At 39.1% G+C, this 72089-nt stretch overlaps 1 protein-coding gene and 1 long non-coding RNA gene across 2 annotated transcripts in view; one reads left to right on the top strand and one right to left on the bottom strand.

Moving 5' to 3' along the window:
- Positions 1-5259, bottom strand: part of LOC138818187 (protein FAM170A-like) — a 13318-nt gene extending 8059 nt beyond the window's left edge. Inside the window, exons 1-2 of the mRNA XM_070009143.1 lie at positions 5169-5259; positions 4364-4426 (exon numbers count right to left, since the gene is read on the bottom strand). Coding sequence (XP_069865244.1) covers positions 4364-4426; positions 5169-5259 — 154 coding nt within the window. The remainder of the gene's footprint in view (positions 1-4363; positions 4427-5168) is intronic.
- Positions 5260-22707: 17448 nt separating this feature from the next.
- On the top strand, positions 22708-44028 carry LOC138818232 (uncharacterized). Its single transcript, XR_011369016.1, has 3 exons — positions 22708-22833; positions 43632-43709; positions 43911-44028. It is a non-coding gene; the product is annotated as an uncharacterized lncRNA (long non-coding RNA).
- Positions 44029-72089: the final 28061 nt, after the last annotated feature.

Raw genomic sequence — 72089 nt, 5'->3', positions numbered from 1 at the left:
TTGTGTATCCAAAGAATAAAGTGGCCGCCACCTTTATCCATCCACCGAGTGTTCTGTGGTGTCCTAAGATGTTCATCTCTACTAAGGCTGAGTGACTTTTTCCTACCATAATTTTTGGTCTTTTTAATTGACCCTACCCTAACATAGATTTTAGTACATCATGAAAATCATCAGTTTTCCTTACTTTATTTTAGTATTTGTCTCCAGTAGGAAGAGCCCCACCATTGACTACCAACACTTCAGTAGTTGCATTTAAAATTTTTTTTAATTTATTTGTTGCATTTATTCAAATTCTAGTTACTTAAAATATTATTTTTTATTGTGAAAATACTGTACAGAGGGGTTACAATTACATGGGCGAGATAATGAGTACATTTCTTATCAAGCATTGTAGCCTCCTCCTTTGTTTCCCCTTCCCATCCCTTCCCATCCTCTCCCACCCCTTCACCTAATCCTCCCCTCCACCCCAAAGTTGTAAAGTTCATTTTTGACATAACGACTTGTACATCTCATAGTTGCAATGGGTCCACCTGTATCCCTATTTAAATGATTTGTTTTTTCCCTTCCCCTCCACAAATTATACCAACATTGAATACAGTGAAAGCAGGGGTTATACCATGGGGGAGGGACATACAAAGCAACAAAGAAATCATCTTATAAATGTGTTAGGAACAATCACATGAAAGAAAAAAAAACATTTGAATACATATTTTAGGGTTCATTTCCCTAACATCAACTTATCTGGCCTTTTCTGCTTGACTCAGACATATACTAGATATTGCAAATAAGAGAAACCATGGGACCTATGTTTCTTTGGGCCTGGCTTACTTCACTTAATATAATTTTTTCCAAGCCTTTCCATTTCCTAACAAATGGGGCAATGTCATTCTTTCTGATGGAGGCATAGAATTCCATTGTGTATATATACCACACTTTCTTGATTCATCTACTGAGGGGCATCTGGGTTGGTTCCATATCTTAGCTATGGTAAATAATGCTGCAATAAGCATAGTCCTGCTGGTAGCTTTAGTATGATCTTGTTTATGAACATTTGGGTAAATGCCCAAAAGTGGGATTGCTGGGTCATACGGGAGCTCTATGTGGAGTCTTTTGAGGAACCTCCATACTACTTTGCAAAGTGGTTGAACAAGTTTACACTCCCACCAACAATGCAGTAAGGTTCCCTTCTGTCCATATCTCCTCCAGCAGCTGTTGTTATTAGAGTTTTTGATTATAGCCATTCTAACTGGGGTGAGGTGGAATCTCAATATTGTTTTGATTTGCATTTTTTTATGGCTAGGGAGGTTGCGCATTTCTTCATGTGTCTATTGGCCATCCTTCTTTCCTCTTCAAAGAAGTTTCTCTAAGTCTTTAGCCCACTTATTTATTAGGCAGTTGTTTCTTTGAAGATTAGTTTTGGGGGGATTTAATTTTTTGAGTTCTTAAAATATTTTAAAACATCTTAAGTCTTTGAAAATTCTTAATTTCAGCAACTAAACTTTTACTGCTCAAAATAGATCCAACTTGCTTTTTGCACCACAGGAGACAGATGTTAAAACTGAGTGTGCATGTTCTGTCTCATTTGGTGAGTACAGCCTTGTGTGTACATGTGTGTGCGTCTCCCTCATGTTTGACTTTAGTGTGTGTAGGAATGAGATCTCCATTTGTATGAAGCTATGAGTAACGGTCTGGACATTACAGGCTACTTTTGACTATATATAGGCTTACACATCTCCCACGTGACCTCATATCACATACATTGAGGCCTAACCAGCTATATAAAAGGATATGTGAGAAGCTTTTCTGATAGTAGTCACAAGACAAAGTGGCCCTGTGACAGGTGGGCAGGATGATGCTAGTTCCTAGGCTGGGGGATTATGTAAAGTCTGGAAAAATTTGGGACAAACTTTTAATTGAAACACAACATCCCATTAAAGTGGGATTCTTTGTGTGAGAGAATGTATCACATCAAAACCAGGAAGGTAAAGGCGAGGAGGAGGAAGTAGGGAAGGGGTCTGTGAGAATGCTGAGAATTGTGGCAAGCTATATTGTATTCATAAACTACTTTGCTAAAGGGCGTCTGCACAACTACTTAAAAATAATAAAAATAGTTTTAAAATTAAAAACCAATGGGGGATAGTAATCACAGGGGCTGATCTCCAGGTCCCATTCCTCTCTAGCCTCAAAAGGCAAATACTGCCTAGAAAGGTTGTGTTTGTAGTAATGTGACAAAGAATTTAACGTGAAGAGAATTACCTCTTTATTTAGTAGTCTCTTCATTCCTTTTTATGCTCCATTTGTGAAAGGTAATATTGATCAAGTACTTCCCCCAAATGTACTACCAACTGTATCTTAATTTCATAGTCTCTTTTTAGGCTTGACTGATAACACAAGAAGTACAGACACTGTTTTGCTGAGTTCTGCCACCTTCTCGCTGACATACTTTTTTCACTGAAAATGTGTCCAGACAGTATTTCTACTCTCCTTACAAAAAGTGAAAACATTTGTGATGAATTCCTGATGGCCGGACAAAGAAAAAGAGACCTATATTCCCAACTATAGAGAAAAAGAGAGAAGGATATGACTGGTTCCTAAATTGATCTATAAGAGACAGAGCAGAGATACAGAGCTGGACTTCTTCAGCTATACTCTAATTATACTTCAGGTGTACTACTCCAGTTATACTACTACTAGTGTACTGCTGTTATACTCCAGGTATACCCCAGTATTCTGACCTGTCTACATCTGCTCCATCCATTCCACCATCATATGTGTGAGTATAGAAAGAAAGCTAGCACATGCAATATTTCAGCTGAAAGGATATTTTTTTTTTTGTCTCATGAACCTGGGCAATATCTTCCAAAGCATAACCTGGATTTTTCACTTCTGCATCTCACAAATCAGAGGTTCAGAATCTTAACAATCAATTTTGTTTTGAAGTATTTGTGATATTATGTCTCTGTCCTTGTTTTAAATGTTAACCAGGCTCATCCAGCAGTACTGTCTGAATGGCAGCAATAGGTATGGTGTATGTCCTTGTGTTGGTTTGATACATCTCTATGTGTGATTACTGCGTGTCATATGAGTGGAGATGTATGATCACTGCATGTCATATGATTGAGATGTGTGGCTATTCGCGTTGCTCATTGTTATGTGCTTTGCAGCTAAAGCAATTAGTGTATTTGTAAAATCTAAGCAAGTGATCAGAAAGCATGAAGGATGCACAAATCAAACTGTTTAAAGAAAAACCCTGAGTCTTCTATTATGAAAGCACAGGCTCCATGACAGCATAAAGCAGAGTGAGTCATTGAGTTTTGTAACAAGTGATTGCTTTGGATAAACGTGTGAAAGATTAAATTCCTCAAGTGCTGGTGTAGATGTAGAAACTCTGTACTTTCATGAAGTAGCAATATGTCAGCATAGCAAGGTACATGCCACAGAATGTTCTGAGCATCACCTAGCTCCATCCAGAATAGAAGTAATCCCATGTCCAGCAGATGATCCCACACCCTCAAAATCTTGTATAATGGATCATGGGCAACGATAAAAACAAGTTCTTCTGTGCAACAATGGATGGATTTCACATGTGTACTGATGAGTGGAAGGAGACTAACACAAAAAGTGTATAATTCACACTTCAAACACATTTAAACAGCAGAAATAAACTGAGGTCCTTTGTACGTCAGAGTATTATGAACAAGGACATGGAAGATTATAAGAAAGTGAGCGACTGGGAGGCTGCAGATGGGTGTGTGTAGGGAGAGAGGAATGTGAGGACATTGAACTTGAAAAGAGATAGGTACACTATGTTCTTGGACCTAAAATCTCTATAGTGCACCTCCAGTCCAGTTCTTGAGCACCTGCCTCAACGCACCTTTTACAAACCTGATATGCTCCCTTGCGGCGCACGCTGACCTGTGCTTCCCATGTTCTTCCATGCCACCACTCACTCCTGAGCAGAATCTTGTTCTCCACTCATCTATCTGGGCTTGATCTCATTTCCTCATATGTTTTTCCTTTGGAATTTTTCCATTATTAATCTGATTAAAGATACAGGAAGGAACTAGGCACATGTAATCGTAGCTAATCAGGAGGCTGAGATTTGTAGAGGTGTGGCTCAAGGCAAAGAGTGCAATCCTTGAGCAATAAAGCTCAGGGACAGTGCTCAGGCACCGAGTTCAAGCCCCAGGAGTGGCAACAAAAACTTAAAAATAGAAAAGGAAAGAGAGAGATGGAGTGTTTTGGGTTTCCTTCTGGACTGGGCAAGCTAACCAGAACCTTGCTTCCATGTTGTGTCCTGTTCAGTAGTTCTTCTGAACCTGCCCTAATGAGAGAGGGGGAGGAACGAGTATTGTTTTCTCACCTTGATTTGAAGCCAGGATTTCTTCCGAATGCTGCTGAATATCATCTATTATAGTGACTCTCCCTAAGAAAGAGAAAACAATTTTTAACTCATGAATACATTAATTCTTTGGGATTTTCTACTCATCACTGAATAGTTTTTCAACAGTTTTTCAGAATGTAAATCTTTTTTTCTCTTCAGTGTTTCCCCCCTTCTACAGATTATATATATTTGTCGGTCGTGGGGCTTGAACTCTGGGCCTGGGCGCTGTCCCTCAGCTCTTCAGCTCAAGGCGAGTGCTCTACCACTTGAGCTACAGCGCCACTTCCGGTTTTCTGGTGGTTTTTTATTGGAGATAGGAGTCTCATGGTCTCTCCTGCCCGGGCTGGCTTTGAACCGCGATCCTCAGATCTCAGCCTCCTGAGTAGCTAGGATTACAGGCGTGAGCCACCAGCGCCCGGCTGTCAGATTATATTTTTTACTATTAAAGTGCTATTGGAAAATGTATAAAAATAAGCATTCTTTCCCTCAGCGTCCTTCAGAAGTCAAGTGAATAGTCATTTTTGTAAAGGAAAATTTTAACCCCTCACTCGGTGACGGAGTAACCTACAGTACCTTAGCATGGGTAGTTTGGACCCCAAGTTATGAGAATAAGATGTGGGTCATCTGAATCTTCTCTCTCAGACTACCACCCCAGAAAGAGCAGGTGTACCTGCGTAAACCTCTCTCCTCCCCTCATTAACCCACTTCTGCTTTTCCCTCCTTCATGGCCACCTGGAGATCCGGTCTTTTCCCCTTCTCAGCAGGACATGCCCTGCAAACCTACTTTCAGGGAACGTGCAAGTACCTCTTGTCCTTTTTGGTGCTGGGGAGGACTGGTCTTCTTCCAGGTGTTTCTTCTTCTGTTTTCGCTTCATGGTTCAACTCTTTGTAGAGTTACACAAGCTAGATAGCTTTCTCTCTGGAGCGATGCTCTCAGAGAGTGCGTTAATAATAATGGACTCAACTGGTTTAATACAAACAACAAATCTCTGGAGGGGCTACCTCCTCAAAATGCCAGTGTGCTGTCCTGACCGCTGGACAGTACGAAATGAGGGTGTGGGGACACCACGTGTCACCAAGGCTGCAGCAGCGTCTATGACCTGGTGATGACATCAGAGGCTCCCAGTGACCTGCCGAGGGTCACAATGCCCCACGCGTGTGAAGGGCGGCCAGGCTCAGGGTAGCTCTGCTTTCAGAAACCGGGCGAGGGACGAGAGAGTAACAAAAGAAATCTTTCTTTATCCATGAAATCCCATCACCAACTCCCATTGTTTTTATTGTTTATATTATCTTTAGGTAGTTGCACACAGAGGTTTCAATTCAACATGTCAGTCTGTGAGTGCAGTGTATCTTGATAAATGTCCCCACTTCTCATCAATCTGACCTGCTTGCCTATCTATCTATCTATCTATCTATCTATCTATCTATCTATCTATCTATCTATCTATCTATTTTTATCTATTCTTGTATTTGTCCTGGGGCTTGATCTCCGGGCCTGGATACTGTCCCTGAGCATTTTGGCTCAAGGTTATTGTTTTACCACTTGAGCCACAGCTCCACATGGAGATAAGAATCTGACTGATTGACCTGCCCCCACTGCCTTCAAACTGCAGTCCTTGAATCTGAGCCTCCTGTGTAACAAAGGCTACAGGCATGAGCTACCAGCTCCAGACTTCCAACTTGTTTTATATCTTATACTTGAAAGAAAAAGAGAAGTAGACTGTATGGAAAGAGAAGTAGACTGTCTGGATTAAAGGGAAGGTTTGTGTATGTTGGATAACTGCCTACTTGTTCTTTCCAATGGTGAAGCTACATGTATACCAGAAGGTTAGGCGTTCAACTGTTTTCCACAGAAAATAACACATCCGCGTTTATTAGTAGCATTTATGTATACACATATTTAAGAGGTATATTAAAATATATAGGGAGAAAACTGGTCCTATTGAATTTGTCACTTCTATACAAAGCTACCAGGAGTCTAATATTGGACTGAGGCCTAATGAGATATGGGCAGGTTTGGTATATTAGGAATATCTGTGGAAGAATCTTTTTTTTTTTTTTTTTTCGGTTGTGGGGCTGGCGCTCTGGGCCTGGGCGCTGTCCCTCAGCTCTTCAGCTCAAGGCTAGCGCTCTACCACTTGAGCCACAGCGCCACTGCTGGTTTTCTGAGTGGTTTATTGGAGATAAGAGTCTCACAGCTTTTCCTGCCCGGGCTGGCTTTGAACTGTGATCCCCAGATCTCAGCCTCCTGAGTAGCTGGGATTACAGGCGTGACCACCAGCGCCCCTTTAATGTTCTGGTTTCGGAGGGTACCTTCAATCCTTGTTCACTGTTTCCTATTAAAAACACATGCCTGCCACATCTGCTGTCCTGCGTGTACCTGGTCTTGACTTGCCCGCTCTTCCCTGCCTCTCATAAAGACCATTGTGATATGTTTTCATTGGTCACACCCACATAACACAATGTCATCCTTACACTCAAAAGCCTTGACTTGGTCCTCTGTGCACAGTCTATTTTGCCAGGCAAGGTAATATATTCCCAGGTTCCAGGAATTAGTCAACATTTGGGGGTGAGGAGTGGGGAGAGGTCTATTTATTCAGTGTTACACACAAAAATAGATTCAAAGACAGAATTTACCTAGAGGAAAATATAGTGATTACAGGGATAGGATAGGGGAAACATGAAGAAAACTCCTCGGCACAGGTCAGAACTTTCTAAATAAAGATCCAGAAACACAACAAACCAAAGAACAGCTGGAGAAACAGGGTTGCATTAAACTGCAGAGCTTCTGCATGGCAAAGGACACAGCAAGGTAAAAAGTATACAGATTAGGAGAAGATCTTCATTAGCTATACAAATACAAGGGCCTCATCTCTAAAATTCACTTAGAGCTCCAAAAAACTTAAACACCCCCAAAACAAATGTGCAAAGAAGCAACTTCATTAATAAGTGGACTAAAGACTTAAAAGAGACTTCTCTGAAGAGGAAATAAGAATAGCCAATAGACACACTAAGAAATGCTCAATATCTCTGGCCCTAAGAAATGCAAATCAAAACAACATTGATATTCCACTTCATCCCAGTTAGAATGGTCATTATCAAGAAAACAAATAATATCAGATACTTTCAGAGATGTGGCCAAAAGGGAATGCTACTATGCTGTTGGTGGGAGTATAAACTTGTTCATTCTGGAAAGCAGTATGGATGTTCCTCAAAAGACTCCACATAGAGCTTCCCTATGACCCAGTAATCCCACTCCTGGGCATTTACCAAAATGACCACAAACCAGCCTGCACTAAAGCCACCAGCACAACCATGTTCATTGCAGCATTATTTACCGTAGCCAAGATATGGAATTGACCCTGGTGCCCTCAGTGGATGAATGGATCAAGAAAATGTGATACACACACACACACACACACACACACACACACACACACACACACAATGGAATTCTATGGGTCCATCAGAAAGAATGGCAATGCCCCATTCATAAGGAAATGGGAAGATTTGGAAAAAACATTAAGTGAAGTAAGCCAGGCCCAAAGAATGACAGGCAGCATGGTTTCCCTCATTTGTAATGACTAGAATATGGCTAGGCTATTCTTAGCAGAGGACCACAATGCTCCAACAGCCATCATGCCAAGTACATATTGTTTCCTATCACACTTCCATAGGCATTATGGAAGATGAGGGGCAGAGATGGTCAGAGTACTGCCTGGCTGCATGGAAATGTGTGCAGGGACACAGCTCTGCAGCTGAACCGAGACCAGGACAGAATTCTGCAGCAAATCTTAAGTAAGACCAAAGATTTAACTGCATTCTAAGCTAAGAATCAACAAGCATTCTTTTAATATATATATATATATATATATATATATATATATTATTGTAAAGATACTGTACAGAGCGGTTACAGTTCATGAGTGAGATAATGAGTACATTTCCTATCGAGCATTGTTACTTCCTCCTTTGTTTGTCCCCTATAAGCATTTTTTAAATTATCTATCTATCTATCTATCTATCTATCTATCTATCTATCTATCTATCTATCTATCTATCTATCTATCTATCTATCTATCTGTGAGCCAGTGGCTCACACCTGTAATCCTAGCTACTTAGGAGGCTGAAACCTGAAGATCATTGTTCAAAGCCAGCACTGGGAGAAAAGTCTGTGAGACTTTTATCTCCAGTTAACTACCAAAAAAGCCAGAAGTGGAGCTATGGTTCAAAGGGTAGCATGCAAGCTTTGAGCAAAACAGCCCAGGAACAGTGTGTGAGTGCACGCACGTGTGCATGTGTGAGTGCACGCGCACACACACACACACACACACACACACACACACACACACACATGATTATAAAAGTAAGGAGTACCTCATTAAAACAATTAATACTCATTCTTTACCATACATTCTGCCTCTGTGATCATGTGTACACATGATAATGAAAGTTGATAGTCACATAATCACTTATTTCATATATGTCTCATCTAGTTAGCTTTTCATCTAAAATTAAATTTGGGTTTTTTAAATTATATATAGATATATTATTGTAAAGATACTGTACAGAGGGGTTACAGTTACATGAGCAAAGTAATATATGGGAAAGAACAAGTGTAAAAAACAAAACACTAAAGGCCTTAGTTATATTGTATAGAGCACCAGCATGCACAAATATTTATACCATGGGTATGCCCAGACTTATCCAAGTCTCTGTATGTCTAAATTAAAGTTGAATATAATTAGGATTAAAAAAAAAACAATTAACAATGTGTCACTGTCTTGATTTAAAGTGATTTTCTTGTATTTTCTTTACCGTGACTCTTGGATTTTCTTTAAGGCTATAACATAACATGTTCATGTAGGCTAGTTTATTAGGAGGCAAAAGACAGTAAGGAATTGTACTAGGCTTTATTATCAAGAGCTCTGAGGTGTTCTGAAACGCTCTTCTGGACCTGTGAGCAGCCCGGATTTAGTGATGAAGCAGGCCAGGTTTCACCTCTACACAAAGAGCTGTAAATCTAAGATGCTTGTTTTTTTCCTCTTGAGCATTTCAGCCAACTCCAAGACAAGTCTCTGAGAGCGATCTGAACACAAGGAATAATCGCATAAGTGTCAGGACAATCCATCATTTACTCCATTTGCTGTAATTCAGTATTTATTATTTGATCTGCGATGCTACTTAAAAAAATATGTGCAGCACAGGATCTATTGAAATTCTAACAAAAGGCAGCTGGTACCCCCTGTGGCAGGCTCATAAATGAATGTGGTGAAGAGGAGGAAGCAATTGAAAGGTGTCTGGCTAGGGTATTACTCAGTTTTAGACATAAGGAGAGTGACACAAGCCATACCATGGATAAATCCTGACGATAGGATTGTGGACAAGATTTGCCCTGTGTTCACCGCTGTTCACATGCAAGCTGGACCAATGACTTAAGACAAATATTAACTTCTGTTGCTGCAGCCTAGAGGTATTTGAAGAGTCTGTACATTATTTAAGTTAACGATAAACATAGCAGAATTTAAAAATGTGATAGCAAAATAAGTCACATGACTATTGAATTAAAACTAAATTAAGGGCTGGGATGTAGCTCAGTGGCAAAGCGCTTGCCTAGCAAGTGCAACGTCCTGGGTTCGATCCCCAGTACCAAAAAAGAAAAGACAAAAAAAAAATACAGTTAAAACTAAATTAAACCCAGCTAGAGTTTAAGCATATATATCTGCATATTTAAGCATATACATATGTATTATGCATATGCATATGTCTGTAAGTATACTTATATATATATTTATACTGCATTGGTCATTAAACTTAATGCATTGTTGTGAGTCAATTTATGACTCTTCAGGCTCATTTTCTAAAGAAAAAAAATGGAATGCTGCAACATTTCTTTTTTGTTTTTTGTTTTCTTTTTTTGCCAGTACTAAGGCTTGAACTGGAGAACTGTCCCTTAACCTTTTCTCTCAAGACACTTTACCACTTGAACTAGAGCTCCTTTTGGCTTTTTGGTGGTAGGTTGGAGATAAGAGTCTAACAGACTTTCCTGCCTGGGCTATCTTTGAATTGTGATTCTCAGATTTTAGCCTTCTGAGTAGCTAGGATTATAGGTGTGAGAACCACTGAAATTAGGAATAAATCTAATCTTGTCTGTTACTAGATAATGTCTAGCAATGTTCAGTAATAGAAGACTCTTTATAATGATAAAGTAAAATGGTCCCTAGGAGATAATTCTTATGATTTCGAAGTGAGATTATTTTAGCTTATGTACTGAATAAAATATAATTTAAGTGGAAATACAAACTTGGTAATTTCATTAAGCTAGCTATGTAAATGAGACACCGCAGTAGCCTCCTTTGTACCACCGTGCCGTTCTTTACACCAGCATGCAGGTACACACACTTCGTGGTGACTCTTTCATTCCAGGGTAGCAAAGGGGCTGATGTCTTGTTATTCCAGAGTTGTTGGGGCTATGCTATCAGACTCCCCTTTCCTTCCCCCACCAAAAGAAACAGGATAACTAGCCAAGTATGGTAAATGTTCAAGAGATACTGAAGGTATTAAATGTTTATTCCGTTCCCTTCACCCTTTAATTATTGGCTAAGGAATCTAGGTTAGTTAATTTAAACGTTACCACTTATGCATTATAGGTCTTGTACTCTAGGATAGAATTCAACTTATCTGGGCTGGGAAGGTGGCTCAGTGGTAGAGCGCTTGCCTTGCATGCCTGAGGCCCTGGGTTCGATTCCTCAGCACCACATAAGCAAAAAGAAAAAAGCCGGAAGTGGTGCTGTGGCTCAAGTGGTAGAGCACTAGCCTTGAGCTGAAGAGCTGAGGGACAGCGCTCAGGCCCAGAGTTCAGGCCCCATGACCGGTTCCCCCCCACCCCCAAAAAAAGAATTCAACTTATCTGTAGAACACTGTAAGCTCCACTTGACCAGCAATGAATGAGTCCTGTGGCAGCTCTCCCTCCCTCCCTCCCTCCCTCCCTCCCTCCGTTCCTTCCTTCCTTCCTCCCTCCCTCCCTCCCTCCCTCCCTCCCTCCCTTCCTTCCTTCCTTCCTTCCTCCCTCCCTCCCTCCCTCCCTCCCTCCCTCCCTCCCTTCCTTCCTTCCTTCCTTCCCTTCTTCCTTCCTTCCTTCCTTTCTCTCCTTCCTTCCTTTCTTTCCCTTTCCTTCCTTCCTTCCTTTGTGTGTGTGTGTGTGTGTGTGTGTGTGTGTGTGTGTGTGTGTGTGTGTGTGTGTGTGTGTGTGTGTGTGTGTCCTGGGGCTTAAATTAAGGGCCTGGGCTCTGTCCCTGAAATTCTGTGCTCAACGCATACAGCTGCAATTCTGACTTTTTGATTGTCCATCGAATATAAGAACCTCACAAACTTTCTGGCCCAGGCTGGGGCTGTTTCAAGCTTGGATCTTCAGATCTCAGCTTCCCCAGTAGCTAGATTACACGCATGAGCCACTAGCACAGGGCCTGAGGATTTCATCTTTAGAGTACAGGGAGCCAAGCTGTCCCACTAACTGATCAAGACAGCCGTGAAGTCCCCCTTAGCTTGATTAAATTTGAGACAGATTTCTTTCCAGCTGTAGAACCTATTAAGCTCCCTTGTTTTGGAACATTAACTTTAGAAAACTTTTTATAATGAATTATTTTTCTGCTCCTTTAATATGAAAAATCTTCCACTTTCTTTCCACATTTACAACTCAAAAATATTTTTCTCAAGGAACTGGAGTCTTCTTGATATGTAGCCCAAGACTGCTATGGACTGGCTAAATTGTGGATCTTGATTATATCTAAAGGCTTATGTCACTACCCTGGACTCTTAACAAGATCATAAAGTTGGAGACCTAATGCAAAAGAACTTGCATCCTTATGTACAAGAAAAAACACCTGAGATCTCTCTCCCTTTGTCAGGTGAGAACATAGTAAGAAAGCAATCTCCTGTAAGTAGAAAAGGGGCCCCAAGTATGCTTGACCCTTGTGTGTCCTTGGGCATCTTAGTCTACAGATGTATGAGGATGTAAACTTACCTGTTTGTGTGTCAACTCATGGCTAGTATTTTTTACTACAGCCTTTGTGCCCTATCTCTTTTTGCTATGGAAAATAAGCTTAACTTCCATAAGCCACCATTAACAAAATCACCTAGTCAAATTGACCAACTCCATTATTGATGTCCACAGTTTTTCTACTAGCTCTTCCATGAGTTAAAAATCCTTCTGCCTTTTGTTTGAATCAAGTTGAACATAACCTTTCTCTTTTGTAACAATAAACTAGTTGTTTCATTAGGTTCTGTGAAACTTTCTCTTCAACAGTTTAGTTGTTCATGTAATTTGATGTGTTTGGTTTATTTTCTGCAAGCATTTTTTCATAGATATTTTCCCCTGCTACTGGGGCTAGAGGTTATCTTCCTCTCATTGGGTTTTCTTGCTCATAGCTGGTGCTCTACCACATGAGCCACACCTCCAGTCCAGTTAAATAGAGATCCAGTCTCAATTTTTGCCTGTTAATTGAGATGAAGTCTTGCAGACTTTTCTTCCCAGAGTTGACTTCAATTCTCTAAGTCTGAGCATATAGAATTCCAGGCGTGAGCCACCAGCACCAACATGTATTTCTTAAGCCCAAATGATCGCAGTTTTAAATTTAATTTAAAAATACTTTACTATTTTTGAAACAAGGTGTATGTATCTGTGTTGTCTCCCTGGTAGCTTTAAATCCCGGGACCCAAGTGATTCCCTTCCCGTTGCCTTCCAAGTGCTGAACTACAGGAGCATCACACCATGCCCAGCTAAGCATTACTGGGCATGTTTATGACCCAGCATCTTTGCCTAGTCGCCTTTCTACTAGCTCCGCAAAGTACAATATTATTTTTGACATTTTTGTTGCATCCTCAGAAATATTTTTCCTTTAACAGTGTAGTTGCTTTGTACAATATAACAATCAAAGAAACAAATTCACTTAAGAATCAGTAAATCAGGAACTTTTCTGTTTTGCAGGAAATGGAGTTTATATATAAAGTTATCTTTTGCCCCAAAGATGTTTATAACATTGTTACCAAAAGGTCTTAGTTTACCTAGGAGACTTGAGCTTTGGAAATAGAAGCCCAGTGTCCCTGGAACTCAGATACTGTCAAATTGCTTTCATAGATTTTAATTTTCTTTTGCTTTTTCTCTAGGTCTACCTATCCTCTAATTCTAACTTGTTTGAAAATGACCAGAAAATGACCAATGTGCCCTCTGTAGGGCTGATAAAACTGTAAAAGATGATTCTAGAGAAGGAGTAGGAGAAAAAAAAATGAAAGAGCAACTGGAAGAAAGAATTAAGAAAATAGCACAGCTTCCCATCACCTACTACATAAGGGAAACTGATTCCTAATATCTTAAAATTAAGTAAATCACATAGCTACTGTGTTTATTTTGTGTGTGAATAAGTCCATTTAAATATATTTTTCAAGTTCTCTTCACCTCCAGCTGAATGCAAAGATGTGCTGGTATTTTGTGAGTGATACCAATATATTTTAGAACAAATAAAGATGCTTCAGAGAAACAGCAACCCAGCATCTCCACTCCACACAAAAGAAAAGTGAAACAAGTTTAATAGCAGAATCTATCACCAATTTGGCTAATGTGGAAAGTGTTTGAGTTATTGCTTCCGTGAGTTGTAGAGCTACTACTATTTATTAACTCGCAAATGCATAATAGTGACATTTCAGGAAAATGAGCATACTTACAGACAGATCTCAGGGGGAAAGTTATTCCCTACACCTGGCTCAGAGTGCTATGCCTTCAGTTTGACCCCCTCAGTCACCCCAACATAGACACAGTGACCTGGAATTCTGCTGCTGATATAATAATGATACGCTCTGAATCTCTGCCATTTTATCTTCATATTTATATAAAAAGATTATTATAAGAACTGGGTGAAATTAAAGGAAGAGGTGATATTATCTGAACGGAGTTGTACTCAGAGCCTGACTTATGTCAACTCTGCTGAACAACACCATAATACCAATAGAATTATATGAAAAAATATAAGGCAGGAAGCAGTGACCCATGTCTCCAATCCCAGCTACTGAGGAAGCTGAGGTCTGAGGAGCTTGCTTTTAACTCAGCCTAGGCAGGAAATTCTGTGAGAATCTTATCTTCAAGTAAGTAGCAAACAGCCCAGTGTGGTGCAGTGGCGCAAGCTCCTGTTTGTTTCATTTTAAGAGCAAAATTCAGAAATAGGAGTTTGAAAGTCCTTATTCCTGTTGATTCATATGTACATTATTCTTTGGGGCAAGACTCTATTTTCTTATTCATATTTATACCATTTGACATGGAGGTAGCGTCATTACAGATTTGGATTGCTAATCTTCTCAAGTCATCACTGGCCATTGACATCGGTTTGGCTTTTGCATGCTTTCCTTCCTAGAGAATTCGTGAGAGCAGCAGATAACACCGTCAGGACCAAGTATCCACAGCTGCTGCTTCTTCCTATCTCATTATGCCAAAGCCTGATGTCTCTCCTTGTCTCTCCCGGCTCCTCAGGTGTCAACGCTGTGTGTACGCAAGCACAAGGCAGACTGCTGAGCACCTGGGATCCTGGTACAGCGAGCTGCGGTCTGCTTGTCGACTTTCTCAATGAATGACCCTCTGAATTCAATCACTGTTTCTTGATATATCTAATTGAGTTTATAAAAAACATACAATATTGTAGAGAAAAAGTCTCATAGGAAAAATCTCTCCGATCAGAAAACCTCAAAGGACAACCACCACCCACCCATTCACTCGCCCACTCTCTCTCAGCACACTCTCCTTACTCTTCCTTTGTAGTATTTCTGGAATCTCACAGGCTTTATAGTTTATAATGAAAAATTAACTGCCTGAAAATGAGGAGCTGGTGAGGTGGAGGCTGAACCTTTTCTGTGGGATATATAACAGCTAGATTGTGCTGAATACACGGAGAAATGATCTCAAACAAAGGAAGCTAACGAGCATGTTGAAACCATACCAACAGGCAAACAGGCTTCCAGTACTCTGATAGAGAAGGTAGGACAGGCTACAATCAAGTGAATGGAATGTAGATCTACATTGAGCATGAAATCCAGTGATTATTCCCTCACACCAGAGATCATGGAAACAGTCTTCCTCTCCAGGCAAAAAGTGTTCATATACAGAGTTAAGATACATGTTATTGAGAATTATTACTTTTTTGAATGTTATTTGATTTCCAATCCTGCATTCATGTAGTACATAAATATGTCTCAAGATTTTATTTTATTTACTGTATGCTATAACTTTTGCTAAGCTTTTGCATACCTGATACCATTTTACATTATTGATTGATTGTTGTATAGGTGATATACAGAGGGTTACAGGTGCATAAGGGAGTAAGGTCATGAGTACATTTCTTTTCCAACTGTGCTACCCTCTCCCTTGTTCTCTCCCACTTTGCTTCCTCCCTGCCTTGCTCTCCCCACCAAGTTGTGAATTCATTTCCAACATCGTGACTTGTGAATATCCCTTTGTCCTTTCTCTCGCCATTTCTGTGATTCCCCTTCCCATCCCTGAGCCAGATGAATTTATATACAATACAAAGGGTAGCAAAATAACAAAAACAAAACAAACCATGAAATAAAAAAAGTGCTAACAAGGGACAAACAAAAGGGAAGGAGAAACGAAAGAAAAAAGAAATAACTTCATACAACATACTAAGAAAAAGAAAAAGAAACAAAACACCCCTCTTCTTACCATATCTTGTAGTGCATTTTGATTAGCATCATTTTACAAGGTCATATGTACATCACTAGTGAGCAATTCTGATCCTCTGCTAGAACTATCTTAGACATATACTACTTATTACAAATGAGGAAAACCAGGTGGCCTATGTTGCTTTTGGTCTGGCTTAATATGATTTGGGTCTTCACTTAATATGATTTTTTTCGTTTTTCCATTTCCTTATAAATGGGGTGATGTCATTTGTTCTGATAGAAACATAGAATTCCACATTTTCTTGATCCATTCATCCACTGAGAGGCACCAGGTTGGTTCCATGTCTTGGCTATGATAATTCTTCAGTGAACATAGGTGTGCTGGTAGCTTTAGTATGGCCTCATTTGTGTTTGAGAAATGCCCAGGAGTGGAATTGTTGGGTCATGGAGGAACTCTATGTTTAGCCTTTTTGAGGGTCCTCTACACTGCTTCCCAGAGTGGTTGAACCAGTTTACATTCCCACCAACAGTGTAGCAGTGTTCCCTTTGGCCACATCCCCACCAGCATCTGATATTATTAGATTTCTTGATAATGGTCTTTCTAACTGGGGTGAGGTGATTTTTCAGTGTGGTTTTGATTTGCATTTCTGAGCATTTCTTCATGTGTCTGTTGGCCATTCTTATTTCCTCTTCAGAGAAGTCTCTCTTTAAATATTTACTCCACTTATTTAATGCGGTGGTTGTTTCTTTGCAGATTTGTTTTAGATATGAGGACCTTGTCTGTTTGTTCTATAGCTAGTGAAGATCTTCTCCCAACCTGTGGACTTTTTATTTATCTTGCTGGCTATGTCCTTTGCCATGCAGAAGCTCTGCAGTTTAATACAATCCCATTTATCCAATCTTTCTTTAATTGTATGAGCATACACTAACTTCTAACACCTCTAGTGCCACTCCTGATAAAAATTCATCAAATTTATTGTATCCTCCTAAATATGGACAAAACCTCCAAATGAGTGTCCATACCCAAGAGAAAAGTTATATTCATTATGACATCATATGATGTCATAAAACGTGTATTTTTCTCACACTTTTGGAAATTTGAAGATGGCTCCTTAGGTTGTAAACGAAATCTTGAAGAAATTATTTCATAAGATAGTCAAGTGGAAAGTGATAAAATGATGAGAGATTAAAACAAACTATCTGGTGCAATATAATTTTGTTGGACTGAGTTCAGGAGAAGAGTTCACGTAAGGATTCTCATTTCCTCAGGCAGTGCTTTTTTTGTAAACTGGAGGCTGAGATATGAAGATCAAGGCTCAGAACCAGCATGGAGGGCAGGCAAATCCAAGAGAATGGTATCTCCAATTGTCCAGCATAAAGCTGGAAGTGAAGGTGTGACCAAAGAAAACTATCAAAAAAGCTTAAGGGAAAGCACCAGGCCCTGAACGCAAGCTCAGATACTGGCCTCGGCATTTGCACATGCATGTGGCACGCGAACACACATCCTGATGATAACATTCCATTCTTTTTATAAACTTACTACACTTTTGTAGTGATTTGAACCAGATAGAAAGTTTAGTTAATGCTTGATGCAGTGGTCTTCTACTGAACAAAGACACCCAGAAAGGAATATGGTAAAATCAATAACTCAATTCTGCCTCCTAAATTTTTGACCTAAGTTGTAGACAAAAGGTCTAGCAAGAATATCATTATCTATAAAACTTGAACCTTTAAATAACTGTTTGTGTGTGTGTTTGTGTGTATGTGTGTGTGTGTGCTGGTCTTGGGGCTTGAACACAGTGTCTGGTGTTGTCTCTGAGTTCTGGGTTTCTTTTCCTTCATGGCTATTGTTTAAAATGAGCCACAGCTCCACACTGCCTTTTTGGTGGTTAACTGGAGATGAGTCACGTGGACTTTCCTGCCCCGCCTGGCTTCGAACTGTGATTCTCAGATCTCAAGCTTCCATTGCCCCTGGTGCCCAGCCACAATTTTGTTTTTATTAAAAGGCTGAGCTATAAAGCACCCAGATTAGGAAAGGTGGTTACAGAAGTGGAAAGATTCTAAAGCATGATAGGAAAAGACATGAGCATGTGTATCCACTGTTCTCCGAGGCTCGCCAGAATTGAGCCTTGGTCCTAGAGCCTGGCATCAAAGTGTCTGAGCAAACCAGTAGCACAAAGATAATCCTACAAAGCTAACCAATTATGTTTCTCAGTACTGTCTGAATTCGTTTCTCCTCTACCTACTTCGCAGTTCTCCAGACAGTGTATCTAAGGATAAAGCATACCAATTTGAGGTGGCACCCGTGTCTCATGCCTGTAATTCTAGGTACTCAGTAGGCTACGATTTATGGATCATGATTTGAAGAAACCATGGGACTCGAATTTCTAATTAACCACCAAAGCCAGAAATGGAGCTGTGGCTCAAGTGGTAGATTGCTAACTTAAAGCAAAAAGACTCAGTGACAGTGTCCAGGCCCTGAACTCAAGCCCTAGGACCATCTCACACACACACACACACACACACACACACAAAACACACACACACACACACACACACACAAAACCTCCCCACACACAAGTGAATCAATTTGAATATATAGTTAATCTGTTTTACACATCATCATATTAATTTAATAAAAGCAGAGTCAATTTGAATGTGTTGTGTGACCAGCCCAAATGCTCTGCAAACCCACATTTGTTGCCGTTTTTAGATGTAATTCAGCTCCTAACATCTTCATATGTCAAAGTATAATATCAAAGACAACATATAATGAATAACAAGCTGATCTTTGACTTTTCTAGTGAAAAGTTTATGAAATTAGACAAGAGATAAACTCTGGTGTTATATGAGAAAGATGTTCAGTCTCAGTGAGGGGCTGGGAGAGAGAAAAAGCAAGCTGGTGGCACTAATCTTGGCACTAAGCTACAACCCACTCTTCTTCTAGAATCTTTAGGTGCTTTATCGAGATCCCCAAGATTAGTAACCAAACACAGAGATAAAGTTAATCCTCTCATGAAAGATAAATATTACCATTTTATAAGTAGATGGTCTTAAATCAAAATAATACTTTTCATGATTTGATCAAAAATGTATTTAAATATGAGCGTCAATTTTACAAAGTGAGACAACATTTTGAATATGTGTGGAAGAGTGATATTTTCTTACCAGCATACTCTTTCCTCTATGGTAAAAAAAATCTCCACAAGCCAATGTTTTCAGTCCTTCAATATATGTAATAAAAATGATACGTTTTGCCAGGTGCTGGTGACTCACACCTGTAATCCTAGCTACTCAGGACGCTGACATCAGAGGTTGCAGTTCAAAGCCAGCCTAAGCAGGAACATCTGTGAGACTCTTATCTCCAATTAACCACACGTGCTGCTGTGGTTGTAGGGGTAGAGCACTTCACCTTGAGCTAAATAGCTCCAGAACAGCATCCAGGCCCAGAGCTCAAGCCCCATGACTGACAAAAGAAAAAAAAAATAAAGGTATGTTTTTAAGTGTAAAATTTTGCAAAACAAGATGAGAAATTTTAGAATTAAGAACTACTTATTAATAAGTAGTTTAAAATGAAATGAAACAATATGCAGTAAAATTGAACACAAAAGGTGATTCACAAGAGCTCAAGAAATAAAAAACTTGCTTCCTAAAACTATGTCTTTTGTTAACCAAATCTGTACACATTCATTCCATCTATTCTGTCCCTATTCTTTTTACTTTCTTGTTTCCATAGAAACGATACAAGTGCCCCAGCTAAGTTACTTCACACTGGTTTTCCTTGCTTGTTGATTTTCTAATCCTCTGTTTAATTCAAATGATGTTTTCATAAAGCTCAAAAGCTTCTAAAATTTCTACAGACTCTATTTTTAATTGACAAATATAAGTATATACATCTATGGAGTACAGTGCTAGGTTTCACTATATAATCTCAAAATAGGGACCCACTACTTTGTTGGCAGAATAGTTAGCATTCTCTATTAGAGCTAATTTGAGATGTGTGGCACATTATCATTAACTCCAGTCGTCCTGTTGTGCATTATTGTATCAGAATTTATGGTTTTTATCTAACTACAGCTAATAATAGTGATGGACCATTTCCCCTTTCTTAGTTCCCTTATTTGACTTTTATAAATATCTCTACCATAGCTCACATTTCCTGTGATTGAATTAGTCTAAGAAAAATAGAAAATTAGTCAAAGAAAAATAGAAAACATACATGTGTGCAAAGAAATAATGAATCTGAATGGACTCATGAAATCTATGAAAAAAATATGCAAAAGTGCCAGGTGCTAGTGGCTCACATCTGTAATCCTAGCTGTTCAGGAACTTTTTGGTTCAAAGACAGCCTGGGCATTGAAGCCTATGAAGCTCTTATCTCCAGTTAACTACCTAAAAAAGCTGGAAGTGAAGCTGTGGCTTAAGTGGTAGAGCACTAGGCTACCATAAAGAGCTCAGGAATAGTGCCCAGGCCCAGAGTTCAAGCCCAGGAGACACACACACACACACACACACACACACACACACACACCACACACACACACACACACACACACACACACACACACACACACACACACACACACACACACACACACACACACACACACAGTACCTAAACGTCATGACAAGAACTGAAGGGCTGTGAATGATCTAGATATGTAAAATTCAAGCTTGCACAGCCAGGCAATGACTTCCGAATTTCAAGCCTCGTATTCTTTTTCATCTCTTAAATAGGAAATTATTTGGAATCATTCTTCCCAACTGTGTCCCCATAAAGATAAAGCAGAATGTGGGCAGTCATAGGCTGCTGACTTTTGCACTCGAATCTGGACTTTGATTTTGGGTCACCTTTCATGTGAATAATGTAAGCAATTTCTTGAAACTGAAGAATTGGTTAAATTGTTTTTACTTTTGTTACTTAAACATCATTTGCCCTCCTTGGCTTGGGTGGAGTACCATAATTTCACATTGCTTTTGAGTACCATTTGCTTTTTTTGGAGGCAGATTTTCACAAAATTAAGGGCAGGAAAACGCTCAGACAAATATGAGCAGTGAACGGTGTAATGAATTTGGGGAAATTTAAAATTTTTCTTTTTGAAACGTCTATTTGCAGATTTGACTATTATTATTTTTGCCTGCTTGGGCAAACCATGTCACAAATCCTCAAACAAGGTGAGCTCTTTTTGGAGTCATCAGCAGAAGTCAACTGCTGCTTTTTACTACAATGTCAGAGTCAAGTCATTGCAATAGATACCTGCACAGCCAAATGTATTTACTACTTGTTTTCTAGAAGAAAAAAAAGTGTTTTTTTTTAATTCTCACCTGGTCAGGGGCAGATGGTTTGGGAAGAAGGGAAAACTAGTCTGAGCTATTGTTTCCTAAATTTTCACTTGAGGATTAACATTATGTTTTCCTTTCTGCAAGCCATAATCGCCGCCCAAGTACAGTTCCCTAGAAAACTTGAAGCTGAGAATCATACCTATGGTTTGATAGGATCCCCTGAAACAAAAGCTAGAGAGTCCTAAGACTCTGTACTGTCAGATATTGATATATTTAGTGTGTGAAGGCAAGGAATTTTCTGTCTGCCATACAGCTTTCAGAATGTCATTATTATCTTCTAAAATCACACTTAAACTCTTTAATAGTGAATGATTAACAAGTTCTATTCACTTGGCTTGGGACTAAATTTGTTCTCTCATGAAAACCTTTTCTTTTTGTGTGTTGAGGAGAAATAATGAATATAGGTTAAGAACTTCATCCTTGGGGCTGTTATTTAACAAATTTGAATGTAATAATTTGCCAAAGAAATTGGGTAGTGATTGTATTGAAAAGCCATTTAAAGTAGAACCATTTTACTTTCAGTTTTTACATTGATTGGCTGGTTATATAGATTTATCATAAATAAAAATTGTATCATCATGAATATTGAGTTTTATGATGTCCGTTCCAACTGGTACCATAGAAAATTAAGTTAGACTGTCTGGATTTCTATTAAAGAATAGTCGTTTTAGTCTTCTTAAACAAAATCTCACATTTTTGCCTGAAGAGCTAGCAATGAAAAAAGTGTTCACCAGAAGTGAGAAATTCTCCCAATATTAGGATATTGTAATCAGTTCTTTAAAATGAATGTTTTAAGTCTTTCCAGTTGAGAAGTGCTTAAGGACTTCTCAGTAGAAATGATAGAGCTCTGGCCAGGCGCTAGGGCAGCATATTACTGTCATAGAGCTAGAAGAAGGAGGGACTTTCAGAGTAGAACAGTTTATCTTTGAGTAGACATCTTCCTCTACTACATGGGCAAGTGTGAGACTGAGGTAAAAGGAGAGAAGTTGATTGGGATGTAGGTCCAGGTGTTACAGCAGTTCTATATAAGCCAACCTCCCATTTCCCTTCATCCTAAGGCTTTACTGCTCATGGCTTTGTCTGAAAACTGCACAGAATCACACACACACACACACACACACACACACACACACACACACACACACACACACAGAAGTCACTCATGATTTTGTAACTGGTACTCAAAAGCTGCTTTGTGTGAAAGCATTGGGTTGGGCCGTATGAGTTGACTAAAAGCAGCAGAAAAGCCTGGTATCCTGGCATCCACCATTTGGAACCATTTTCTCCTGCAGTTGCTCCGCAATGACCTTGGGGACCAGGAAGGACAGTATTGGTGAATCAACATAGTGTGGCGGAAGATGAAAATAACTCATGCCAGACAGCAATAATTCATTGCAACACTTGATGGATCCTGTGGTGATGAGGTACTGGACTATCTGTCTGCCATCTGTGATTCCCACAATGCACTTGTGACTGGGACTGTTGAATAGTTATGCATATCTTTCTATTTGCCCCAAGATTCTTCCTCCCTATTCTATCTGTTAAAGAATATGAAGTTTTACCTCGCCTCTTCCCACATTGTTCCTGTATCGTGCCAATAGACTCTTCTTTCTCTGACTTTCACCATTGTCCTTCTATTTGGTATAATGCAGTAAGTGGTTAGGTGACCTATGGAATTCAGGAGTTTCGACCTGGGGCTAAAACTGCTGGAACAATTTCAGGAAATAAGGGTCAGATAGAAGAGGGCATTTTTCTAGCTTGTCTGAGCTAACTGTGGGAGGGATGCATTACTGATTTTTCTTCCTTGTATATATAGTCCAATCCATGACCAGGTGTATCCATGTGTTATACCACTTGCCTATGGCTATTTTTGACTGAGCTTTTAGATTTCAGTTATGGAAGTCATGGAAAACAGCAGTGACAAGGGAAGGGATCTGATGGTGATCTCGGAGACCATGGATCATGTCCTACACAACTCTGCTACCCCGTCTCATACAGTCCTGTTTGAAGGCAGTGTTCTATCCATGTAAGAACATATATCAAATTTTCAGAGCAAACATTGTCTTGCTTGAAAGGCATTCCCTTATCTGTAGGAGAAAAAAATAATGGAACTCTGGTTGTGGTCTACTCTGTATCTTCAGCTACAGACTTAGCATTTATTAGCCTGTGTGGCTGACAGAGATTAAGGCCTGCATCCAGTTGAGCTATGAGACAGTCACACAAGGCCAGGGGACTATGAGCAGACACTTGTCTTAATTTACCTTTAAAACTTCAAGTGACTGAATCTTTTCTGAATTTTTTCCCTAAGGATATAATTTCCTTCCTTCCCTCTTCAAAAGACTTAACTTATTCACAAGCTACCTCTGTCTAGTGGGCTGTGGATTTTGCAGAACAAAGCAGTGGAGATTTAAGTCATAGCCTTTAAAAACTGAGCAGAAAGCACACACAAAAATGAGGTTTGCTAAAATATGTGATCCTTATTTTTCAAAGTAGTGTTTGTTGAACAGAAAAAAATGCTGTTAGTCTGATATCTTTATGGCCACTATTTTGTGACTTTTTTTTTTAATATTATTTTATTTTATTTGAGAACATACTGTACAGAGGGGCTACAATTACATGGGCAGGATAATGCCTACATTTCTTACCAAGCATTGCAGCCTCCTCCTTTGTTTACCCTTCACCTCCCTTCCCCGCCTCCCCCCTCCCCCCACCCAATTATACCCCCCTCCTCCCCCCCCCCCCGACATTGTAAAGCTGATTTTGACATGACATTTTGTACTTCTCATTGTTGCAACAGGTCCACCTGAATCCTTAAACGACTTGTTTGCCCCCATCTCCTCCACATGTTATACTGACATCAAATATAGTGAAAGCGGGGGTTACACTGTGGGGGAGGGACATACAAAGCAACAAAGAAATAATCTTATAAATGCGTTAGAAACATATGCATGAAAGAAACGAAAACATTAAAATACATATTTAAGGGTTCATTTTCCTAACATCACATTATCTGACCTTTTCTGCTTGACTCATACCTATACTAGATATTGCAAATAAGGGAAACCATGGGACCTATGCATCTTTGGGCCTGGCTTACTTCACTTAATATAATTTTTTCCAAGTTTTTCCATTTCCTAACAAATGGGGAAATGTCATTCTTTCTGATGGAGGCATAGAATTCCATTGTGTATATATACCACATTTTCTTGATCCATTCATCTACTGAGGGGCATCTGGGTTGGTTCCATATCTTAGCTATGGTAAATAATGCTGCAATAAACATAGTTGTGCTGGTAGCTTTAGTGTGGTCTTGTTTGTAAACATTTGGGTAAATGCCCAAAAGTGGGATTGCTGGATCATAGGGGAGATCTATGTGGAGTCTTTTGAGGAACCTCCATACTGCTTTCCAAAGTGGTTGAACGAGTTTACATTCCCACCAACAATGAAGTAAGGTTCCTTTCTGTCCACATCCCCTCCAGCATCTGTTGTTGTTAGAGTTCTTGATTTTTGCTGTTCTAACTGGAGTGAGGTGATATCTCAATGTTGTTTTGATTTGCATTTCTTTTATGGCTAGGGATGTTGAACATTTCTTCATGTGTCTATTGGCCATCCTTCTTTCTTCTTCAGAGAAGCTTCTCTTTAAGTCTTTCGCCCACTTATTTATTGGGCAGTTGTTTCTTTGAGGATTTGTTGTTGGGTGGTTTAATTTTTTGAGTTCCAAGTATATTTTAGATATGAGACCCTTGTCCGTTGTATGGCTAGTAAAGATCTTCTCCCAATCAGTGGGCTTTCTATTGATCTTGCTAGCTATGTCATTTGCCCTGCAGAAGCTCTGCAACCGTATGCAATCCCATTTGTCCAACCTTTCTTTGATTTGTTGTGCTTCCGGGTCTCTATTCAGAAAATTTCGGCCTGAGCCAAGGAGACCTAAGGTTTCTCCTATTCCATCCTGTAATGTTTTCAGAGTGTCTGCTTTGAGTTCAAGGTCTTTGATCCATTTGGAGTTGATTCTGGTGCAGGGTGATATATAAGGATCTAGCTTTAGTTTTCTACATGTAGTTAACCAATTTTGCCAGCACCATTTACTGAAGAGGCTGTCTTTCTTCCATTCTATTGTTTTAGCTTCCTTATCAAAGATTAGATGGCTATAGGTCTGTAGGTTCATTTCTGGGTTTTCAATTCTATTCCATTGGTCCTGGGGTCTGTTCTTATGCCAATACCAAGCTGTTTTGATTACTATGGCTTTATAGTAGAGTTTGAAATTTGGTATTGATATTCCTCCAGCAGTGTTCTTTCCATTGAGGAGCGTTTTTGCTATTCGGGGTCTTTTATTGTTCCATATGAATTTTTGGATTGCCTCTTCTATTTCCTTGAAGAATGAGGGTGGAATTTTGATAGGTATCGCGTTGAATTTGTAGATAGCCTTGGGAAGTATTGCCATTTTCACGATGTTAATCTTGCCAATCCAGGAGCATGGGAGGTTTTGCCATTTTTTAAGTTCTGTGTTGATTTCCTTTTTCAAGATTTTAAAGTTTTCATCATAGAGGTCCTTCACTTCTTTGGTTAAGTTAATTCCTAGGTATTTTATTTTTTGTGGGGCTATTACAAATGGAGTTGCTTTCCTAATTTCAGCCACACTTTTCTCATTGTTGGCATATAGAAAAGCCATTGATTTTTGGGGGTTAATTTTATAATCTGCTACTTTGCCAAAGTTTTGAATCAGCTTGAGTAATTTGGGAGTGGAGTCCATGGGATTCTTTAAATATAAGATCATGTCATCTGCAAAGAGGGAGAGTTTTATTTCTTCTTTCCCTATTTGGATCCCCTTTATGTCTGCATCTTGTCTTATTGCTGTAGCTAGGCATTCTAATACTAGATTGAAGAGAAGTGGAGAGAGTGGGCATCCTTGTCTCGTTCCTGAGTTAAGAGGAAATGGCTTTAGTTTTTCACCATTGAGTATAATGCTGGCTGTAGGTTTGTCATATACAGCCTTTATTGTATTGAGGAATGTTCCATGGATTCCTAATTTTTCCAGAACCTTCATCATAAAGGGGTGTTGGATCTTGTCAAATGCTTTTTCTGCATCTATTGCGATAACCATGTGGTTCTTATCCTTGCTCTTGTTGGTGTAATGAATCATATTAATTGATTGGCGTATATTGAACCAGCTTTGCATCCCTGAAATGAATCCTGTTTGATCATGGTGTATGATTTTTTGGATGAATTGTTGAAGTCGATTGGCCAAAATTTTGTTGAGAAGTTTTGCATCAATGTTCATCAAAGAAATGGGTCTATAGTTCTCTTTCTTTGATGAGTCCTTGCCTGGTTTTGGGATGAGGGTTATGATGGCTTCATAGAATGTGTTCGGTAGTGAGCTTTCTCTTTCAATTTCATTGAAGAGTTGGAGGAGTATTGGTGTGAGCACTGCTTTGAAGGCCTTGTAAAATTCACCTGTAAAACCATCTGGTCCTGGACTTTTCTTAGCTGGGAGGTCTCTTATTGCTGTTTCTATTTCAATGCTTGATATGGGCCTGTTAAGCTGGTTTAACTCATCTTGGTTTAGTTTTGGCATGTCAATATTTGCTAGGAAAAGGTCCATTTCTGTCAAGTTCTCAAACTTATTAGCATAAAGTTTTGAGAAGTATTCCCTTATAATGTTCTGAATCTTGGTTGTTTCTGTGGTGATGTTTCCATTCTCATCTCTGAGTTTATTAATTTGGGTGTGTTCTCTCCTTTTTCTGATTAGATTTGCTAAGGGTCTGTCAATTTTGTTAAGTTTTTCGAAGAACCAACTCTTTGTTTTGTTGATTCTTTCTATAGTTTTTTTGGATTCTAATTCATTTAATTCTGATTTAATTTTGATTATTTCTTTCCGTCTACTGGATTGGGGTTTATCTTGCTGCTCTTTTTCAAGGAGGTTTAGATGTGTCATTAAATTGTTAGTTTCCGATCTCTCCAATTTGTTGATGTAGGAGCTCAGAGCTATAAACTTGCCTCTGAGTACTGCCTTTGCTGTGTCCCAGAGGAGCTGGTAATTTGTGTGTTCATTTTTGTTGAATAGCATGAACATTTGAATTTCCTTTCTAATCTCTTCCATGACCCACTCATGATTCAGCAGTGTGTTGTTCAGCCTCCATGTGATACCGGACTTTCTTTGGTGGCTTTTGGTGTTGAGATCTAATTTTATTCCCTTGTGGTCAGAGAGAATGCAAGGTATAACTTCAATGTTTCTGAATTTAGACAAGTTTGCTTTGTGGCCTAAAATGTGGTCTATTTTAGAAAACGTTCCATGTGCTGCTGAGAAGAACGTGTATTCTGATGCTGCTGGGTGAAATGTTCGGTAAATGTCTGTTAAGTCTAGTTGATCTATGCAGCTGTTTAGATCTGCGGTTTCTCTGTTGAGTTTTTGCCGAGTTGATCTATCTAGTGGGGAGAGTGGTGTGTTAAAATCCCCAACAATTAATGTCTTTGGATCTATATGGGATTTGAGGGAAAGTAGTGTTTCTTTGATAAATTTGGGTGCTCCATTGTTTGGTGAATAGATATTTAGAATTGTAATATCCTCCTGAAGGAGAGATCCTTTAATTAGTATGTAGCGACCTTCTTTATCTCTTCTCACGAATTTTAGTTTGAAGTCTATTTTATCTGATATTAGGATTGCAACTCCCGCCTGTTTATGAGGGCCGTTTGCTTGGTAGATTTTGTTCCAGCCTTTAACTTTGAAGATGTGTTTGTTTTTACAGGCAAGATGTGACTCCTGCAGGCAGCAGATAGAAGGGTCTTGTTTTTTAATCCAACTAGACAGTCTATGTCGCTTAATTGGAGAGTTCAGTCCGTTAACGTTAAGAGATAGTACTGAGAGGTATTTGGGAGTTCCTGCCATGTTATCCACCTTCTTGGGGGCTGCGAAAACTTGGTTCTTCCTAAGGTTCTTGGATTCTCAGTTTGGGTGCAGTTTCTTGGCCTTTGTTGCGGTCTTGTTGGTTTTCTATGTGTAGGACATCTTTAAGAATCTTTTGTAGGGCTGGTTTGGTGGAGATGTATTGTTTCAATTTTTCTTTGCTATGGAAGGTTTTTATTTGGCCTTCAGTTATGAAGGAGAGTTTAGCTGGGTACAGTATTCTTGGTTGATAGTTGTTTGTTTTTAGGGCATGGCATACGTCATTCCAGGCTCTTCTTGCTTTGATTGTCTCTGCTGAGAAATCTGAGGTGATTCTAATTGGTTTCCCTTTGTAGGTGATTACCCTTTTCTCCCTGACAGCTTTAAGGATCTTTTCCTTGGTCTGGGTTGATCCTGTGTGGATTATAATGTGACGGTGGGATGTCCTATTCTGGTCTGGTCTATTTGGGGTTCTAAAAGCTTCTTGTATCTGAATAGGCCTATCTTTTTGTATGTTTGGGAAGTTCTCTGCTAGGATCCTGTTAAACAAATTTCCTAGACCATTAACTTCTGTTTCTAGGTGCTCCTCTACACCCATTATCCTTAGATTGGGCCTTCTGATGGTGTCTTCCAGGTGTTGGATAGACCTATCATATTTCTTGGACTTGTCTTGGATGGTTGTATGTTCTTTCTCTATAATATCTAGGCTGTCTTCCATCCCTGAGATTCGACCTTCTGCATGGTCTAACCTGCTGTCAAGACTCTCTACTTCGTTTTTTATCTCTTTTCCTTCTAATTGGTCAGCTTTGATGGCTTCAAGTTCTTTGTTGAAGCTCTGTTTTAGGTCTTGTATGAATTTCTTTACTTCCTTAATTTGGTGTTCCGTGTTTGTTCTCAAATCACTTAGTTGATTGGTTATGGTTTCTTTGGACTCCCATTCCTTCTGTTGGGTTCCATTCAGCATTCCCTTTGTGGTCTCCCTGGCTTCCTTCAGCTCTTTGTTAATGGATTCCATGAATGCCTTTAGTGATCTTTGTGTATTCTCTACCTGGTCTCTCAATTCCTGAATTACTCTTTGATTAGCTTCCTCCCGTCTGTGGGATTCTTGCAGTTCTTTTTCTTCCCATTCGTGGGAATCCTGCAGTTTTTGAGTGTTCTCTGCCTGCTCACGCCATTCCTCCCTTTCTCTTTGAGCATTCTCAAGTTGTTCACGCAAATCCTGTATCAGTTTTTGAGTAGCTTCCTCACGCTTATGATATTCCTGTATAAACTTCTGGGATGCCTCCTCTCTCTCCCTATCACGCTCATACAGAGTCCTTTGTACATTGTCAAACTTCTCATTTATCATGTTTGCTATTAGTGTTTGTAGAGCTATTTGGGAACTCTCCTCTGGATTATTCTTTATCTGTTCTAATCCCTGATTATCAAGATTGGGAATTGAGATACCCGAATTTGCCATTTTTCTTGTGTTTTTCCGGCTTACTCGGCCCATTTGAGATGAAAATTGCACCAGTTTTATGCTAGAACACTATCTTAAGGCAACCATCAACCAAAGTTTGCGTTTGTGCAGTCAATAGTGTACAGATACAATCTAGTTCAACAGATACATCTATTCAACATCAAACAACTATATGTTAAAGTACTTCGAACCGCAGAAAAGAATTTGGAAAACCAGAAATTATTAGGATTAGGGAGAGATGTGGGTAAAAAATAGGAATAGATTGGTGTGGGGAGGCACAGGGAGAGTTAACTATGTCCTAATCACAATGCAGGAAATGGGTTGGGTAGGATGCAAGTAGAGAGAGAGACCAGAAAAAAAAATAGAAACGTAAAAATTAATGTTATTATAGAAGTTAAAAGCCCGTCTATTTAGAGAGGAATGTGAATATGTTCCGAGAAGGGGAGGGACATAGAGGAGATGTGGAAAACTTTAAGGATGAGAAAGGGAGAAGAAAAGATCAGAAGTTCAGTAGAGCTAGACAAAAAACAAAAAGATAATTAAGAAAGAAAGAAAAAGAGAAAGAAGACAAGAAAAGAAAGGAAAACGCTCATTCACATATTCCTAAAATAAAAATTAGAAGATGAGAAAAAAAAAAAAGTTACTGGAAAACAATTATTTTTTCAGAAGAGGCAAAAATTAAAGATTAATAAAAGTTTTAGAAGGGAAAAAAAATATATATATAAGGTAGCAAAAAACAAAAAACAAGCAAAAAAAGAAAAGAAGAACAAGAAAAAAAAACTCTTTTGATTTTTTTTTGGGGGGGGGAGGAGTGGGAAGAATCCTGTATCTCCCTTTTGTCTCTAACCAGTCTCTTGTTGGAGTCTCTGGTCAGCTTGAGGTCCTGTGGCTTGATTGGTTTCTTAAGTCGGTTGGTTGGAAGAGGCAGAAAAATGCTCTGCTTTACCCAAGATTTTGAGATCCCCCTCCCAGGTTAGTTTTCTGGGAGGGTGATCTGCTTTGAGAGTCACAAAAGAGGGGGATGTGGTGATGGGGCTAGGTTCTGGGTAGAGTTGAGGCCTTTCAACAAACAGTAGCTTTTCCCTGGGGCTATTTTGTGATAAAGCTCACAGCGCCCAGCCTGGAGCCATTCTCAGGGTTTCTGTTTTTCAATTGATTGTGGTGGCTGCTAGAGGGAGGGGCAGCCTCTGGCTCTGGTTACCCAGTGAGGCAAGGCACTCCGATGGCTGGCGCCTGAGCTGGGTGACTTTTCCCTGGATGGAGCTGAGTCTGGCAGGTCACTTCGCCGTTAAGTTCTTGTGACCTGCTAAATGACTCGTTTTATTCCAAGGCCTGAGCTGGAGCTAGCAGCTCCTCCGAGCTTTGTCGGTATCCAAGATGGAGATCACCGGTGCTGGGGGGGGAGGGGTGGCCTTCCCTCCTCTGCTCCCTGAGAAGGAGTGAGGAAGTCGGGCTTCTACTCAGTCTTGGATCCTGGGTCGTCTCTGGTCTGCAAGCTGCAGGGTGAAGATGTCAACTCTTTGTTGGTTCTTGCTGGTGTTGAGTAGAATCCGCTCGTCCGCTGCATCTGGCTCCTTCGTCCCGGACTCTCTGTGTCTCAGGTATGACTCCGCGGCGGTAGTCGCCGCCGCGACCCTGCCGCCGTAGCGGCAGCTGATATGTTTCCTTGGCTTCCCCTCTCTTGTCTAACTCTCTGTCCTGTGATGGCACACTTGGTGTGATTCTCTGGCTTAGGACTGTTCACTAGAACTCTAAAATTGCTTTCTATGCGAGAGCTTGTTCAGATTCCAGCTTCTCCTCTGCCCTCTTCCCGGAACTTCCTCCATCCCCAAACTTCTTAAAAAGTCCTCACGTAAGACAAAGTGAAGATTTGTCCTCTCCACGCTCACAGTCGAGCAGTCTCTCCTCGACAGCGCTTTTCACTACGGGTTGCTGTTTGGAATCGGCCCCAGACGTAAACAGGGTCATCTGGGGCCAAAGTGGGTAGGTGTTTCGTTGTAAAGCTCCGGGGGTTAAGAGTGAAAGCCTATTTTGTGACTTTTATGGAACAAATGAACAGACTATTGTATGTGCATCATCATTTAGTGATTTAATCAATTTCACTGACCTAGGGATGATACTTAATCACTATAGAAGCTATATAGATATATATGACTTATATAGGATTATAATATCCATGTTAAACCGATGTTAACTTTTTAAAAATAAAATAAACAATCCTCACACCTGTCATCTAGCTCCTTGAGAAGTTGAAAGCTGAGGATCATGATTCAAAGCCAGCGCAGGCTGCCAAGTCTGTGTGACTCTTATCACCAATAAACTACTCCAAAAAATGCTGCAAGTCACTCTGTGGCTCAAGTGGTAGAGCACTGGCCTTGAGCACAAAGAGGCTTCTGAGTTCAAACGAGGTCCTGAGTTCAAACCCCAGGACCAGAAAAATATTTATTTACTTAGAATCCTCATCTCTGTGGTAGAATTGTGGTCCTCAGCTGAGAAGGTGTGGAAGCGTTTTAAGAGGTAAAGCCTTTGAGAGGCAGGTCTGTGAAGGGGCTTTGGGGCTCCCAGACCCCTCTTCCTTTTTACTTCCTACTCATGAGAGGAGTAGCTTTGTTCCATGACACACCACTGCCACGATGTGCTGCCGAAGACTCACAGTAATGGGACACAGACCACAGACTGGAACTTCTAAACCTGTCGGCCAAAGCAAGCCTTTTTTATTCACAAAAAAATAGGGAATCTTTTAAGAGAAAATATTGAAAACATGAGAAAATAATGAGAATAGTGTAAGAAAAGGCCTATGAACTTTGTCTCTTCAGAAGCATAATTTGGCCAATAGCATGTGGTTTCTATGTCTATGCGGACAGGAAGTGAGATATAAATAGATCTCTTTTTCAAGTTTACCTATGACTCCTCTATTAGACGACTTGCATCCGATATGATTTTTCCAGGTAATTTTCTTACGGCACTGGGATCCATAGTACCCAATGCCCTCAAGAAAAAAGGGAATCTGTAAAGTGAAAGTGTAAGAGTTGATAGAGAAGACGCTTTGGCTGAACGTGTCTCCCCCAACTTTCATCTGAGCTATTCTCTGCTCCAGTGAACTTTGCAATCACCTGTTTGCACGAGAACAGAAAAGATGCAGATAACCATCACGTGTGGAAGGCAAACTGACCCTCACACAGCAAACGTCCCTCGCAGCCCAAAACACGGAAGACTGCCTTGTTCCAGTTCTGTTCTAGTACTACAGTGACAACTTCTGCGGGATTTGTCCTGGGACAGACACCTGAGTTAATGGCCAGCCAAGCCATACTGGGTCTGAACTGTGAATGACCATCTCAAACACACTCCTAATTCTTCCTGTTTAACCTGAAGCTACGATCTGCATCACAGGAGATAGTGGAGAAACGCATCCTTGTTGCTTTGTGAGACCACGAACCTGCAGTTTGTCCTCTCGGGCATGAAGAACACCTCTGGACAAACGCCATGGGAAAATCTTGCCACATAGGAGTTTTTCAAGAGGGAAGAGGAAGAGATCCTGTTTATCTGCACATCTCTAAGCAAGAAGTTTGGCATCAGGTTTGATGCAGTTGAATATAGAAGTGAGGTGAGCTGGGATCATAAAGTCTGATGGTCAAACTGAAGTCATCCTTCTCATAAAGAATGAAGAGTAAAATCAAGCCAGGATCTGGTGGCTACTCAGAAGGCTGAGGTCTAAGGAACATGGTTGGAAGCCAGCCTGGGGGAGGAAAGGGTCTTCTCTCTAATCACTAAAAAGCTCAAAGTAAAGCTGTGTGGCTCCAGTGGTGGAGTACTATCCTTGAGCAAAAAAGCTTAGGCACATCAGGCCCTGAGTTCAAGCTCCAGGATCTGCAGATACTAAAAGAAAGAAAGAATGAATGAATGAAAAAAAGAGAGAGAAAGAAAAGAAAAATGTCAGTTGTTTTAAGGAAGACAGTAACATGTTCCCAAGGAAGCTCTAGGGTATCTAGGATAAGAGAGTCTATTAAGACTCTAAGTAGGAAGAACAATAGGGTGATAATGGCAATAACAGACACGAAATAAAGATCATAGTGTTGATGGACACAGAGGAATAGTTAAAGGTATTGCACTCAAGGACTCTGAACATTGAGTCAAGTATAAGAATATTTCCAATATGATGGTGACAGTGAACCACCAGGCAATGGTTGGCTCCAGCCAGAGAATAGAAAATACTGGGGTAGAAGGGCTGGCTCTGGAAAGAATATAAAATTAATTTCATTTTGGAGCATAAACGATTTTGAGGGAATGGCAGGAAATGCTAGAGAAAATATCAAGTTAATAAATAAAGATGACATTATAATTCTAGGTTAAAAGAGTTCAGATTCTGAAGACAGTCTTGTTATTCATGTGATATCACCCATGTAACAGAGGTGAGCCTGGGCCACTGGACCGCCAACCAGGATGAACAATCAATAGTAAAATGTAGAAATGTGTGTAATGAAAGGGCTTCAGTAAATAACTCTCAATTGCAGCTTGAGTTCTTCTCTCTTTTTAAAACATTCCTTTGAAGGATCCTTTGAATTGACCACTAGCATGACTTCCTGGAGAATCATTCCATGGATCAACCTACAAATGTAGGTTTTGATTGCCGACCAGAATGAAAACAAAGCAACAAAACAAAATTTAAAAAAAATCTGAGCAAGATGGGATGATGAAATATTACTAAATAATTCTGAAATTAGGAGCCTGCAATGTTGCATTTTTCTTGTTGTGTGTTTGCATGTGTGTGCTCATGAGTACAAGTGCATATGTGTACATGTGTGTGCATGTGTCTAAAATTGTGTGCATATATGTTTGTGTATGTGTGCAGGCGTGTATGCTGTGTGTAAGCACAAATGTGCGTGTGTTTGCATGTGTGTGCACAAGTGTTTGTGTTTCTTTTCATCTCTCCTCTTCTCACAACTGCCATGGTTTTGGTCTTGTGCATCCAGATTTCCCTAGCTCTAGCAGGATTACCTGATGTTATGGGACGTCCCAGGAGGGCTTCAACAGTACAAGAATGGAAGAAATTCATCTCACAAAGGAAGGGAATTAGGTTTTGAGAAATTCGGTCAGCTAAGGTCTAAGAAGCAGCTACAGTTACAAAATACTCACTCTGCCCAGATCACACAGGAGACCTTGAAGACTACAAGAAATATTTTTAGATACTTGAGTGAACAGCAAGCCACTTGCCTATGGGAGCCATGGTCAAGAGCCAGTGGTCTCACTCCGAGTGAAAAATGGGCAGGAAGGCACGCAGGCTGCCTTGGGAGAGGTTGACTGGGTCTGAACAATGATTAGCTCGTAAGTGAGCATAAATGCACCAAGTCAGTTTCCCCAACTGTTCTGTTACCTAATTCTAATGTGTGTGATAGAAAAAGAGATCTGAGGAAATCACTAATATTGGGCTTTCTGCCAAATGGAATGGACTAGGTTATTATGTAAGCTAGAGAGGTAAACAACAGTGTTAACATGAAAGTATCACTTCATTATAGAACCACGGTCTTTTTAAAATAAAGATAGGCAATTATGGGAGAAACTTTGAATTTTACAAAGCTTTCTAGACTTGATGTTTAAATTTAAATATTATTACTTAGGAGGTTATTTTCTTTTTGCAATAAACAGAGAGTGTATATGATTTCTGTTGGAAGCAGGTGACTATTGTAAGATAAGCCTCAGAAAGTCATTATTCTAAAGCCATCTTACAACTAGGAGTCCCATGATTACTCTTTTACATTCCCTTAAATGTCACTTTCATTTTCAGAAACCAATCATAAACATAGCTCACAATTCTGAAATGCAAGGCAGAGAAGTATACACAGGAACTGTGCATTTTATTGGGTGATTCTATGGAAACAAACCTGTACTGAAACTAGAAACACTGCACAGTGGTGTCCACACTGGAATTGCATTGCAGGATGTCTCAGCTCTGCTCGCTTCTTTCGATGGGTGTCCTTTGAATGGTGTTCTTCCCAGAGATAACACAATGCAAAGCATGCTTTCTGGGCCTTAGTGGATATACCTCTCATGTATGGGAGTTGTTACATTTTTCTCCTTTACATTATTTTGTATAAAAGTATGTCATCTAATACTAACCCTTAATACTATTACATTTGCATCTGCTTAATTTTGTGTCTTATTATAAAGCACTCAAACTAGCTTACTAAGAAAGTTGTGTTTTAATTACAGGTAAAGCATAATAGAAACTAAAGATGTGTTTGCATAAGGTATTCATTTTAAAGTTAACTACTGAGATCCAGTAAAATGTTTGTCTACCTATTTTTAACTTCTCTTCCCACTTTCTTTTGAAGTACAGCAAGCAAAATTCATGTAATCATCTTCTACTCACCTTTTTTGTTTTATTTGTATTTGTAAGACATAGCTAATATACCAAGAATTCTTCTGTTGCTCTGTCATGATTTCTGCACCTCATATATACTAACATTGTGTATATATCAATCATGGGATATCATATTGCTCCAGAGATTTCTCAAAAGGCAGGCATTTTTTTCTCATTAAAAATGCACTTTTGTAGTTGTTTTATTCTACAGGCCTTAATGTACACATGTATGGAATCAAATTCACTTGTCTGGAGGCAGTAATATTTTCAAAATAATGTGATCCATATGACCAGGAGCATTACCCAAATTCTGGGCTGAGTAGCTTATCACTTGCGGGTGGTGTTTTTTCCTTAATTCTGGCTCTGCGCATATCTTTCCTACTACCAAGTTTCAAAAGCAAACACTGGAAATGGCTCATTAATGTCTTCTCAATATAGAATTCTTCAAGAAATTTTACAAAACTTATATTACTTGATGTAAAAGTAATACATCAAAAGGCAGACTAAATTTTTGGACTAAATTACTTATGAATTTAAATGCAAAATTCTAAATAAAATATTAATAAACTTAACCTAGGAATGCAGAAAGGTAATTGTAGAAAGTAAGGACCAGGACAACATAGTAAATGTTTTTAAGTCACTCCCAATGTAATGTACCAAAATGAGCCATCACATATCAAAGCCAAATGATCATCTTAATAGATGTACAAAACACTTTTGGAAAGAGAGTAGTGATTCATGGTTTTAAAAGTGGAAGTTTTAGAGTACAAATTAGCAATCTAATTTAACTCAATAAAGTATTCTCTTCAAAACTACAAAAGATAGTACTGCATCACATATCATAGTGAAATGTGGAGCTATCTAGGGACAAAACAAGAATGCTTGGAATTATCTTTAATTTGTACTAGAAAATATGAGTAAGGAACTAAGACAGACACAGAGATAGGATAAGAAAAAGAGAAAGGAAGATAGAAATTTACTGAAGGATTAGAATAAAAGAAAAGTGTTACTGTGTATGAAGTGTGTGATACATCGATTTAAAATCTGGTCACATGCCAATTATTGGAACTATGACTTTCACTGCATAAATGAATAAAGGTTATTACTAAAAGTACACTCATCTTCCTAACATCCATTAGGGAATAGAAGATTTTATGGGTATAACTATAGAAATAAATATGTTAAAGTAACTGGAAGTAAAACTAACAAAGCCATGAGTGTATAGGAAAATTTGTATACTATCATGGCAAAAGACTTAAAATTATAGGAATATTATATCTTAGTGGACAGGAAAATGTAGACAATAAAAAATAACAATACTCATAAAATTAATTCTATCGAAACCCACATTGAGTGTGCCATAAATATTTGGTTTTATTCTTAAAATTGAAACTTCTAAAATAATGATAATACAAATGGACAATTTTTCTCAAGGTTTTACAAAATTTAAGTATATGGGTTTGGGATAAGGATTAACAACTATACCCAGGGGCAAAAATCTATAACCTGAAAAGATACGTTGAAATGATAGGTTTTTATGTGAAAGATGGTATTATAAAGCAGAAATTCAAAGAAATATGGGAACAATCTAGTGAAATCACTCTTCATCTGCTGATGGAGTTACAGTTCTATAGTACAAAATCAGCACTGGACAAACAGTGCTTCAACTGAAGACTATATGCCCAGAAACATCAGAACTCATACCTGGACGCTGGTGGGTTGTGCTGGCAAGCCTAGCTACTCAGGAGGCTGAAACACTTCAGAGCTAGTAGGGGCAGAACAGTTCTTGAGATTCCAATTCTCCATTAACCAGCAAGAAGTTGTTGTGCTAAAGAGAATCAACTGTGAGCAAGCAACAGAGAACCAGCTGTGAGCAAGAGAGCAAAGCAAGTATAAGGCCCTAAGGTTAAAGCCCAGTACTACGTGGAAATCTATCTATCTATCTATCTATCTATCTATCTATCTATCTATCTATCTATCTATCTATCTATCTATCTATCTATCTATCTATCTATCTACATATATATTGCACATATCTGTGTGTATATATATATAAAACACCTAACAATAATAAATTACAAAGAACTAATACTCAGCTTGGCGATTGTCAGGTTTGGGTCTTGCTTTATGCCTGGCTTGTCTAGGATGCAATCCTCTTCCTTGTGCTTTTCTTGCTGCTGGGGATGCTCATCATGGGCCACCACGCCCGGCCATGACACTCCCATAGATGGAATAACATCCTCTCCCCCACCCCACCCCCCACAACCAGGCCTGGCGTGGGTGGAAATGGAATCTTCTTTCTCCCCTGGGCTGGCTTTGATCCCCAGTTTCTCAGTCTTCATTTCCCAAGAAGCTGGGGTTACAGGCTTGAATCACCATACTTCGCTCAAAAACACAACTCTAATTTTGTCTGATATTATACTGTCATTTGCTTTAAAAGATGTAAAACATTTCTTAATTTTGAACAGAAAAGTGTAACTTCTGAAGGTATTTTTATTAATTCATGAAATTGACACAGAAAGCAATGGGTAGAAGGAGATCTTGTTGAATTTTCCTTCTAAATTCTGGGAAGAATTTGTCCCTAGCTTCATAGTGTCCTCTTCAAATGCATTCGGATTTTCTATCAGTATCTTCAGAATAAAAGCCAGAGTGTTAATTTATCTGAGAGATATAACCTGATAATCTGTCCATTTATAGTCTCAGAGAAAACATAGAGACTAAATAAGACCATTTTTTTTCTCTAAGTGTGCTTGATTTTCATAAGATTCGATACTATAAACTTTTCTGCAATGTTGAGAGTCCACATGTCACTAATAACGTTGTCTTGTTATCATTTGTTCCTTTGGCATTTTTTGGCAAGTAATTTCAAATGCTGTTGTTAGAACTTCCATTTGATGTGCCTTTGTTAATTTTATTCCTATTGGTTGAAGTATGTGTTCACAAGGCCTTCAGTCTCTGGGACAATTCAATTACAAGGGGAACATTTATCTTTTAAATGCCTTCTTATCTTTCCTAACTTATTCAGTCATGATCTGTAATTAGCTAAGTACTGTCTTAGAACAACTTGGAAGACTAGATTCCACGTAAATAATGTTTAGTTACTTTTGTCTTCTAATCTTTTAGACAAGGAAATGCCATTATTTTTTCTGGTATAGAATTTCAATATGAGAGAACACATTATGTATTTGTTTTTTGGTCTTGGTTATTTCACTTCATATTTCTAGTTCCCTTCACTTTTAAAAAAAAGATATGATTTTATTCTTTAATACACCATTGTTTATATATATCACATTTACTTTTTTATTGTTATCCTTAAGTGATTGTATAAAAGGGTTTCAACTTAGTATGTCAGTCTGAGGCTACACTATGTCTTGGTCAATATCACCCCTTTTATAATTGTCCCTTACCTCTCCCTACCCTGCCCATCTCCTCCATTCACTCAGTTCTATCTTCACATATGTCTATTACACAATGTGACTGAACTTACCATTGAGATGGGAGGCTGAAACAACAAAATGCTGGGGTGGAGCATTAGTCAGGGACTTTGTATAAATGTACACAAATAGAATCTAAACAGAAAAAGTAGAATGAAATGAAAGGAAAACCAATGAAAGCTAAATGTAGAATTGAACAGCCAAGAGACACCACTGAGAGCTTTAACATATTATTCAGTCAGAAATTAGGCATGATTCTCTAGTTATTGTGAAATCTGAAAACGAGCCATCTTTTTTTTAAAAAAAAATACTAATTTCACAAAAGTGAAGGTATAGTTCAGGTACCCCCAAACTAAATTACCCAGTACACAAACAATCACAAAAAATTATTCCATGCACAAAAAATTTACAAACTGGATTTCAGCTACAAATCAAATTGCATACTCTGTTAATCCAATGAAAGCAGGACATTCTGAGTAGGGGCCTTGCTTCTCTTGGGAAAACTTTTCTAGTTTTTCATTAATATCCCAGAGGTTAGGCTTTCTCTTTTATTAAATTTTCTGTCAAAGAGCATCAGAAAATTTGTACATACTCTTATGTCTCTGATTCCCTTTGTTTCTTTTGACCTTTTCTAGCATAATACATTTTAGGTTGGGGCTGCACAGGGATTTAGCAACTAATAGATGGGCATTAAAACACATGCCTGAAGTCAAACCAAACCCACACAGGGTGAAAATCATTAAAATCGCTTTTCTCTACTTTCCATTCTAATCACAGAGTCTGGAAGACTAGGAAAAAAATGATATTGCATGATGAGAACTCGCGTTGAAATTGCTGTGTTTATGAGCTACTTATCCTATAGGAATGGCTTGAACACAGCCCTCAGGACACTCATAATCAGCTCTTTAAACTAATAATCAACTCCCTGTATTCTGCCTCTTACAAATGTAAGCTTCATTTAAAAACAGGTCCGAAGTGGCACTTCTTTACAAATTGAATTATTTTAGAGCACTCACTGGAGATTCCCAAGGAGGACACATTGGGCTGGCACTGAGGGATGGCAGTCCACAGTCTTCTGTGGTCATAAGAGAGCGTAACACAACCGGACTCCTGCAAAGGACACAGATACACATATGCTCAGGATGCTGAGCTGTGGATGTTTTGTGCCCCAACATGCTTTCTCTTTCACGATAATTACGAGCTCTTCCTTCTTCGCACTGTTGTTGGGACCCTCAGTAGATTTCTACTAGTTTTATGTGACCACATTATATGTCTTCCCATGTCTCTAGTCTTATAAATTGCTTTTCATTTCTCTTCTTCAGCGCTTTCTTCCTTTGCAGCTGGGTTTTCATATGCCTTCCTCAAGTTCATTACAAATGTTGCTTTGGGGAGATAGTATTTTCAATGGAGAAAATTAATTGAGGCTCTCTTTCTTATTGTAAACTACATTTCCTTTATAACACTCATGACAATAACTATTTGGAGAAATTTAGAGAATTTGTCTACGCCGATCCCTCTGTCTCCTTCTGCTTCTTTTCGCCTTTCTTTGTGTAATAAATTTTATGCTGGATCAAATAATCATATGGGCATTATATGCTCATAGATAACAATAACTGAATAATTATCATCAATCATTTCATTAGCTAGACTACTATGATAAATTCACAATTATAACTTTCACATCCTCAGATCTGATAGTGATAGCATGAGTTCCAAAAGGAAAACCATAAACTGAAGTTCACAACATCAACATACCAGCTACTTCACAATTATGAAATAAAATATAATCTATAGAAGAAAATGTTTGCAAATCATACATAATGTGTGAGTTCAACCCAGATTTTATTTTCAAAACTTATAAAACTCAAAATAAAAAGGCACCTCAGCTAAAAGAAAATGACTTCAAAGATGACACAAAACAGCCACAGTCACAGGTAAAAATAATTGTAAAAATGTTCATTATTTTCAGTGGGAAGAGAAATGCAAAGTAAAACCGTGACAATGCATCACTTCATACCTACATATCATGATAGTTACAGTATGGGTTGGTGGGAAGGACGAGAGAATTTGCAGCCCTGAGTAATTGCTGATGGGAAAGCAAAGCAGTGTTGATGCTATGGAAAAGGCTGTGAGCTCCTTGGGAAGTTAAACAATATGACTCCAGTATTCCACTGTGAGCTAGAAGCCAAAAGACAGGAAAATAGATACTGAATGGGACACTTGCGTGCCAAGTTTAATATTGCTGTTAACAAGTGGGAATAATTGAGTATACACCAATGAACGATGAACAAGATTGATTCATACAATGGAAAATTATTCAACCTTAAAATGGAATGACATCTGAGAGGTGCTACAACACTGGAGGCAAATGAAAACATCAAATACTAAGGGAAATAGCAACCAAAAGAAAACCCTTCCATGAAGGGCAAGACCGCATATAAAATTTAAAGCTGAAGGTAATGTGACTATAAAATTATTTAGCCTGGTATGTTTTTCAACTTCAATGATCTAAGATCCACTTTGGCAATTTTTCCATTTCCATTGCACATAGCTATTTCCCCCTTGGCATTTATTTCCTAATCGTTTACTTAGTGTTGTTCATGAGTCTAGCTGGATTTAATTCTATTAAATCATATGTTTGAATGGCATCTTATATTTTTTTCTGATGTGCATGAAAATACATTTATTGCTAAAGGAAGAAAATGCCTCTAAGCTCAGCTCCATTGGTCTATGTCCTGTGTGCTATCATCATAGATGCCGTAAGGGAGGAAGTTAGAGATGGGAAGCATTCACTGGGGAAGCAAATGATGCAGGAATAAGAATCCCAGGAATGAAGACTGTATGGAAATCTTGTTACTTTCAAAGGCTGAAGTAATTATCCTTTCTATCAAAGTCAAATGGTAAAAACTGCGGTGCAAGCATTTGTTTATTTTTCTCTAAGAGTTTTCTTTAGCAAGAATAATGTTGTTCATTAGATTCTAACAGTGCTTAGTGCATTCAAAAGTCATTTTAATCAAGTGGGAAAAATAGAATAAAATTGAGCAATAAAACACACAAGAGAGCCCTTCACTGGGTTAATGAGGGGCAGGAATAAAACCCTCTGTGGTCACTTCCTGAATGCATCTAGGCACTGCCTTATCTCCGCTCCCGCTTGGTGCACTAACACCTCTATGGCGTTTGTACTTTATTGTTTAGGCTTCTTTTTGTTGTTGTTGTCTTCCCCCAGAGTCATTGAGCACTTGAGAGTTCTGAATAGATTTTATTCTCATAAGCTTCCTTTAGTCTGTTTTTTTTTTTTTAGGAAATAGGAGTTGTTTACCATTATTAAATATATGAGATAAAATGGTATGTATAAAACTAAGCCCATAGAAAGAAATCATTTTAACATGCACTTAGCAATGTGAATAAATAATAATACTAAAAGTATAATGGAGAACATTCATAAGATGAGAACACTCAAAGAAAATGAGTTGATACAGATTTAAGAAAGGAAAACAGTAGAAGGGTTTTTTATAGACTTACATATAAGTCTACTGTTGCCCCTATGGGGGGGGGGGAAGGGAGGGGAGGGGAGTAGTTCAGTCAGGCTTCAATGACTCACACCTGTAATTTTACTTACTCAAGAGGCTGAAATCTGGAAAACTGAAGCTCAAAGCCAGCCTAGGCAACAAAAAAAGTCTGCAAAACTATATCTTCAATTAATCATCAAAAAGTCAGATGTGTGGTTCAAGAGGTAGAGCACCAGCTGTGAACCAGAAAACTCAGCATGAGGGCCTGAGTTCAAACTTGGCACCATATAAAAATCTCACAAAGACTGGGTGCCAAGTGGCTCACACCTATAACCCCAGCTACTTAGGAGGCTGAGATCTGAGGATCTCAGTTCAAAGCCAATCCAGGCAGAAAAATCCCCATGAGACTCTAATTTCCAATTAGCCACTCAAACACCAGCAGTGGTGCTATGGTTCAAGTGGTAGAGTGCTAGCCCTGAACACAAAGAGGCTCAGGGACAGCCCCCAGGCCATGAGTTCAAGCCCCACAACTGACAAAAATAAAATGTCTCACAAAGTGCTTGTATCTGGTTTAACCCACAGGCACATCAAGCTCAGACTTGAAACCTGGAGAAAGACCTCACAGAGGCATTGGACATGGGGACAGCATCTCGTCATCAGGTCAGCTTTGCTGTATGGCGGTATGTTCAATGGGACTTGTGCCAGCTTGAGACTTTTAAGTGTTTCCTCCACAGACAGTTTATTACTTTAAATGCTTTTTATATAAAAATCCATCTGTTTTAGTACTTTGCCAAAACTTAAAAAAATAATTCATTTACATTTGACCAGACAAACAAATATCCTTGATTTTTCCCTACACAGATTTTTCCTTACTGGAAAAGAGATGGTTAAAAAAATTAAACTCATGCAAGATTAGAAATTCTGATCCATATCAAAAAGGAAACACCAAGTGATGGACAGAAAATATTTGTGAAATTCAACTGAGGTAAGAAAGATAAGACCTTCCAAGGAAAACCCTCGGCTGGAAGCACAATATTTATAGCAGTAAGTCAAACAGTTCCAGGCAGCACATGTTAAAAGGCCTATGAGTTGCCCAGTACTTTGGCGGATGTCAGTTTGTGCAGCTGAGAACCGCCAGTGCATGGGTCTGTGCGTTTGCTTGCTCGCTGGTTTTTAGCCAAAGTCAGAATTGAACTTATGGCCTCCCACGTGCCAGGCAAGTACTTCACTATTTGAGCCATTTCCCCAGTTCTTTCCTCTTCAGCTACTTTTCAGATAGGGTCTTTCGCTTGTGCCCAGGCCATCCGCGGATGCCTGAGTAGCTACAATTAGAGATGTGAGCCATTACTGCTGGCTCATGGGCTCCTATACTGAAAAAACTTTTTTTTAGCAGTAGTGGGGCTTGAACTCGGGGTCTTGTGTTTTCTTAGACAAGACCATTATCCTTAGAGCCATTCCTAAGCTCTTCTGATTTCAGTTAATGTTTCACACTTGCCATATATCCAGGATGACAGATGCTCGCACTGTATCTATCTTACTTGTTGAGATGGGGTCTCATGGACTTCTTGCCCAGGTTGAGCTCTCTACATGCTCTCCCTGACGTCTGAGTAGCTGGGATTGCAGGGGTGAGCCATTGCACCTGCTGTTAAAGCACTTTCTTAAAGGAAGGAGGAAAGGGTCTTTGGTAAATTTGTTGAGGATATCATAGGCAATAATGAGGAGCGTGGCTTTTATTCAACTTGGATTTTGAAACACGCAAGTGATTGCAGAGGAGTGAAGCAGTTCTGTGCGGGACGTACAAGGTCTAAGATCGAATCCATGCCCTGGTGTGAGCACGGCCCCGCACACTGGAGATAGGCTGAGTGTAGATCTCAGACATTCTCATCACACACAAGCTAGCCGCTATTTCAGTGTTGGGGTGTGTGCTTAATACTTGCTTTATAGTGCATATCTATATCAAAACATTACCTTGCATACCTGGTGTATGACCGACTTCTTATTGGTCAAGTACATCTGAAAACAGCGGTAAAAATTAAAAGGAAATAAAGCCAACCTGGAGGAATGCTCATGAAAATCATTTTAATCTTTTATAAAGAATGATTAGAAGAATGGATTGAAAGGTGCAACAGAAAAAGTGGAACAAGGGGCTGGGAAGGTGGCTCAGTGGTAGATCGCTTGCCTTGCATGCATGAGGCCCTGGGTTCGATTCCTCAGCACCACATAAGCAAAAAGAAAAAAGCCGGAAGTGGCGCTGTGGCTCAAGTGGTAGAGTGCTAGCCTTGAGCTGAAGAGCTGAGGGACAGCGCCCAGGCCCAGAGTTCAGGCCCCACGACCGGACCCCTCCCCAAAAAAATAAAGAAAAAAGAAAAAGTGGAACAACCACAGAAAATCTATGAAATTGAGAGAGAAGTACTAAATTTTATAAGATTACTTCAAGCTCTGGCAAGGTTACATGTGTCAAATACTAGAAATATGAACAAAGACCAAGGGCTTTATGTAAGAAAAATTAGAGTTTTGTTTTGAGTATAAGACTGAAATCTTTATACAAGGTTCAGATACTTATAGCTATACTTCTGTAGCATTTATACAGCATTCATACATACCCTTCACTTTTTCAGGTAGAAATGTGTAACGATACATCATGTAGGCGTTAAAAATATTAGTCTTGTGGAATAAATTCAGGCAAGCAAAACTACTTATAAATGTTGGACAAAATTATAAACAGAACTATGAATTTATGATACAAATTTGTAAGATGGCCCATTTGAGAAGGGCCACGTTTACTTAGTATATATATATATATTTTGGGGGGGTCGGTTGTAGGGCTTGAACTCTAGGCCTGGGCGCTGTCCCTCAGCTCTTCAGCTCAAGGCTAGTGCTCTACCACTTGAGCCACAGTGCCACTTCCAGTTTTGTGAATGGTTTACTGGAGTTAAGAGTCTCATGGACTTTCCTGCCCAGGATGGATTTGAACCGTGATCCTCAGATCTCAGCCTCCTGAGTAGCTAGGATTACAGGCGTGAGCCAACGGTGCCTAAATAAACAGAGTTTATTTAGTATTGAAAGAAATTGAAATCACATAAGCTGAAGAATGTATATGGAGGAAGAAGAGGAAAGAATCTCACACACTTAAGCGAGGAGAGTAAAGAGAAAGTCCATATGAGTGCAAAGGAGCATTTGAGAGGTAGGAAAAGGACATTGTATTGATGAAATGGAGAGATGGTTAGCAGTCAGCCACATTTTCTCCCCTAAGAACTGTGAGGAAAGAGGCAAACATGGAATCAGTGCTGTGGATGAAATTAGAGACTTAGACAAGTGTAGTGTCCACAAATTCAGCAATTGGTTGTGAGCTGTTGTTTCTGCTTTTTGTGAACGGCCATCCTTACTGAAGTGAAGTCATATATTAGGAGGTTTGATTGGCATCTTCCTCATCACTGGAGATGCTGAACTTTGTTCTATATGTATGTTGAAAATTTCATGTCTTCTTTTAAGAATTGTGCACTCAGTCCTGTTATCTAATTTAACAATCAGATTTTTGTTGGCTGACTTTCTGTTGAATTAAGTTTTCAGATCTCCTTGATGTACTCAGTTCTGATCAGAGGGCTCTTCGTTCCTTTACTAGTTAGAAGATTGACTGTTGGATGTGATCTCATTCGTCTGTTTTTGCTTCTAGCTTTACTATTTTTGCTCTAGATTACTTTGGTGATTCGGGGTCTTTTGTCATTCTATATGTAATTTTTTTTAACTTTTGAATGGTTTTGTTGGTATTCTGAAAGGGTGACATTGAATCTTCAGACCACTCTGGGGCGTGTGAACATTTTTACATTCCTGCTTTTCTTCCCCGTGACCATGAGTATACCTTCCTACATATTTATTTTCACTTCAGGTTTTTTAATCAGGCTTTTATATAGTTTTCATTGTGGAGATCTTTCCCCTCTTTGGATACTTCTATTTTATTTTTGTAGGTATTAAAAATGGGATTGCTTCATTGATTCCTTTTCCTGATAGATCCCTATGGACATAGGAATACTGCTGGTTTTTATGTGTTTAGATTTGTGTCCTGGAACTTAACTAAATTTGTTTATTCTAATAGTTGTGTGCTTGCTTCTGTGGCTTCAGTTTTAGAGACAGTCTCTCTTTGTGACCCAGGTTGTCCTAAACCATAGTATGTGGTCCAGTCAGGTGTGGAATACATGAACTCCTACCTTCACCTCCCAAATCCACCACCATACAATTCTAACAATTGTTCGAACAATTCTTTGGTGCATCTTTTAGAGTTTTCTACATAAGATTGTGCACAATATAAGCATGGATAATTTGATTTCTTTTCCAATAGAGATCTCCATTCTTCTCTTTCTCTTGCCTAATGATTCTGACAAGGATTATCAGAACTATACTGAGTAAAAGTGGTGGAAAGTGGGCGTTCTTTTTTGTTCTAGCACTTAAAGGGATTGCTTTCAACGTTTTCTCCATCTGGTCTGAAGCTCAGTCTTTTGATTAATTAATTAGGTAGTTAATTATTTTGTTCCTATGTGTATTACCGTGCTGGTCACCTTAGCTACAACACATAATCAACCCAACTATTCATCCATTAGATGATTGTACACACACACACACACACACACACACACACACACACACACACACACACACACACAGTTGAATATTAACTAGCCATGAAGTGGTAAATTCACATCATTTGTGACATAGACATCTAAAAGACATGATGTTAAATGAAATAGCCTATGCACAGAAACCTCACCCCAAATAAGTCATTAAACCTGTTGTAATTACAGACCATTTGTGTGTAGTGGAGGGTGGGAAAGGCAAAATTTTATTATCCAAATATATAGATAGAACATTTTTTTAAAAAGCTATATTCTCAAAATCCACAAGTCAAACGGTAACTGATCATTAATAGAACTTTTGTTGCTTTAGTATATTTTCCCTAGCATAGACTTAGGTCGTATTTCCTCCGATTTGAAAAGTAAGCCCGATCTTTTCACAGAAATAGCAACTCTAAAGTATTTTAAATGGCATATATATTCAGATAATCTCTGTTGCATTTCTAAAAATAGTTAGAAAAGAATCTGTTCTGGTTGATTTAAAAACAAAACAAAACAAAAAAACCCATTCCGTTCCTAGGCATAGCTTTCTGCCTGAAGCTATCAGTGGTGCATGCGTGAGCGGGCAGACAAATCTCAGTACTGAGGAAGAGAGGGGCTGTGGGTCCTGGTGGGGGTCACATGACTCCCAGAGGCACAGGTGTCTGGCCAAGCCTGTGCCAGCCTTCCGTGGAGGAGGCCTTCCGATGCCATCACGCAGTGACACGCTCTGTCCTGCAGCACAGTGACAAGGCATTGCCGCCCCTGCTGTCCGTCAGCAAGTCCCAATACCACTCAGGCCCAGGGCAGCAGCATCCCATAACACCAGGCTAATACCTCATCGCGTCCCTGCCTGTGCACTTGTACGTCTACACAAATAGAATGCAATTTTCCTTGGGAGCTGGAAAAAAATGAGTTGTTATTATTTATTTATGTGTTTATTTATTTATGTTTATGACCAGGGCCTTGAACTCAGGATCTTTTGCTTGCGTGGCTTGCTTGGTTTGTGAGGCTAACAAGCTTAGCATTTGAACTGTGCCTCAAATATCTAGCAGTTTGCGAGCTTTGCAGTTAGAGTCTCGAAGACTTCCCGGCCATTCTCCTAGTGATTTGGGGCCTGAGTGCTCTCCCTGAGGTTTCCTGCTGCAGGACCGTGCTCTACCACTTGAGCCAATGCTTCATGTCCAGCTGGCTTCAAACTGCGACCCTCAGATCTCAGCCTCGAGCTACCAGTGCCCAGTGTATTTATTTTTTGTTTAGGACCTCACATTTTGCACCTAACCAACCTCAGATGAAGATATTCCTATATGTAGCTTTCCAAACAGATAGGATGATGGTATGAATTGCCATGCCTAGTTTGTTGACCAAGATGGGGTCTTGCTAAAATTTTTCACGGGCTGTTTTTGAATAACAATCCTCCCTAGTTCTGCTTCCTGAGTGACTGGGATGAACCACTATGCCCAGCCCTAAAATAATACTTAATTGATAACTGATGCATCTTTCTTGTTAAAAATCCAGAGGTTAAAAATAAACCATAGCCTGTAAAAAGATGAAACAGAAGTGCAAGAAGACCATCAAATTATCACTGGCAGGTGTGAGACATTCTGCCAGGTAACATTAGTACCAAGCACATATTACTGATTTTAAGATACCCACAACATTCCAGCTCTTTAATATATTGCATAATTTGAGTTCTGTACTCTAAAAACCTTACCTATGGAAATGCTACAATGGTCAATCAATTTCATACTCAATTCTCTCCTATTCAAACACAAGCACATCATTACCTTTATAAAATATTTACATGAGATAATTAAGTATTGAAATTAATTGTTGAAATTTCTTTATTTTTCTTTTTGGTGCTGGTACTGAGGTTTGATCTATGGCCTGGCTCTATTGCTCATGGCTGGTGCTCTTCCATTTGAGCCTCACATCCCCTCCCAACATTTTGTTGGCTAATTAAGGATAGATATTTTTCTGCCCCAGGCTATCTCTGAACTTAGACTCTTATATATCAGCCTCTCAAGTAGCTAAGATTATAGGCATAAGCCACTGGCTCTTCATTAACTAGTTGAATTTTTTACCTCCAATGAACAAGTGATTAAACTTATTCATCCTATTATTTTAAAAAATATGATGTTTATAACAAATCCTTTTATTGACAAGACACTATTGAAGTGGATTTCATTAAAGTATAATTTATATTTTAAATAATCCATTTTAGTAATATAATCAAATATAATATATTCAAATATAACATTACATAAAACATTTATACCATTACATTAACAATAAAAAATATTTCTAGTTTTGAGTTATATATATTGACTATATTGTACTAAACATGTTCCAAAACATTTCATGTCTTGGGATGTCATTCTGAATGGAATTTCTTTGCTAATTTCATTTTCTGATTCTCTTTGGCTGGTGAACAGAAATGCGATCTTTTAGGTTTACAATGAATGTCGCCTGACGGAGACCTAGAGAACATTCTTAGTGGACTCAGAAGGAAGCTCCTGGGCTATTGTTGAGTGCAGAACCTTAAACTTATTAACAAGTCAGGTGGGGAGGGGTGTTGTTCAAATATTCTTCTATTCCAGTAAGCTTTAGAATCATTTTCTATAAATTTGTAAGACTGAAATGTTGAATCTCCACCGGCAATAGCTCATGTGTTTATTTCTTTCTTTATTTCCATCAATGGGTGCTTTATGGATTTTGAAAGTATTTTAGGTATCTACCTCTGAAAGAATTTTGTCTTGAAATATTAATTTTTTTGTGATTACAAAGGTCTCTCTTTAACTCAGGTCACATCTCCTCCATAATGTTCCAGATTTCTGAATATCCCTGTTTGCATAGTGGATCTTTTTTTTTAGTTCCTATATATTCTCACATTAAAATGTATTCTTATGGAAAGTATGGGTATATCTAAGTTTGGGGGGTTGGTACTTGCTATCATTTACTCTGTTTATACAAACTTTTTAACACAATATTTAATAATGGTAGGTTTAAATGATCTTCCTATTTGTTTTAAACATGTTGCACTTTGCTGCAGTAGTTTATTGTATGGGAAGAATGCCTAGATGAGTCAAAGTCCTGCAGAGTACCATTTTTTTTATATGATACTAAGCTGTTTTCAGGAATAATTCTTCTGTCTGGGAAGTTGACAATTTTCCTTATACTTAAATCCAAGCTAAATAGCTGAGTTATCACAAGTAATATTTGAGGCCTAAGTATTCCTTGTCATCTCAACCACAGAGGTAACAAGAATGAAAAATGGCCGAGATTTCAAAATCACAAGGGACCATCGATATTGAAAATCTAATTAATAAATGTACCTCTTACTACATTAGCATTCTGTTCTACTTTTCTCAGACTTTTCCTCAATTTCATTTTAGAACATTGATTGTCAAATATTTTTATTACAAAGCCATCAAATACATGTTTTACACATCCAGATCACATGTAGTATGCCTGATTTGTGTCTGTGTGGTTGTTTATGTGTAATGATAGGAACTATTACCTAAAGGGCTGAACAGAATAGATACATGCAGTGGTTAGTTAACTTTATTTTAGAATATGTTGCATTTTGAAATTTAGGATAGTATCAATTGCAATCATTTCAAAGGCAGATACACAATAAATGGTAGTGTGCATTTGGAATATTTCCATATGTCCATTCACTGAAATATATTCAAAATGAGTATTCAAATTCTTACAGAGGATCAACATTTTCAACTATCAGTGGTTTTCTGATGTTTTTATATATGATTTCAAAATATTTGTAAGTTAATGGGGAAAAAAATCCCAATACTCGACAAGAAATGTATTCATTACCTTACTCAGGTAACTAACCTTTCTGTACAGCATCTTCACAATAAAATAAAATTAAAAAATAATTATTTCTGTAGAGTGCAAATATGTAAAACGGTATCATCTGTCCTCATTTCATTTGGATAAATGGATCAGTATTATTACTTATAACCTTAACAAATATTTGCTGGCAGGTTATTTGCCTCTCTATAGTATGGGGAGATTTAAATGTGTGGACTGGCAAACTATGGAATGTTTAGGAACCAAACAGTTTAACTCATGGAGACATTGTGCTCACGAAGTAGTGTAGAGCTAAGCCAGAAGGAAAAGGCTTAGAGAGCCAGCCACAGGCAAATCAGAGCCCATGCAAACCCTTTGTGCTTAATGAACGGCTATGTGTCAAGGTGCTGATTGTGAACAGGAGCAAGTGTCACCAAGTGGGGATGATAACTGAATGGGCACTGCTTCCTGGGGTAAAGACTAAAAGAGGACAGAGTTTATGCACAGGGCAAAGCATAAGGTTCCCAAGTCCTTCAGCAGAGAGCCTGCATGTTCCCCAGATGAAGGAGGTCAAGGGTGTGATGTGGGTTAGAGGTGTGAATGGATGAGGCCATGCTAGGCCCAGGGAAGGTCGAGGCACTATTTGCACATCTATGGTATCAATCCAGACACATACAACTGTGAGTCAACACCCGCACCTGGCAATAAAACTATTCTTAGGAGCACGTCATAGAGCTTGCAATAGATACATGGCTATAAATTCACACAACACACAGCACCATGTGTGATTTCTGCTGTAAGCCCTGCAGGTCAAGTGCTAGTGTGTGCATATGGATCCATATTACAACCTATGCGACACTTGGGTGGAAGATAATCATCATGTTGAGGGAGCTTTATGTAAATCTCATCAGGAGTTACAACAAAGTTCTGTACCTCCTGCTAAATTTTGCTATAATCCTAGCACGTCTGTCTGTCTGTCTGTCTGTCTGTGTGTCTGTCTCTCTCTCTCTCTCTCTCTCTCTCTCTCTCTCTCTCTCTCTCACACACACACACACACACACACACACACACACACCCCTAGCAGGTGCACTCAATTGGGCCACTCAAACTGTTAAATCTTGATTCTACATGCAATAACTACAACAACCTAGTATGTCATACCAATTCTAAAAACAAAGCCAGTATAAGCCCCACAGCTACAGTGTAAGAGATTCCCAAGGAACTTCCCAGAATATTAGATTAGGATTGTATTGTGGGTAAAAAAGGCTCACCTGCAATCAATAAATAGCCTCAGTGTGGGGGTGTAGCTCCAAAACAGAACACGTATCTAGCATGTGTGAGACCCTAAGTTTCATCCCCAGCATCAATAAGAAAACAAATAAACTTAGTGCCTTTTGCTTCCCCTCTGTGAAGGAAATTATCAAGTAACATCAAATATATATGTATATATATATATAGATAGATAGATATTTTAAATACCTTGCTTCTCACGTGAAAACATCATGCAGCAGGGAATCTGAGCAGTCTAGGAGAGCCCATCTGAGAGTCAGAGGGAATATAGTAGGGGCCAGAAGAGGAGCTGAGAATAGAGTACTCAATTCATTTTTTAAATAATAGTTTGAAATTAAAAATAGTCTTATAGGAATTTGGGTGCAGTGAAACAGAATTGATCATAATTGTATTCTTGCATCCAGAATATTCATATAGGCCACTACAAACTAGGATTTGTGCACTTGTCTATGCATATATTTCTGTTACAATAGAGAACTTACACAATAAAATCTCATTTTATGATCATCTTTTAGTTAGAAGCCAAAAGCCTCTGGAAATATTTAGGAAAGAGCTACATTCTGAGGCACATACCTACTTTCAGGAATTACAAGCAAGAAAGCTTTCTGTGTTATGAGTAGGACCTTGCTTCTTTGAGTGAGGATTATAAACTGGTCAAAATCTCTGTCTTTCAACAGGACGGTTGCTTGCAGCATTACGGGTTTATGATAACATCTGATGCTCAGAACGTCACCAGGCTGTGGAGTAGCACGTTCTCAGATCCTATAGCTTACTCATCCATCGAGGAACAGGAAAGAGTAGGTGAAGCTATGTAATTTATAATCACTTTTCTTATAGTAAGTCAGGTGTGTAAGTTTAACACGTTTAATAGATATGAAAATATAGTCTATGATGATGTGTCTATGTATATGGCTTTGTCAGCAAATCAGAGAGAAGGCTATGAAAAAGACAATGGAAAAAAATGTAAGAAAGAAAATTGGCAATAAAAGATCTTTTAGTATGTTGATCACTTCAACCTACATTTATCTAGTATCAATTCAATATTTGATGCCAATCTGAGAGTTCTCTATTCCAAAGAAGTGAATTTTTATAACAAAATGATTGGAAAAAAAGAGAAAGAGAAGGGAGGAAAAATGAAGGCGACTAAAAAAAAGTTCCACTATGTGATTTTTAAAAACCTTACCTTTGCTGTACAGTTTTTTAAGTGATAGAAGGCTTTTAAAATCGTAGAATGTTTCTTAATTCAATAAATTAAATTAGAAATGTTATCTGGACACTAATAGAACATTTAAATCTGGAAGAAGAGCCCTATTAGAAAGTTGCAAGCAAGATAGTTGTATAAATAGGATTAGCTTGAGCATATCTGATCTCAGAATTGATGAATAAATGCATTGTGAAGAGAGAGAATGTGTGTGTGTGCGTGTATACATAACATGCATATTTCCATGTTTGTTACTTTGTATCTGCACTATAATACATACATCCAGCCTCACATTTTCCCAAATCAAATAATAAAAAATATATTTTCTACCAGCAAAATGTAAATTGGAATGCATTTTGAAATCTAATCCCTTTCACTTTCTTTCTCCTACAGGTTCATAGATTAATTCCCTGGACTGTGGCTCCATTGCTCATGTCTCTGTGGTAGCATATAAATTCTCCTAGGGGCAGATGGATGGTTAGTAAATCACCGCTGAGTCACATCTATGTTCATCTGATAGAAATTCAGAGACAAGTATCATGCCAGCAACTGCATCTAAGTGACTGGCTCTATTTCAGTAATTCTACACAAGTTAAATCCATCTTGTTTCTTGTGGAGAATATCACAGTCGGGGCAAACTCTTCTGAAAGGCATATGAGCACAACCTAATATTAGTTGGAGTGTCTCCTGAGCTCAAGAGCAAAATAAAATGACTGAAATGTTGTGCAGAAAACGGAAAGCCTCTATTTCTGCTCATCTCTGAGAAAGGCTTTCTTTTTCTAACTAATCTTACATGTTTTGCTCTTTTACCTCACTTTTTAAAAATTCATTTCAAAAACTAGTGTTCACAATGCTCTCAGAAATCATAAAGTACTCAGGAGGCCATTAGAGGATCACGGTTCGAATCCAGCTCAGGCAGGAAAGTCTGTGAGGCTCTTTTTTTTTTGTACGCTTTTTAAAATTGTGAAAATGCTGTACAGAGGAGCTAGTTACATGAGCAAGGTAATGAGTACATTTCCTATTGAGCATTGTTGCCTCCTCCTTTGTTTTCCCCCTACCATCCCTTCCCTCCCATCTCCACAACTACACCCCCCCACCCCTCCGAAGTTGTAAAGTTCAATTTCAACATAATGTCTTGTACATCTCATTGTTACAATGGGTCAACCTATATCCTTATTTAAGCGTTTTGTTTTTTCCCTTCCCCTCCCCAAATTAGAGAAGTGTATATACAAGATGCAGGGCACTGACATCAAATACAGTGAAAACAGGGGTTTTACTGTGGGGGGAGGAACATCCAAAGCAACATTCTTATCTACAATAAACCACCAGAAAACCAGGTGGTATTGTGGCTCAAAGTGGTAGCATGCTTGCTTATGCAACAAAGCCCAGTGACAGGGCCCAGGTCCTGAGTTCAAGCCCCATGACTGCCAAAAAATTTTAGAAAATCTTACTGACAAAGAAAATAATGAGAGTGTAAGCTTAAACCTACATACTCTAATTTCATGCATTCTTATCTCTCTCTCTCTCTCTCTCTCTCTCTCTCTCTCTTTCTGTCTTCCAGTCTCCTTATTTACTCAGTATTCAAAACAAAAATTTTCATTACCTGAGGATCTGATTAATGCATTCTCGGTAAATGTTAGTATTATCTGACATTCAGGCACACAATAACTCAAATTCTATCTTAAAGGTATTCATCGAGAGCACGTGTGTGTGTGTGTGTGTGTGTGTGTGTGTGTGTGTGTGTGTGTGTGTTTCAGTGTAGCGACTCCTATCTGTAATCCTAAGCAGGAAGCTGAGTTCTGATGATTGTAGTTCAAAGCCAAATGGGGCAGGAAAGTCAATGAGACTCTTATTGCCAATTAACCACCAAGAAGCTGGAAGTGGAGCTGTGGCTCAAGCTCAGGGACAATGCCCTGGCCCTAAGTGTAAGCCCCAGGATAGGTGTGCGTACACACACACACACACACACAATTAGTTTATCATTAAAAAATGCAGTGTTAAATATTTTTACAGGGCCATATAATAAACTTCAAGAAAAGTCACCAAAATTAATATGTAGAGATCATTTGAAATACTTGACAATGATCTCTAAGAATATGTGGAATATGTTCCTATTGAATGAATTTTCCACTTTAAGATTCTATAATATGCGGCAAAGAAGAATCTGTAGTCCTGGGTTTCTCAAACTCTGCCCATGAAAGGCCTTTTTCTTGTAATTAAAAAAGAAAGAAAGAAAACAACAAAAAACTCCCCAAAGCCCACACTGGCTTGGCTTCTGGTTGGCTTCTGAGAGTGGAGCTCCAAACTACTGGGTGATTTCGGCTGGCAGAGTATGTTGTGGTCTGCAGGACTGGCCCACACTGACCTGTTTTGACTGGCTAGTTTATGCGAACAATATGATTTATGCAGGAGTCTGAGTAGCAGGGTAGCAGAACATATGTCACGCTCAATGGTTGACTGATCATCAATAAAAGCCCAGGGCTCCGATGCTCTGCTGAGCCTTGTTGACACATGCCACACATCATCTCTGGAAGACTCAGGACCCTCCAATGAGAGCGCCCGGAACAGAAGCACCCACAGCCTTCCCCAGGCCTTTGCCTTTTGCTGTATACATCTTTTCACCACCATCGACTGTAACCCACAGTACGGGAGCTTCTGACAACCGGGAACCCTTACTGAACTGCTGTCTGAGGGAGATCTCCGGTGTTGCTTCAAGCGCCCAAGTTTCTGGTACCAAGAGCCTGGGCCACGAGGACTTCTTTCTCTGGTTTAATTTTCAAGCTATTGTTACTATGATTTCTATACTCTATACATGTCTAACTTTAGGTCTTTTTATTTAGTTATTTTTGAATTGTAATAACCAACTAGAGTGTTATTAATGCCACTTGTAAGCACCATTAAAGCACCTATGTGCTGCTATGGTACTTGCTAAGCAAATCTACTGCTTCATTAGTCTTAACGGTTGCATTTAATTCTGAGTTTTACTATGACCCCAGTGAATGGTACATATCACATGGAAAAAGTTATTAAACCTTTCAGCCAATTCCAAGTCACCAATCTCGCAGAATTTCATTTATGCAATATATTCTGTTAATTTAGCAGGCACCAGCACCGAAACAAATTACACAATGTTTGTGTTTCCTTCTATAGAACAAGGCATATGAGGGCGTTTTGAATTCAAAGACACTAGCTATCACCATTACTGCCATTTATAGACTTGAGTACTAGCTATCACCATCACTGCCATTTATAGACTTAAGTTGAATAACTTTACTCCCATCTGATTCCCTCTTTAGCCCCACAGGGAAGGAGAGCTACTGAGTTTGTTCAAGTCTGGGGTTATCCCAGGGAGCAGGGAAAGGGCTTCTGAGCAATATCTTGTTTAACAAGGTTGTAATAAAGCCTTTGCAAAGTCAGGGTCCATAAATTTCTCCTGAGTCATCTGCTACCAGACAACTGGAATGCACCACATTCCCAAAGAAGCTTCCAAGTTTAAGACTAATTAGAGGAGATTCTTGATAATGAAGGAGCCTGTGTTTTCAAGGTTGATCACAAAGTGTGGGGAAACTAAAGCACACACACACACACACACACACACACACACACACACACACACACACAAAACAACAACAACAAAACCCAAACATTTTTGTGTGTAACTAAAGCTGCATTTGCTGGGATCATTAACTGGAGCTCCTCGCTTATGTGTAATGGATCTTCTAGATTCTGTGTGTTTGAGCCCTTGCCAAGCAAGCTCTGGCCCTTGCTGTGTCCCCTGCTTCTCCTGCTTCCAGCTAACAGCACAAGAAGCAATCCTGCAGGGAGAGCATTGGCCTTTCTGTTTTACAGTGCTTAAAAAAATCACTTTGAATGAAATTATATGTGCAATTACAAAACAATCACTGCAATATGCAAAAAGAAGACCTTGACAATAATGTCCAATACAATCAGGTTTTATTGTCCTAAAGAAAAAAATATATATAATTTGGAAAGGAAAAGAGCATCTGTCCTCTGTAAACCTACCTCTTTTGTCTTCTTTATCCTATTTTGTCCACACAGTCGTCCCTGGCGCTGAGTGAACTCAGCCCAGACTCCACGGTAGGGACTGGGAAGCAACTTTCTGAACAGAGAACAAAGTGCCGCGTGCCTGTGAATGTCCAGAGCATCCTGCCACTCTGTCCTCCTCTTTGCCCTTTTCATTTTTTTCTTTACGCTCTATCTTCTCTTTCATTTTGCATCCATTAGGCTTTAATAAAAAAATGGTGTGATTGTGAAGAGACACAGAGATTGTGACAAGTAAATAATTATCATCATAGATTATGTGCATCTTAGGACTATCCTACTAAAACAAAGAATAAGTTAAACAAAATGAGAAAAATTAGATAGTTTTAATACAACCATATAAAAATAAAAGGACAGAAAGTTTAATAAAGCTTCAGTGATTTTGTTTGTCTATGCTAATATGCAATAATAAATTTAGGATCTCATTCAGTAGAAATCTATTGAATACTAGATTCACTATCTGCAAGATACTCTCTTAGACATTGAGAATACAGCATTGAACAAATAGACAAATGTCTTTGACCCTGATACCTTAGATGACTGTTGTGAACGTGCCGGTATCACTGGAAGATGGAAGAAGGATCGCCTCAGTTTCCCAGTTTTCACACAAAGTCACAGTCCTTGGTATCTACCCATGAAAAGCATTTGGGGAAGTCTTCCAAAAATGGAAACATCACAGGGTAACATTTTAGCAAGCAGTTACTTTAGTATAACAAGGCAAAGTTGGGAGAAATAGGAGGAGAAATATTGTCTGCACCATATGCGGGACATGGGAGTTGAAGCCCTCTGTAAAGCAGCTGAAATCAGGCAGGCCTGCGTCTAACACCCGGTAGTACTTACATAGTGGTCCTGGGTGGGTCAAAGGCCTATCCAAACGCAGTTAACATTCAACACGTCCTGTTTTAAGACTTGTCTTCCATCCTTTCCACCTCTTTACCTTTATTTATTTATTTATTTATTTTAACATCTCAAAGAAGAGGGAAAGACTTGGATATTTCCCTAGGACTCCTCTTCTTTTTTGAGTGTGTGCGTGTGTTAGTCCTGGGCCTTGAACTCAGGGCCTGGGTCGCTATCCTTGAGATATTGTTGCTCAAGGCTAGTTCGTACTCTACCACTTGAAACATAGTTCCACTTCTGTCTCTTTGGGTAATTGATTGGAGCAAAGAGCCCCATGGGCTTTATTGCCCAGGCTGGCTTTGAACTGTGATCCTCAGATCTCAACTTCCTGAGTAGCCAAGATTTCAGCCATGAGCCACCGGCACCCAGCTTAGGACTCCTACTCTCGTAAGTTAACAAAGGAGGAAAGCTCTCAATATATTCCCTGGTTCTAATTTGATTTTAATATTTGTTACAATATAATTTCCCTGTCTCCATTCGGTCAGCCTCAATGAGTGCTTTGGGAGAAAGGACGCAGATGTCCGTGGCTAGACAGAACAAGACGAGACCAGCAGCAGCTGGTGTAGCAACAGAGCTGGACTCTTCGTGGCCCTGCAGCTGCCTGCCCGTAGCTTGAGCCTGAATGAAATAAGGAGATCCTGGGCTGTTGAGCATATTCTTAAAGGATTACTGCGAAGACAGGCACTTGTAGTTCACACCTGTAAAATAAATAAAAAACACATATACATATGTGCATAGGTATATATCTCATATAATATCTGTGTATATAAATTACTGTGGCAGAAGCAGGGTGAGAGTGGACACCTATAATTCTAGCCATTCAAGAGGCTGAGCTCCAGAGACTTATGGTTGGAAATCAGCCCGGGCAGAACTCTTTGAAATTCCATCTCTACAATAAATAGTCAAAAGCTCAGCTGGGGGCATAGCTCCAGTGGTAGGGCACCAGTACAGCAAGCAAGCCAAGTGAGCACATGAGGCTCTTTGACCAACCTGTTCATTCCCCCCCCCCGCCCAACCCCCAGCCTCTGCAAAACCAAGACTGGGTATGAGATCATAGACATGAAGAAATAAAATTATCTGTAATCTCAACATTTTCTTTCTAGAAGTCTGAGGAATGATGCTGTTATTGTTGGTAAGTGGAAAATCATGGAATAGTCTAGCAAGGATTTACAATCCTTGAGAACCAAGAGAAAGTTCAAATATAAGTGTTGTGGCTAGCAAACAAACCATTTAGAAGAAACATCCTAGAGTCAACAAGAAATTGCCTGAGGCAGCTCAGAGACTTCTCTGACATTTTTATGTCATGTACTCTGTACATGTACACTCAAACGCATCCATCCAAAGCAGAAGGGGTAGATCTTACAGGATCATGAGAATGACAGGTAGTCACTGGCCGTGAATGACATAAGGGAACATAAAATGGAGGATGAAACTCTAGATCTCACTAGTGTAATTAAACACAATAAATAAACTTCCTAACTCACAGGTAACTGCAGCCTTGTAGACTAGACCTCAGGACAGGAATTTTTTGTATGCAGTATCAGTCCTAAAAGCTAATGCTGTTGTTTTCACCCTAGAATAACTTTCATCCTATTGACCTATATCTGTAACAATATTCAGTCTGTTTTTATTTTAATCTTCCTTCATTACATTTCTTTCCTAATGAACTCTCCAATCTCTGTCAATACATTTGCACCTTGCTTGAAACCCTCTCGCGCTGGTCGCAGAGCAGGGCTGATTAGCTAGCCTGGCTTTCTAGTGACCAAAGAACCCAGTGGGTAGGTGTGGACCTGCCAGCCAGGAGGAGAGGCTATAAGAGGAACAAAACAAAACCTGCTGTGCATTTGCTCCAGATCCCCAGCACCCCACTTTTTATTCTGCTCTTTAATCTTAGTAAGTGGCATTTTATTATAGCAAACCAAAGCTGACACCACAAAGAGACCAATGACAGCAAAAGCTTGAGAAAAATTAGACTTCAACAATGGGAGAAGGTGAAAGTTAGAATGGGCTTGCCTTGCGTGTGGAAGGGATGGTCCTTGTCAGATGGCGAAGACCGTCTATGAATATGAGCCTGTGAGAAGAGTCGAACCAAAGGAGATTCAGGTAATGTGTGCACATGTCTGCAACATACGAGCTCAATGTTTGTGTTGTCATAGGTTGTGACCTAGGTAGGATGGGTTAGAAAGCAATTGAGTTAATGCATGGGAGTCCCATGACAAAGATCGTGATCTCACAAGATCAGGGAATTCCCTTTTCCATAAGTCTCAAAAATAGGCAATGGTTGTTTTTGTTATGTCAGCCCAAACTAAAACACAACTAGTTTTACAATATAAATATAAAACATAGGCTTATTTTGGATGATGCAGCTTTGCCTAAGATGATGAATTCCAGGGAAATTTAACCCCACGTAACAAATTATTTTCTCACTAATTTCAAAATATGAATAATTATCCCTGTGAATGTTAAAGTGTTACATGAGTTATCAGAAAGGGGTCATGTTTTATGTTATCAGAAATGTATCATTTTAACTGTCCTTTCTATTTTCATGCCAACTAAGTGAATGAATATATGTCATGTACAAGAAAGAATTGAATTTTTTATGGGATCATTGAATCTGGCTCTTTCATTTTCACAGATGATAAAATGTGACTGGTTAAGAAAAGAGGTTAACAAAGTCATTTAAGATGTCAGAATACTCAGTGGTTACAACCTATGGCTTGTGCCTCCAATATCATTATTATTATGCTTATCACCACACAAGGGGTCTGTATACATACATGTTCCAAAATTCATACATTAAATGCCCAGCAGATGCCCTTTAGAACTTAAATTCTAGGAATTATATACTCTGATTGTCTATGTTTTGCATGTAAGTAAAACTAGACCCAGATAGTTAATTTTTTACATACAACATTATCAATGATCCTCTTGTATCTGGTCAGAAAACTCTGAGGTCAACTGACTTACAGTTACCTAAGGCATTGTCCATGCCACAATCAGTGGTAATACACCAAGAGCTGAGCAATAAAGTCCAGCAGTAAGAGGGTTTACTGTGGGTGGGAAATTAAAAACTATTAACAAACCATCATTTGGTGTCTTTTTCTTTGGGGGGGGGGGTCCGGTCGTGGGGTCTGAACTCTGGGCCTGGGTGTTGTCCCTCACCTCTTCAGCTCAAGGCTAGCGCTCTACCACTTGAACCACAGCACCACTTCCGGCTTTTTTCTCTTTGCTTATGTGGTGCTGAGGAATCGAACCCAGGGCCTCATGCATGCAAGGCAAGCGCTCTACCACTGAGCCACCTTCCCAGCCCCATTTGGTGTCTTTTTAAGTATATGTTCAAACCACTTTCTAAATAATTTCAGTAATATAATATCTCTCACTGAAAAACAATACTGGGAATCTGCTAAGCAATAGTTGAGAACATAATTTAATTTCATATATGAACATTATATTATTTAATAACATTCTATAATTATATATGAAATAATATATAATTATCTATCATACATAAACAAGTATTTTATTTATCTTTTAATAAATACCCTATTCTACATGGAATTAAATTTGGCAAATTCCCAGTTATATGGTAATACAATCAATCTTGTATATACCTAGACTCATTTTATATATAAAAAACAATTTAGACGATGTTCAACCATCAGTATATTAAAATGCATTTCATTAGTTTTCCTATAAATACCACTTGAACTATTTAACCTTGCTCTTGCTTTCTTTTTCTTTTTGTACAGGAGTTTTTGAACTCGGGGTTTCACAATTGCTAGGTTGGGTGATTACACTCAGCCAGGCCCCCGTCTTGGTTTTCGCTGGTTATTTTAGGAGCCTGTCTCCCTTTCTGCAGAACTGTCTTCAGCTACTTTAGGTCCCCATGGACCCTGGTATCACAGGCGTGTGCCCCCATCTGGATTCTCTCCAGTCCTGCTCCACTCACCACGGGTTTTTAAATTTAGATTTATAATATAATAAAATCATACTTAGTAAGGCAAATTGAGCAAACTTTTTATTGTGTAATATAAAAACTCCAAATATAATTTTCATCTTTTTTTTCCCCAATGTGGCTACCCCAGTGGCTAACTGTAGAAATTCTAATGACTTTTTCAAACTGAGCACATTGAAGGAAATACGTCTCACAATCTTTTTTTCTCTACTCTCTGCTATTCCCCATCTTCCATCAGAAATTATTCTGGAAGTAGACACACTAGAATGTTTCATATTACTCTAAACCAAGTTTGGTTTATTAATACTAATAATTTACTTTATCATAGGTATTCAAATACTATTTTTAGTTATCTCAATGAAAAATAATCCTTAATTTCATTGTTGTTGGTTATTTTCTTTTTTAATTTCACAGCACCAATGCTTGAATTCAGGGCATCCTGGTCTTGTTTGTGTTTCTTGCTCAGTGTTTATTCTGCAACTTGAGCCACACCTGTAATCCAACTTTGCTCTGGTTAATTAGAGAGAGAGTGTTCCTCACTTTTCTGGTAAGCTGGCTTTGTGTCTTCATCCTTCAGGACTAGACTTCCTAAGGAGCTTTATTTACAGGTCTGAGCCACCAGTGCCCAGGCATAATTTTAATTCTCGACTTTCTTAACGGCCCGGGTATCTATGTTGTTACAGACTAGCATGTTCTCAATATTTAGTCCCTGGACACTCACTTCATTCACAGTTGTCAGCCCAGGGAGGCTTCTTCCTGTAGGAGTGTTTACCTGGTTGTGTGATGAGTCCCATAAACACCACTGGTAGATGTGTGTGGTAGTTCTGTAAACTCTTCTGAGAGAATCTGCAGTTCTGAGCAACACACTGGCAATTTAGATGACCTGAGAAGCCAAAGCCTCATAAACATCATTATTGCCCAAATCCCAGGAATAAAGAAAATTTGACTTGTGGAGTCAGGGTGGTAGACATATGGCTGGTATAACAATATTTTCTCCAAATGACAGTTTAAAATAACTTATAACCAAGCATAATACATTGAAAAACAGTGAATTTCCTAAAGGCAAAAGTAATGAATAAAAATTTCTCTAAATTAAAACATGGCCTTGATGTGTCAGTGTTAGAAGGTGTTTAGTAGATAGAGGTAACTAGAGAGATGGACACAAGTACAAAATTTGTTCTAAAATAAGTCCAGATTTATGTGCTAACATCTCACAGAATACTGCAGAATGAAGAGGTTTGAGCTATTTTTATCATGCAAGAGCTGTCATTAAATTCCTGGGATACTGACTGTGTCTGTTCAGATTCTTGAGAAATCATTCTTCTATCAGTAGGGTAAAATGTGTGCTCTGCAGGAAGTGCTGGCTAAAATGCTGTGAGAATTATAAAGTTTTCCACGCTGTTAATAATTGAAATTATTGTCCTTATTTTGCCATCTGGTACTGGGATGATTTTGCTTGGGTTCTGTAGACCACTGGAAAAATTCAAAGAGAGAGAAAAAGAAGGAAAACATCATTACCACTCACCACTGTTCATTAAAATAAGCAACGGTGAGTCACTACAACTACAGGCGTAACAAGTGCTTAGCTATTTTTGCTGAAAAGCACTGATTCTGTCCTTGGGCTCAGAAATTCAAGCAGGAGAAAATCTTGGCATCCCGGCCTCCAGTTTCTATCTGGGTCCTTTGCCCCTAGCTATGCTCCTCAACAGTCTAACTGTAGCCACAGTGGAATCCAAGAGAATAGGGCTGATCTTACCCCAAGGAGAGGAACAGACTATCTACCAGGCAGGTGTTAACCGTAACTAGGTTCCACTGCTCTTATTGTAACAAGGTACCATCAGACCAATTTTGAGACTATGTGTGTTAGGAAAATGGAGGAGAAAGAAAAGAACAGGCCAGACTAAGTCTCCACAGGCTAGGACCGTTTATTGCCAGTGAGTTCCACTGACTTTCCATAGGCATGGAGGCTGCGTAAGCTGTGTAAAGAGGTGGGCTTAGAAATGGTGTTTATGGGGTCTAGCATAGGGCCAGGGTTCATGGAAAAGCCCTTAGGTCTTGGGAGGTGGGGGGCTTTTCACTTGGGCCCACAATGCACTGTATACAGCCAGGCTTGGGTAGTTGCCCTGCCTGTGTTAGGCAGTCTGCGCATCTGGTGGCTGCCCGGATGTCCGTGTGCACCTGGGCAGACAGGGTGGGGTCAGTCCTTCATTGTGCAACAGGACCATTTACCACACCCCTCATCCCTACTGGGACTGGGCACATTTGATGATTATGTCTACCCTTCTCTCTGTACTTAATTCTTCCTTTATTTAAACTTGAAGCAAAGGTCTGTATGTGGAATTCAGGCTGGAATGCTTATTTTTCCTCTCACCTTCATGTCCATGTTTCATTAATATTTCCCTTACCTCCAAATTATTTGGCTTCATTGGATGTATTAGGGTGGAACAGTGCAGTTCGGGCCGGAGGCCTAAAACTCTGGTTATAGAGCACTTTTTAAAACCACTGTAATTTACCAGGTGGCAGATTTACACCAATTAGAGAAACTTTATTAGGTGTCCTAATTACAAGTTCAATTGTATTATATTATTATAAATTCTAATTTCACTCTTTAAGGACTCCCCAATTCCACCAGGCAGTTACAAATATCTATTATTTGCAAATAATTCAACTAAACATCTAGTGCAAAGTGCATCTTTTCCCTCTCAACATGTTTCTAATCAAGAGACTAAATTTTTGTCAGATGTAGTTTTGACAAAATCAACTATAGTTGTGGAAATATGTTTACTTAAGTTTTTAAATGCTTCATAAACATTGATTCTAGTATTTATATCCAAGGTATATATACATAGATGTATATATAAGTATATATAATATATAGCTAAAATCTACCATAATCATTTTACATTTAAATTTATCTACATTGTTTTTTGTTAATTATTTTTTATTGAATTTTCATCCAGTCTTCCTTAATCTATTCATATTGTAGTTAATCACTGTTAAATGAAGCCCAATTATGCAAACATTTTTAGGCTTTTCTTTGGTTTTCACTGTTAATTGGCCTATTGTAATAGGGTACTTCTTTGCTTTTTTTTTTCTATAAACTTTTAATGATTTATCCCTGTTAAAGGTATTCCGAATTCCAAAGAGAGTTATCTATAACTCCTTCTCCTCTCCTCTGATTATATCAATTGAAATGCAGAAAGTAGCATTTTTGTTCCAAGGGGAAAATGCAAATGTTGGCCCCAGGAGACCCAAGTCGCAGGTCTTCTGAATCAATTCCCAAAGAAGAGAAGGACTTCAGAGCTCTGGACAGCCAACACAGAGTACAGATCTCCTGTCCTTTGCTTCGTTTGCCTTTGTTTCCTACAAAAAGTTCATTATGTTCTCGACCCACTTACAACTGGAGATTTAACACAGAGAAGTATCCTCCATATTTCTAAAGAAATCTTCTTTCCATGTATTTGTGTTTCTTAGCTTTTCAGCAGAGGGGCAAAACATACAAACAGCAGACTCTATTAACTTGTGTTCCTCCTCCTCCCCCCTCCTCCTCCTCCTCCCCCTCCTCCCCCTCTTCCCCCTCCTCCTCCTCCTTCCCCCCCTACTCCTCTCCCCCCTCCTCCCCCTCCTCCTCTCCCTCCTCCCCCCCAACAACTTTCTGGAGCTAATGACCACAGGGAAGAAAAGCTCAAGCTGCTGGTAGCTAGCTCGCTGAGCCTGCATTTATGACTCAGGAGGCACCTTAGCAACTGCCAGGCAGTATCTTACACCCTGGAAATTTTTCTTCTTTCTCACTCCCAGCATTCTTGCCAACTAATGCTCCATTGCTGAGAGGAAAACATTTTTGGCTTGGGGAAAGAGTCAGAGTGCCAAAGTTCCCAGAAAATTGGATGATGGCGGGTTCATGTGTTTGGTTGGATATTTGCCTTTTTCTTTCTGTGTCTATTATTTCTAGGATGGGTAGTTTGGGTACTGTAAAAAACAACTTAAAAGGGGCTTTTGCTGGGTCCTGTGAAGTCACCGAAAGTCCCCTAAGTTTTCATCTGTGCCCTTTGATCTGAGCTATTATCTGCTAATGTCCCTGTGCAATCACCATGAGCTTTAAGCAGTCTCAGATTCACAAGCAAGAACGTTTGTGTTGAAGGCAAACTACCCTCTCAAATGGGCATCATCTTAAAAGGAAACAACTCCAAATAGGAGACCATCACGATCCTATGATGATCCAGAAATAAGGTAATGACTTTTCAGGAATCCCCTCCAACAGACAAAGATGACCTAATGGTCAACCACACGATATCTCAATTTGGGAGTATTTTGACTATTCATACCTTTCTCCACCCGTCCTCAGTCCTCCCTCGCTAATCTGACGTCCATATCTATTCTTTGGATGGTGGCTGAAGATGTACTGAAATGCTGTCTTCCCAGGGCTGTCATGTAATAAATGTTTTTTTCTCTGCCCTTTAGTTGATTTATTGGGGGAAACTAGCCAGACCTGATTTGAGACTCACAGACTTTGGGCGTGGGGTGTAAAAACCTCATTTTGATGTGGAATCCACTGGGCTGCAAAGTTCATAGTGTTGGCTGAGCAGACCTGAGCTCTGTCCTATGGGTAAAAGGTAGTTAAGGTACTGTGATAACACTGCATGGCCACCTAGCGATTTGTTACATTATTTTATAATTATAATTAATTTTTAAAGTATCAAGATAGTTGCATGAGAGACTCCATACAAGCTTTCATGCTATTGCATAATGAAGATTCAAAGAAAATAGAAGCTAATTTGACATATTAGAGAGAAGGGAAGGATTTTAATCCTGTCCAAGACAAAACTTAGGAGGAAAAGAAAATAAAGAAATGTTTCCAATGTTCTAAATCTATCCCCAGTTGGTACGAACCCCACAATGCCCCAAAACCCCATTGAAAAGAGGTCTGAAAACATTTTACCTTCAACTCTGTGGCCCAACAATATACTCAGTATTGTCAGGAACATCCAGTTTCCAGCAGGAGCGTACCTTCTAAGATATTTAAGTAAAAATGGCCAGATAGCAGGACATTTCTGGGTTGATGCTCTGTTCTCAACTTCAAGTGTGCCAGATTTAAAAAGCTCCAACCTGTCATACAGACTGATGTGTTTGTCCCTATTTTTATCACTCACTGTCCTATCGCTGCAAGTAGTCAAGCTCTTTTAAATAGACTACTAGATGCTGATGAAAGATAAAGACCACACGGGTAGCAAGTACTTCAGCAAGAGAAAATGACACGGACTCCTTATCTCCTAGAGCTTTTCCATTGGTAGAATTAGACATAGTTAAATCAGACCATTACAAGCACCACATCCCAGCAGGACTAAGGAAATGGGTCACTAGCATATAGGAGTTAAATATATATATATACATATACATATACACGTACAGGTACATATACATGTATACATATACAAGAAATTTAGCAAAAAGAAAACAAGGACTCCTCTAAATTCTTAAAAAGAATTTGTCAAGTGTATTAGAAGATTACAGATATTAATCCAGAAACTCCAGATAGTATGAGGATAGTTGACATGGAATATATGATTCAAAATTTCCCAGCGCTCATAGAGAATGTGAAAGTTGAGAAGGGCTGTAAGAATAAATCCATCCAAATTGTGAAGTGCACTGTCCTATACATAATGCAGGAGAAGCAGAAAAGAGGAAATAAGTTTCCTCTCCCTCCCTCTCTCTTCCTCTTTCCACCTCCTCTTCCTCCCACTCTTCCTCCCACTCGTCCTCTCACTTTCTCCTCCACCATCTCTTTCTCTTTCTTTCTCTTTCTCTCTCTCTTTTTCTGTCTCTCTTTTTTCTCTTTCTCTTTCTCTCTCTTTCTCTCATGTATGTTTCTACAACAGGAAAGAACATGAGGAAAAGAAAGGAACATTGGTCAGACAAATGTGAAAAAAGATAAACTTCAGTGAGTGACTAGTACATACATAGTAAAGAAGGTGGACACTGGAAATATAACTGTTTAAGATTAAGGAATGAGCACAGAAGGAGAGGGAGAGGGTAAAAGAGAAAGAAAAAAGAAGGAAAGAAGAGCATATAGCCAAGCAGTGGAAGAGGACTTATGCACGTGATTAATGAAGATGTCCAGAAGCTCTTTCTGATCTGTAGGGTCATTTATAATTTTCCTCTAGGATCCTCAGGTAAAATTGAATTAGGTACAATTCCTCTTGAACATGGAAACTATGTTCTCAATAACTAGAATGATTCAAAGCACCAAAACATAAACAAAAAACCAAACCAAAACAAAACAAAAAAAGATAGTGCCTATTGTAAGAATAACAGTGACAAAGCGACAGAAACATTTCCTGCAACCTACGCGGTGCTAATCAGGACACTTAAGGTACGAACATGGTTCCTCTGTAGCAGAAGCTTCCATTGTGTGATGAGACTAAGATAAGTTGAATTCGCGAGTAACTCTTGTTCTCAGAAGACAACAGTTACTCTTACGGGTCCCACTAGGAGAAGTCTAGAGTTACAGACAGTGTTCGTGCACCATGAGGAGACAGCATAGAATCTTCCCTGAGACCATGGAGTAAGACAGAGGCTAGTTGGCACACCAAGGACACAAATGTCAAAGGTTGAATAGGAAAGGGAATTACTACACAATATCAGGAGAGAAATTTAGCCAATGCTGAAGAAACTTCTTAAATATGAACCTATGTTAGTTGATCTATAGGTTCCAAGTTTATCTGTGGTACCCCAACATGCCAGTTGTATGTAAGAATCCTTACATAACTAGTATAGATTTATTCAAGACTTGAGAGATACCATGGTATGATAGAAAATATGCATTCTATTGAGGTAAATTTCTATGTTTTATTGAGTATTGTAGCTGACTACATGGATGGCTTGTGTATTGGATCTTAAGGATGCTTTCTATTGCATCCCATTTGAACACAAAAATTCATGTTCTGCTGGTTTTCAATTTCTCTCTGTCATCATTGGTGAATTTTTAGCTAATGTGTTAAGACCTTATGGGCAGGGAGAAAATGATGGAAGTGTTAACACTAATCAAGATGCATTGTACTCATAAATTGACAGGTTTAAGTGGAACCCTCTCTGTACGACTACTTAAATACAATATAAAAATCAATTTATTAAAAAAAGACAAGATTAAGTCTTAGAGACCACATTTTGTTGTAATATGTTGTTATTTGCTGAAAAGAAGCCCTGATTGTGAAAAATGTCTATTTAAAATCCTTTGTACGCTGTCACCTGGGACACTATGGCTACAACTATCATCACACAAAGCTCACCGTTTAGTCAGAGTCATGATCTTAAGTATCAGTTAAAACCAGGAAACTGGAACTTCATGTCAAATGATTGAAAACAGCAATTGCTGTAGTAAAGCCCTTGTAACTAGTAAGCTACCACAGGTATTACTGGGTTCTGCAAACTGAGTGCCTACTTTATATTTATAACAAACCCTGTCTATAAAATCAAAAAGATCCCATTCACAGTCCTCCTATTAAATGTCAGAGGTCCAGTGGGCATTTGACATTGTTAAAGGAAAATCAGTATCAGCACCAGTCTTGGGGTTATTTAACCGCTCAAAAGTTTTGATGTTGTCTATAGAAGAAAAGTAAGGTTTAGGCTTAGAAGTAATCACTCGGATGCTTAGACTCTAATCCAGGGGAGTCTACAGGCAAAGGCCGGCCCCTCCTCAGAGTGTGCCAGCGGAGTAACTGGTGATATCTCACAAGACACAGATAGTCACGTTGGAAAAGTCTGCTATGGTGTTTACACCTGATCAAATATTGGCCTTATTAGGACATAAAGAAGACTGATTGACAGTGGAAAAAGGGACAGATATCAAGCTGCTTTGCTTGATAATTCAAACATTCTTTCAAACCACTTCAGCCCTGATGCAAACAGACTCTAATCTGGAGGAGGAGTGAGAAATTCTCAATGCGGCCTATTCCGGAAGACCTGCTTCTCAGCTCACCTGTGTACAGCTCACGTCCTCGAGCTACTCACCCGTGAGAGCGGCTTCCTGGGGAAGGATGACACCAGGATGAATATGTTGTGGCAATGCTGGGTGACAAAACAGAAGCTCGGTGCCGGCCAGCACTGGGCCTCTGCGTAAGGCTGAACTGAGCTTGACAAATAAAACACACATCAATACTGACTCCAACTACTCCAACTACGGTTTCAAAGCATTTCTTTATGGTATGCACTATCAACTATTTGGAAAGAGGTAAGATGACCACTGAGGCTGCTGGCTCATACCCGCCATCATAGCTACTCAAGACACTACGATCTGAGGGTTGAGGTTCTAAACCAACCCGGGCAGTCAGTGAGATTCTTGTCTCCAATTAAGCAGCACCAATCCAGGAGGGGAGATGTGGCTTAAGTAACAGAGTGCCAGACGTGAGTGAAAAGTTCAGCGTGTTGGCTCGAGGTAGGCAGCCATTACTACCCCAAATAGCCTTTCTACACGTTCCAGAGTGGTCAGAATCAAACTCTTGCTTGGTTAATGCAGGTCAAAAACTGACAGAGCCGGCAAACTAGATGCTATGAGAAGTAGCTTCTTGTGGACTCACATGGACTCTTCTAAGTTCAAGCCTAATTACAGGGAATGGGACAAAGAATAGAATGTGGTTTCATTAATGTCCCTACACTCATTATGGAAACTTAATGATCACGAGATTGTTTTACTCACTGAAGCCTGAAGCATCCAATTTAAAACACCTACATGAGAGGACATTGGGCAGGAATGTGCCAACAGATCTACTGGAGCCCTACTTGAAAAGACCGCACATTAACATGATCCTTCAAAGGACTGCACAAAGATGTCCTGGTCTGCTAAACCTAACATCCAAACCAACATACCCCATCTTAAAGACATGGAACATAGTAAGACACTTCCCATTAAAGACTGACAAGTTGGCTTTAATCAGATGCCTGTAACAATAGGTGATTTAAAGGTTTATTAGTACTTTTTCAGGTTGTATAGAGGTGTTCTTTAGAGGACTTGAGAAAGCAACCGAAGTAATGAGATTATTTATTATTTTATTTAACTGTTCATCTATTTGGTAATACTGGGGTTTAGAATCAGGACTTCACATTTGCTAGGCTTGCTTGCCTTGTTGGGACTCTGCCCCCTGTGCTGTGCCCCGAGCTCTGATTTGGGGTGGCTGTTTTGAGAGATGGCGTCTGGCCAATTCTTTTGGCTGAGGCTGTCCTCCAGA

Source organism: Dipodomys merriami, unplaced genomic scaffold (assembly GCF_024711535.1).
Source record: "Dipodomys merriami isolate MVZ:Mamm:240054 unplaced genomic scaffold, mDipMer1.0.p SCAF_72, whole genome shotgun sequence".
In the NCBI taxonomy this organism is placed as follows: domain Eukaryota; kingdom Metazoa; phylum Chordata; class Mammalia; order Rodentia; family Heteromyidae; genus Dipodomys; species Dipodomys merriami.
The sequence above is the reverse complement of the archived record's forward strand: the minus strand, read 5'-3'. Positions and strand labels throughout refer to the sequence as shown.